At 39.8% G+C, this 70228-nt stretch overlaps 5 protein-coding genes, 1 long non-coding RNA gene and 1 pseudogene across 21 annotated transcripts; 2 read left to right on the top strand and 5 right to left on the bottom strand.

Moving 5' to 3' along the window:
- Positions 1-18104: 18104 nt before the first annotated feature.
- Positions 18105-20017, bottom strand: LOC121970585 (annotated as a pseudogene).
- A 1-nt stretch (position 20018) lies between these two features.
- On the bottom strand, positions 20019-22177 carry LOC121970587 (WRKY transcription factor 6-like). The gene is made up of 6 exons (XM_042521390.1): positions 21873-22177; positions 21708-21794; positions 21483-21629; positions 21086-21349; positions 20875-20994; positions 20019-20779 (listed from the first exon to the last, which is right to left on the bottom strand). Exons 1-6 carry the CDS (start codon positions 22113-22115, stop codon positions 20132-20134), a joined length of 1509 nt encoding a protein of 502 aa, XP_042377324.1. The 5' UTR covers positions 22116-22177; the 3' UTR covers positions 20019-20131.
- A 499-nt stretch (positions 22178-22676) lies between these two features.
- Positions 22677-28030, bottom strand: LOC121970586 (aspartic proteinase oryzasin-1-like). 2 transcript variants are annotated; one of them, XM_042521388.1, is made up of 14 exons: positions 27871-28030; positions 27393-27758; positions 27225-27285; positions 26618-26712; positions 26403-26515; positions 25943-26111; positions 25803-25842; positions 25663-25727; positions 24119-24232; positions 23965-24029; positions 23722-23878; positions 23525-23644; positions 23112-23194; positions 22677-23035 (listed from the first exon to the last, which is right to left on the bottom strand). In XM_042521388.1, exons 2-14 carry the CDS (start codon positions 27753-27755, stop codon positions 22951-22953), a joined length of 1530 nt encoding a protein of 509 aa, XP_042377322.1. In that variant the 5' UTR covers positions 27756-27758; positions 27871-28030; the 3' UTR covers positions 22677-22950. The 2 variants fall into 2 exon arrangements, with proteins under 2 accessions (XP_042377322.1, XP_042377323.1); XM_042521389.1 differs by lacking the exons at positions 22677-23035; positions 23112-23194 and adding an exon at positions 23265-23286 and having other exon boundaries at positions 23412-23644.
- A 1632-nt stretch (positions 28031-29662) lies between these two features.
- On the top strand, positions 29663-35956 carry LOC121970584. Of its 5 annotated transcripts, none has more exons than XR_006108969.1 (6): positions 29663-29948; positions 31067-31110; positions 31997-32101; positions 32184-34104; positions 35571-35839; positions 35916-35956. It is a non-coding gene; the product is annotated as an uncharacterized LOC121970584 (long non-coding RNA). The 5 variants fall into 5 exon arrangements; XR_006108971.1 differs by lacking the exon at positions 35916-35956 and adding an exon at positions 34915-34996 and having other exon boundaries at positions 35571-35623; XR_006108973.1 differs by lacking the exon at positions 35916-35956 and adding an exon at positions 34915-34996 and having other exon boundaries at positions 32184-34056; positions 35571-35617.
- Positions 35957-36571: 615 nt separating this feature from the next.
- On the top strand, positions 36572-47088 carry LOC121970582. Of its 9 annotated transcripts, none has more exons than XM_042521382.1 (10): positions 36572-36857; positions 37976-38019; positions 38906-39010; positions 39093-39216; positions 40314-41876; positions 42451-42719; positions 42796-43055; positions 45668-45826; positions 46032-46505; positions 46585-47088. In XM_042521382.1, exons 7-10 carry the CDS (start codon positions 43053-43055, stop codon positions 46942-46944), a joined length of 996 nt encoding a protein of 331 aa, XP_042377316.1. In that variant the 5' UTR covers positions 36572-36857; positions 37976-38019; positions 38906-39010; positions 39093-39216; positions 40314-41876; positions 42451-42719; positions 42796-43052; the 3' UTR covers positions 46945-47088. The 9 variants fall into 9 exon arrangements, 8 of the variants coding, with proteins under 8 accessions (XP_042377316.1, XP_042377315.1, XP_042377318.1 ...); XM_042521381.1 differs by having other exon boundaries at positions 40311-41876; XM_042521384.1 differs by having other exon boundaries at positions 39093-40965; positions 41795-41876.
- A 2559-nt stretch (positions 47089-49647) lies between these two features.
- On the bottom strand, positions 49648-51445 carry LOC121970581 (major pollen allergen Ole e 10-like). Of its 3 annotated transcripts, none has more exons than XM_042521378.1 (5): positions 51304-51445; positions 50807-51232; positions 50700-50730; positions 50415-50620; positions 49648-50336 (listed from the first exon to the last, which is right to left on the bottom strand). In XM_042521378.1, exons 1-4 carry the CDS (start codon positions 51359-51361, stop codon positions 50443-50445), a joined length of 693 nt encoding a protein of 230 aa, XP_042377312.1. In that variant the 5' UTR covers positions 51362-51445; the 3' UTR covers positions 49648-50336; positions 50415-50442. The 3 variants fall into 3 exon arrangements, with proteins under 3 accessions (XP_042377312.1, XP_042377310.1, XP_042377311.1); XM_042521376.1 differs by having other exon boundaries at positions 49648-50317; XM_042521377.1 differs by having other exon boundaries at positions 49648-50620.
- Positions 51446-51564: 119 nt separating this feature from the next.
- On the bottom strand, positions 51565-58516 carry LOC121970580 (probable C-terminal domain small phosphatase). Its single transcript, XM_042521374.1, has 9 exons — positions 58409-58516; positions 57368-57577; positions 55285-55484; positions 55025-55161; positions 53850-53946; positions 53241-53747; positions 52785-53122; positions 52547-52691; positions 51565-51703 (listed from the first exon to the last, which is right to left on the bottom strand). The coding sequence occupies exons 3-9, from the start codon at positions 55439-55441 to the stop codon at positions 51669-51671; spliced, it is 1416 nt and encodes a 471-aa protein (XP_042377308.1). The 5' UTR covers positions 55442-55484; positions 57368-57577; positions 58409-58516; the 3' UTR covers positions 51565-51668.
- Between the last annotated feature and the right edge of the window lie 11712 nt (positions 58517-70228).

Genomic DNA, 70228 nt, shown 5'->3' with positions numbered 1-70228 from the left:
TGGTTCGCGCTCCACGACCTATCTAACTGCCGACCGTCCTCATCCTTCAAATAATACGCGCCCGAGCGGAGCTTTTCGATGATTTTGAAGGGACCTGCCCACGGAGCTTCAAGCTTGCCGACGTCGCCGACCGGCTTGACTTTCTTCCAGACAAGGTCGCCGACCTGGAATGATCGCGGAATGACGCGCCGGTTGTAGTTTTGCTTCATCCGTTGACGGTACGCCATCAGCCGAACGGATGCCTTGGCACGCTCTTCGTCAACCAAATCCAGCTCCAGGTTTCTCCGTTCGGCGTTGTCACCATCGTAGCTCTGAATCCGGGCGGACTCAACGCCGACTTCAACCGAAATGACGGCTTCGCCGCCATATACCAAATGGAACGGTGTGACTCCGGTCCCTTCTTTTGGCGTCATTCGAATGGCCCACAAGACGCTCGGCACTTCATCCGGCCAATTTCCTCCCAAATGGTCGAGCCGAGCGCGCAGAATACGGAGAATTTCCCGGTTGGCCACTTCAGCTTGACCGTTGCTCTGAGGATAGACCACGGATGTGAAATGCTGCTCAATGCCGTAGCTCTTGCACCAATCCTCTAACATCTTCCCTGTGAACTGCCGCCCGTTGTCGGACACTAGTCGGCGAGGGATGCCGAACCGACAAATGATGTGTTGCCAGATGAATTTTTTAACCATTTGTTCAGTGATCTTTGCCAGCGGCTCGGCCTCCACCCATTTGGAGAAATAGTCGACCGCAACTAGTAAAAATTTCCTCTGTCCGGACGCCGGAAATGGATCGACAATATCCATTCCCCATTGGTCGAACTGAAGCGCTGACGCCTTCATTTCTTGATCGGTCGGTGGGAGAAGTTGTGATACTGCATGGCATGAATGTCCGAGTGGCGTCTGTTTGTAAAGTTGGCCAAAAGTATCCGCCAAGAGGATCTTCTTTACCACGCCCGGATGACCCCGCATGATCCTTGATGTACTTCACGGAGGATGTAAGCTGAGTCCTCAGAGCTTACATTTTCAGAATGGGCGCGAGAAAGCTTGTAAAGTCGATCTCCAATGAGTGTCTTCTGAGGATCCGGGCTGCATATTCATCGGAGGGTGTGGTGCCCGAGCGGAGGAATTCTATAATAGGTGTCCTCCATCGCTTGGAAACGTGAGGCCTTGCATCCGATCGACGTGTGCCACCAGCAGTACTTTTTCAATTGGTTTATTGAACTTGCGAGTTTGGCTAACTCGTCTGCCGCCTAGTTCTCCGTTCGGGATCTTCTGTATAAGAACCTCTCGGAAAGTAGCTTTGAGTTTTCAAAGGCCTCAACGTAGAGTTTAAGCCGAACATCGTTGATTTCAAAGGTGCCGAAAAGTTGTTGAGCGCCAACTGTGAGTCCGAATAGAGAGTCACCGACCGGCACCCACATGCCGCAATCCGGTTATGAGGGCCTCATACTCGCTTCGTTGTTGGTAGCTTTGTAATCCAGGACGGATAGGTGCATCTTCTCTTCTTGAGGTGAGAGCAGCAATATTCCATCCGAGCCGAGTAGAGGACCCATCCACATATATTCTCCACATAGCTTCCGGCTCGGCCTTTGCACTTGTCACAAAATCAGCCGGATTGGGCTTTGATCGCCGAGCGGGGTTGATATTGGATGTCAAATTCACTAATGCCGTCCACTTGATGAGCCGTCCGGACGCTTTTGGATGATACTCTTCCTAGTGGACTGTTCGTCCGGACAATGATGTTGTGTGCCAAGAAATATGGTTGAAGGCGCCGAGCGGCTAGAACCAAAGCAAAGGCCAACTTCTCGAGCCCGGTGTAACAAGATTCAGCATCTTTTAAAATGTGGCTCAGAAAATACACCTGCTGCTCCTCGCTGCTGGACCTTACAAGTGCCGAGCCTACAGCATGCTCGGTTGAAGACAGATAAATATAAAGTGACTCGCCCCCTGTCGGCTTGGCTAGTACAGGCAGGGAATTAAGATATGTCTTCAATTCTTCGAATGCTCGGTCGCATTCTTCAACCCACTGGAATTTAGTAGCCTTACGCAGAATCTTGAAGAATGGAAGCTGGTTGGGGTTTGAAGATGAAGGGAAGACATCAAACTCTCAAGAAGCTGCCAACTTCCTCTTGCGAGCTTTCACCTTCTGAGAAGCAGGCTTCAGATCTCGGTCACTATGTTATTATCCCAAGAAACACCCTCCTTTGCTTTTCTGATTCTTTCATTATTCTTTTAGCATTTCTTCCATGTCCTCAAGAGATCGGCCGCTTTCGGACGGTTTGATAAGAATGTCGCACATAGACTTCCAGTTCGCCTGATCCGCTCCTTGAACACCTTGTTCATCAAGCGTTGATAGGTGGCCCCATTTTCAATCCGAACGGCATCACATTATAGCAATATGTGCCGTCGGCCGTTACGAAGCTTACTTTTTCTTGATCTTCCCGGCAAGCGGCACTTGATGATATCCTTGATAAGCGTCAAGCGCTTAGAGTCCACCAGCTGATCTATCCGGCAGAGGATAGAAGTCCTTGGGGCATGCTTTGTTCAAATCCCGAAAGTCAATGCAGACTCTCCACTTGCCGCCCAGCTTGGAGACCAATACCACGTTGGCCACCTCGCGTATGTGGCCGGCCTCCAGAAGTTTGTCTACTTCCGCCCGGATTATAGCATTCTGCTCGGCACTGAAATCCCTTTTTCTCTGCTTCACTGGCCGAGCATCCGGTCGGACATGCAATTCATGCTGCGCTAGGCTTGGCGAAACCCCGGGCAACTCATGTGTCGACCAGACGAAGATATCATGATTTCGTTGGAGACATTGGATCAGTTCCTTCTTCTGTTCCTCCTCCAGATCAGAGGCGATAAAAGTTGTAGCCTCCGATCGGGTCGGGTGAATCTATACTTCCTCTTTTTCTTCATAAATTAAAGAGGGCGGCTTTTCAGTGATGGCATTTACCTCGATTCGGGGTGCCTTCCGAGCAGAGTTAGATTCTGCTCGGACCATCTCGATATAGCATCGCCGAGCTGCTAACTGATCACTCCGTACTTCTCCCACTTTGTCTTCGACGGGGAACTTCATCTTCTGATGGAAGGTGGAGATGACCGCCCGGAACTCACTGAGCGCCGGTCGTCCCAAAATGACGTTGTATGATGAGGGAGAGTCCACCACCACGAAATTTGCTGTTCGCGTCCTCCTGAGCGGCTCTTCCCCCAATGAGATAGCCAGCCGTATTTGTCCGACGGGCTGCACTTCGTTACCCGTGAACCCGTAGAGCGGCGTTATCATGGGCAGCAACTCGGCTCGATCAATTTGCAGCTGATCGAACGCCTTCTTGAATATAATGTTGACCGAGCTCCCTGTGTCAACAAATACGCGATGAATAGTGTAATTTGCTATTACCGCTTTGATGAGCAGAGCGTCATCGTGGGCACGTACTTCTAAGTCTCCGGCCCGAAAGTGATTTCCGGTCCACTTGCCCGCTCTTGGCTACAACCAACTGCGTGGATCTGAGCTGCCGGACACCCTTGCTCGGTTGGAGTCTCCTCCGTCGGCCCGCCCGCAATAATGTTAATCTCGCCCGGAAGTATTGCTTGCTTTCCTCTTCCCGAGCGACGGCCGTGACTGCTCGGACGCCTGCGATTCTCCTCGGAGATCGGTGTCGATCGGGTGTCTGTTGATGTCGCCTTCCGGTCGGCTTCATGGGTCCTTTGTCTCCGGTCGGGGAGGAGACCGTCGTTCAACATTCCTGGGAACGGGATTGCCACGAAGGGAAGACTTGACAATCCTTCGTGTTGTGCGTATTCGTTGTGGAAGGAGCAGAACATAGGGTCCACCTCTTCTTTGGCTTGGCCCGAGCGTGCGACCTGGCGTGGGGGATCGGATTGCTTTAGCTTTCGGTCCTCTAGGTGGCTGCTGAGCGGCGTGCTGTTTTCGCTCGGCATGAATAGGTGCCCGCTCGGTGGGAGTTTCCTTTTTCCAGGCGGCTTGTGCTTCTTCCACGTTTATGTATTCGTTGGTCCGATGTAGCATATGATCATAATCTCGGGGCGGCTTTCGGATGAGCGACCGGAAGAAGTCCCCATCCACAAGGCCCTGAGTGAAGACATTCATCATCGTCTCCGATGTGGCCGTTGGGATATCCATCGCCACTTGGTTGAATCGCTGGATGTAGGTTCGAAGCGATTCTCTCGACTCTTGCTTGATGGCAAACAAGCTGACACTTGTCTTCTGATAACGCCGACTGCTAGCGAAGTGGTGGAGGAAGGCCGTTCGGAAGTCCTTGAAGCTAGTGATGGATCCGTCCGGCAACCTCCGAAACCACCGTTGAGCCGATCCCGAGAGAGTTGTAAGGAAGACGCGACACTTTACTCCATCTGTATATTGATGGAGCGTAGCCGTGTTATCAAACTTACCCAGATGATCATCCGGGTCCGTTGTTCCGTTGTACTCGCCGATCGTCGGAGGCACGTAGTGCTTGGGTAGAGGGTCTCGTAGAATAACCTCCGAGAATTGACGATTGATCCGCTCGGGAGATGAGTCCGCTCGGGGAGCTTTCCCCTTCCTGTCATCCCGCCTTGGCATTTCGTCTGAAGAAGAGCCTCTATCTCTTCGAGCTGGTGCGGCTTCAGGGGTGCGAAATAAGGCCCGATGGAATGCGACGGTGGCTTGAGGTGCTTCCGCTCGGCCACCAGACGCAGATGTTGCTTGTTGCTCCGGCCGCTCGGCTGATGTTTTTTGTCTTTGCTCCATAAGCTTGGCGGCCCTCATCTCGACCAGAGCATCGAGTTCTTCTGTTGAAAGCGCCACCGTGTGTTGTCGTCCAGCCTCGTCCATTGTTCTGGTTCGAATGCAGGAGCGTTCCCACAGACGGCGCCAATTTGATCCTGTTCGAACCAAGGGTCAACGAACGCTGGGGATGCGGCGCTCCTTGCTGGGTCCTCGAGTGCTCCGGTGAACCTGCGGCAAAACCGAGCCGGGAGGGGTGTCCCGGCGACGGCCCTCCGACGCTCAAGTCAGGCGAGGAATAACAAGAAGGTGGTCTCCAGATCAAGATTTCTCATAAGACTCGTGTACCTCCGGTGAAGAAATGGAGACCTTATATAGACCTCCCGAAGAAGCCTGAGCGCGCCAATCGAAGCAACCACCTACCTTTGACCTTGCCCAGGTATGGGTCTGTTAGAAGGGCCATGCCTAGATATGGATCTGTCAGGAAGATGTTCATGAGGCCATACTGCTACTGTATCAACCTTGCCATGATGTGACGGCAAGATCCTCCCTTGTGCGATCTTGTGTACGGCCTAATCATCAGACATGCTTCTGCTGATGTCCCATATCCCGAGCCGAGTGCATAGGCCGCTCGGCCACATTTGTACCCTCGCCCTTATCTTGGCCGAACGGACGGCCCGCTCGGCCCTTTGGTTCCAGCCGTGCAGCTCCCGCTCGGCCCTTCGATTCTCCTGCCTTGGCGTCGGAAACCCAAGCCCCTGGATGGGTTATCTCTAGCTCCGCTCGGACCTACTCAGCTGCTCGGCGTAGCCATTAACCGCTTAGTCAGCCCTTCATCGGTCATCAAGCTGAGACCCTTCAGGAAATGGGTCCCCCATTCTTACCGCCGGATCAGGAGGAACCGGAGACTTTAAACTATCATAAAAGCATAGTCGATCGGGAAATCTCATGAAGTAACTCGGATGGGTCTTCATGGGAGGAACCGGAGACTTTAAACTATCATAAAAGTATAGTCGATCGGGAAATCTCATGAAGTAACTTTGACGGGTCTTCATGGGAGGAACCGGAGACTTTAAACTATTATGAGTAAAATCATGCGAGATTGATACAACACAATAATTTGTGGACCCGAATCACTCGGGATCACATGCCCGACCGAAATTCAAAGGCATCTGGATTTCTTTGTCACTCAGAATTACACTCCTGACCAGGATTCAAAATTCAGTGGGAATTCTTTCAAAATTATACTCCCGGTCAGAATTCATAGTCTTATGAGATTCTTATGATTTCCTTATATATTACTGCTCAGGATCACGTACCCGATCAGAAGTTACAATCATATGGAGTTCTTTATATATAATCATTCAAAATTATACTCCCGGTCAGAATTCATAGTCTTATGAGATTCGCATGATTTACTTATATATTACTGCTCAGGATCACGTACCCGATCAGAAGTTACAATCATATGAAGTTCTTTATCTAAAATCGCTCGAGGTTATACTCCCCACCGGAGTGCATAAATCCTAGGGAATTTTTCACATAAAGTTGCTCGGGATTATACGCTCTTCTGGAATACGGATGGAATCTTATATATATATATATATATATATATATATATATATATATATATATAGTCATGCCTGATTGAAGTTCAAGGAGTTTATGGAAAGTCTTATTGTTCAAAATCATATGATCAATTAAGATACCACAAATGGAGGAGTTTATCAAAACAGTACCTAACTTCGAGAAATAAGAAAGAATTCTTGAACAAGATAGTACTTATTCTCACGAACATCTCAAAGGAAGCAGTAGCAAGATAACAAAGGTCAGGAAAGTAGGTAAGTACAAATTTTTACAAAAATGCAAGTATTTAATTACAAGTATTTTATGAATACATAATCATGCTTACTCAAAATTGCTTGTCAAGTTTTCGGGCAATTCCTGATTAAGTGTGCGACGGTTTATGAATAGAGAGGAGGGTTCTCAAGATAGATAACCACATTCCCTTAATTGTTGAATAACCCCTGTCACGGAATGATTTAAAGTCCCTATTATACAGCGGACATATTCATCATTAAACTTCGAAGACCTCAGATAGGCTAAACGCTTGTCCTCCCATCGGTCTTCCTCATACTCCTTATAACTATGAAATTCGGCTTGTAGTTTAGTATTTTCATCTTTGAAAATGTCTCTTTCCAATTTAAGTTGTTCTAGTTCTTTTTGGAGTGAGGATATCTCTGCATCCTGAGCCTTTCTTTGTTCTTGCTCTTGTAGAAGAGCAAATTCTTTTGATAATAAATCTTGAACCTGCTCAGAAAGAAAAATATTGTGAAGCCTCTATACTTTATCTAAGATAATGTTTTTATGAAAAACATCTGAAATAGCTTTGTCCTTCAAAGTAGTTTCAACCTGGAGGCTGGAGTTTAACCGATCCACTTGTAACTCCAAGGTTTTCCTCTCAAGCTCTTTGTTTTCTAATAATTGTTGTCGATGCTACCATTCTTTCTTCAGAGCTTCCAATTGTTGATTCTGTGAGGCTATTTTTTCTCATAATTGAGGGAGATCATTGTGGGAAGGAGGAAGAAGAGCTTTCAAAGATTCTATTTGGGCCCTTAATTTACTATTATCCCTTTCCATAGCAATGAGCAGTTGGTCTAAATGAAGACTTGAGGTAAGGAACTAAACAAAATAATAATGCGGTTAGGGGAAGTGATAATAAGTTAATAATATTTAATTAAAAACACTTACAACAATAGCTTGACGACTGTGACTCCTCGTCGTGCGACAAATCGAATCATGTAAGGGTTGGTGATGCCTCGTCGTGCGCCTCCAACATTTTCTTACGGTCAAAAAGAAAATCGTAATCAAGGAAGTTCTGGAAAAAGTACGCAGTTTACCAAGTGTAATAAAGAAAGATGGAAGAAGAATAAGAAAAAATAAAAACTCATGTCTAGTCAGTCGGTTGACACCTCCTTCGACTAGACTTGGAGGGAAGGCTAGTGATATGAGTTAGGTCTAGTGGGTCCTCGGTAAAAAGGAGATAGTAGAGTTAAGATAGGCGAATATTGGTCGAGATAATACCATTAAGAAAGATAGGCCAATATTGGTCGAGATAATACATTAAGAAAGATAGGCCAATATTTGTCAGGATAATACCTTAAGAAAGATAGGCCAATATTGGTCGAGATAATACGTCGAGATAATACCTTAAGAAAGATAGACCAATATTGGTCGAGATAATACCTTAAGAAAGATAGGCCAATATTGGTCGGGATAATACCATTAAGAAAGATAGGCCAATATTGGTCGGGATAATACCTTACGAAAGATAGGTCAATATTGGTCGGGATAATACATTAAGAAAGATAGGCCAATATTGGTCGGGATAATATCTTAAGAAAGATAGGCCAATATCAGTCGGGATAATACATTAAGAAAGATAGGCCAATATTGGCCGAGATAATACCTTAAGAAAGATAGGTCAATATTGGCCGAGATAATACCATTAAGAAAGATAGGCTAATATTGGCCGGGATAATACCTTAAGAAAGATAGGCCAATATTGGTCGGGATAATACATTAATAAAGATAAGTCAATATTGGTCGAGATAATACCTTAAGAAAGATAGGCCAATATTGGTCGAGATAATACCATTAAGAAAGATAGGCCAATATTGGTCGGGATAATACCTTAAGAAAGATAGGTCAATATTGGTCGGGATAATACATTAAGAAAGATAGGCCAATATTGGTCGAGATAATACCTTAAGAAAGATAGGCCAATATCGGTCGGGATAATACATCAAGAAAGATAGGCCGATATTGGTCGAGATAATACCTTAAGAAAGATAGGCCAATATCGGTCGGGATAATACATTAAGAAAGATAGGTCAATATTGGTCGAGATAATACCTTAAGAAATATAGGCCAATATCGGTCGAGATAATACCTTAAGAAAGATAGACCAATATTGGTCGAGATAATACCTTAAGAAAGATAGGCCAATATCGGTCGGGATAATACATTAAGAAAGATAGGCCAATATTGGTCGAGATAATACCTTAAGAAAGATAGGCCAATATTGTTTGAGTAAGCACATCTGGACATAGACTAGTATTAGTTGAGTGTATATGATCGCCCGAGTATGAAAAGATGCAGGATTTTACATAATTTATAGTATATTACTGGGCGATTAGGATCTATATTGAACAATAGCAATAACCTGCCCAGGCATAACTTAGGTTCAATCATGTTCAATACAAATCATAACATAATATCGGGTTGTCTGTAACATAATAAGAACAAAGTAGGCAAGTATGGACGATAAATATATCTCTATATAGCTTATAAAATAGGGCGAGAACAAATATCTTAAGAATATTCATAAATAGCTTAATGAAGATATTTGTAGTATGTGATTGTATAACAGGTTTGCTAATTTGGCGGGAAGAATGTTTCTAAACTTTTCTACAGTCACTAGGGTACAAAGAAGGTACATCTGGGGTACAAAAAAGATTCCTTAAAGGTTATTTTGTGCAAGTACGTGGCTTACATCATCTCATAACAAACTCTAACAAACCGGGGTCTACTTCATGACTACGGAGGTTATATGAAGTGGTATAAAAAGGGGAATCCTCTCCGTTAGCTAGGTAAGTTCACATCATCACGCACATTTGTAACCATAATTTTCAACTACTGTTCATCTTCTTCTTCCACACCAAGAGAGATCACTAACTTGAGCGTCGGAGGGCCTAGCCAGGGATTCCCACCCCGGTCTTAGGTCACTGACAATAGTGTTGGCTGGTCTCTTGTGCGCAGGAGGTTTTGGAAGCTCCGAATCTGGTTTTCTCTTTGATTGGATCTCTCTCTCGTCATCGGGTCTTCGCACAAGGAGGGCATTAGGTGATCCTATTTTTCCCGATCTGCTTTGGGTTTCTCGGATCAGTGTTCTATAGGTATTATTCTTCACTAGCAGTAGGTTTTTCTCCCAGCTTTCCGTTTTGTCCAGCTTCTCAGACAGGATCAGTACCCTTAGAGAGAAGGGCACTTGCTCATCTGGCTCCCCTCGGGACTCCTCCCTAAGGATTATAGCTTTCCCCTTCTTTGAGTCCGTGGGCGGGGAGCTTTCCGCCATAAAGGCCTGCGGTTGCTCTTTCTTATTATAACAGTATGGACCCTTGTGATAGTAGTCTGGGCCAGGTTCCCGATAGAAAGCTGGGGGGAACTCCTCGGACTGTTTCCTCTAAGACCCTCGATCAGAAATATGAGTAGGGTCTTTGGAAACTGCAGGCATTTTATACGGTCGTGAAGCAGTGGTTTATTTTTCGGAAGTTGCTCACCTCTTGGCCTCCTTGAACAACTCATATGCTCCTGCCGTCATGATCACATTGATCCGTCCGATGTCCTCCATCTTCACGTTCCAGAACAAGTGAAGAAAGTTCCCATAGACGACACCAAATTGATCCTGTCCGGAATCTGAGTCGGATGAAGGCCAGATGAGCTGTTTCTAGTGTTGACGGAGGGGTGACTGGGACACCATTCTCATATGTTGGTGCAATATCCCTTAGGTCAAGGTTGACTGGTTTGACCAAGTTTGAGTCTTGGTCATAGTTTTGATGTTTGACAATACATGTAGACACATGGACAATGCAAGTGCAGTTGTTCATATGGGGAGATTTTGATCAGGGACTGATCAGTGTGAATGAAGAAGAGTCAAGTAGGTATACCTGACTGGATGGAAATCCTGGTGAGTGAAGCTAGGTGAAAGTCCTAGTGAGTGAAGCTAGGCAGATGGAAATCCTGGTGAGTGAAGCTAGGCAGTATGAAAATCCTGGTGAGTGAAGCCAGGTGAAAGACCTAGTGAGTGAAGCTAGGCAGATTGAAAACCCTAGTGAGTGAAGCTAGGTGAAAGTCCAAGTAGGTCAAGAGAGTGACCGGATACTTAGCATGAAAGAAAAGTCCAAGTGGGTCAAAGGGATTGACCGGACACTTGGTGAGGGAGTCCTAGCAGGTCAAGGGAGTGACTAGATGCTACGCATGACGTACCAACAGGTTAAGTTTGACCGGATGTTGGTTTGGGAGGTTTGGGACTTGGTTTTGGGCAAAAACCAAGCTCTGGATCGATCGATCGATCGATCTCGATCGATCGGTGGATCGATCCGGACCTTTCCCAGCGAAGAGCCTGGATCGATCGCTGGATCGATCCAGGTCCAATCGATCCATGGATCGATCGGGACGCCGCCGCTTCGCGCGATAGCGCTAGATCGATCCGTGGATCGATCCGGGCATTTTTCCAGAGCAGGAGCCGGATCGATCCGTGAATCGATCCAAAGCCTCCCGATCGATTGGGAGTTTTCGAATCGATCGGGATTCAACCGTTAGCGTTGAGCTGCAGGCGTGCGATGGCTGCGGCATCACTTCACAGATTCATTTCAGATCTTCACCAGCTCCTCCACAACTCTTCTCAAGCTAGAGATCGCCAGTTCTTGAAGGTTCTTGGAGGCTCTTCCAAGTCAAGAGGCGGATCAAAGCAAGAAGAAGAAACTAGGGTTAGGGTTTGTGCACTCATTGTAAGCTTGTAAGCTTGTATTTCTTTACTACCCTTTCTTCTTCTTGTATTGAGTCTTGTAGGGCTTCTCCGCCCTTGGTAGTTACCATAAAGGAGAGTTTCATTAGTGGAGGGTGCGTGCGTTGTGTGGATCCTTGGATTAGTCACCTCCCTTGGAGGTGGATACCAAGTAAAATCCAAGTGTTAGCGTGTTTGTATTTGTTTCTTTGTATTTCCGCTGCGCATCCTTGTAGAAACAAGCAACGCCGAGCAACGGGCACGCGAAGAGCTATTCACCCCCCCCCCCCCCTCTAGCTACTTTTCGGTCCCAACAAGTGGTATCAGAGCGAGGCCACTCTTCACCGGAATCATCGCCGGAAGGGTCAAGCATAACAAGAAGAGCTAGAGGGTGAAGAAGTTGAAGCAAAATTGTCAAAGTCAAAGAAATTCAAAAGCTCAACTTCTACAATGGAATTTCGAGATGGGCTCGGATTCGACACGAGGGTGGCTCCACCATACACTTCCACAAGCTTCCATTCTTGGAAATCAAGAATCGAAAATTTTCTTATGATGGAGATAGAGCAATGGTTTGCTCTTATGGAAGGCTTCAAGACTCCAACAAATTCAAAGGGCAAAGTTCTCAAGAGGAGCAAGTGGAGCCAAGAGCAAGTCCAAAGGTGCGAGGCCAATGACAATGTGACCAAGCTTTTGGTCAATTTATTGCCAAGCACCATCCTTTGCAAAATTGGAGAATTTGAAGATGCAAAGGAATTATGGAGTAAATTGGCCAAGTTTCATGAAGAGATCCCCTCCACTGTACAAGAGCAAGAAGAATCCAGAGAGGGTGACTCTTTGGAGCAAGACCAAGAGGAGGACTCCGAGGTTGAGAGATGCTCAACCTCCGAAGAAGAAGTCCAAGAAGAAGCTTCATTTTCAAGGGAGTGCAATGAAGAGAACAAGGAGGGAGCATACTCCTTGTTCAATGTACAAGATGATGAAGCTTCCACCTCTAGGATTGAGGGGGAGTGTAGATCAATGAACCCGGAGCAAGAAGAGGCCTCCACATCCGGGTCAAGTGAAGAAGAAGAAGATGGTGCCACCTCCAAAATTCAAGAAATATCAAATGGAGGAGCAAGTGCCATCCCTACACAAGAAGGTAAAAATGTTTCAATTAAAAATAAAAATCATATAATATGTTTTGAGTGTAGGGAAAGTGGGCACTACAAGAGCAAGTGTCCCAACTTGGCCAAGAAGAAGGGTCAAGTTACACAAAAGGGCAAGGAGAAGCCCAAGGAGACCACCCCCGGGACAAAGAAGAGCAAGGAGCACATTGTGTGCTTCTTGTGTCAACAAAAAGGGCATTACCGAAGTCAATGCCCCAAGGGGAAGAAGATGGTCAAGGCTCAAGGAGGCACTAGTCAAGGGGGAGCCTCCAAGGTAAAGAAGAAGGTAACATTTATTGAGCCTACCCCTTTACATTATGGTAAAAAGCATGATAGTTCAAATTTTTATCATTTTAATGCAATTTACCATAAGAATAGAAAGCATGAGGGCTTTAAGAAAAAGCATGTGGCCCTACATGCCAAAACTATCCAACCTAAGGTTAGGAAGGTAGATAGACACTTGGGCGGGAACACTAAGGATAATAGATACATGCCCAAGAACAAAAATGCTCATGGACCAAAACCTAAGGATTTAATGATAGAAAATCAAGTCTTGAGGTCAAGACTTGATAAAATGGAAAAGACCCTAAAGAGGATGGAAAATATCCTACAAGGGCAAAATGAGAAATACCTAGGGCTAGGAAAATCAAAGCCATCCAATGGCCATAGAGGGTTGGGATACAAACCAAAGGCTAAGAAGGATGTGCCCTCGTACCATAGAGTTCCATATAGTTATGGAACAAACCCTAGGTCCAGTGGTCAAGCCAAGAATTCTAGGGAAGTTATCCCTAAGAGTATTTTTGCGAAAAATGTGACTAAGACTTCTAAGAAGTCTAAGAAAGTCACTAATAAGGTCACAAGGGAGGCTATCCCTAGAGTTGACCTAGAAAATGTGACCAAGGCTTCTAAGAAGCCCAACAAGGTCATTAGGAAGGTATCTAGGGAAGTTATCCCTAGTGAGTACCTAGAGCATCCAAGGAGCACCAATAGGTGTTGGGTTCCTAGGAGCATCTTCTCTACCCCATAGATGGGTTAGAGAGTGTCAACTCTAAGAAGAAGGGTAGTTAACCTAACTTTGAAGAAATTGACACTCAAGGAGCATTTTCAAGGTTTTTGTTAACCTTTGAAAATGAAATGGAATTATCATTTACTCTTTGGAAGAGTAAAATGTGCCTAATGGTGGAAAAATTGATTTTATCTTAAATGGCATAAATTGAGAGAACCTAGTGAAATACCAAGTTGGGATTTTGGTATTCTCTTAGAAATTTAAGGCAATCTGGGCCTTGATTTACGTTTTTACTCTTGAGGAAAAATGGAATATGCCAACATTTGAGGATATGCTTAATTTTTAAGTGGCATAAACAAATCAAGAGATTAAAGAAATGTCAAGTTGGGTTTTGGCATTTTCTTAAGGAAATTGGGCGATCTAGGGTTTATGCTTTTTGATTTAGCTAAATGGTTAAGGATACTTAGATAGGTAATCTAGGTATATTTTATTTATGCTAAATCTTGCCATGATTGTTTGCCCATCATATGCCATGACATCATGTCTATTTTTGCATTCATGTTTTTATTATGAAAAATCCAAAAACTTGATACTTTTGATGTATGCCATAACATAATCATGCATTAAGTTTAATTCCTTGTAATTAAGGACAAATGACATTTAACAACACTTATTAACAAGTGACATCCTAGGTGGATGTCTAATATCTCTAAAATGCCTAGATAGATATGCATGATCCCTAGAATAGGGCAAAACCAAAATCTCATATCTCACAAGGACGATAAGGTGACTTGTATGTGTTTTAGTGCACATTAAATACAAGTGAGATGTTAGGATGATGAACAAAACTCAAGATGTTGATTTAGTGCATTCGTTTGAGTTTTTAAGTTCATCAAAACACATAGTTATGTGTTTTTCCATCATTGGGAAAGCTAATGTACAAGTCATGTGCATTAAGCCCAAGGAACATGGTGGGATATTGGTTTAAAAATATTTTCAAAATGATTTTGGAAAACCTTGGTGAAGGCTATCTTTTGATAGTAATCACCATTGAATAGTTAGACACAATCTTGAAGAAAATACTAAAGTTTTTGCAAGTTTTCAAGTTTGTGTCAATGTTTGAAAATATGAAGTATTTTCATAGAAAACTATTTTTCCTTGATAGTATATGCCCTAAATAATGCCTACACGAAATTTCATGATTTTTGGATTTTTGTAGAATTTTCTAGGGGTTTCTGAAGTTGGCTGATTTTGAAATTCAGCTACTATCAGAGCTCCGATCGATCCATGGATCGATTGGAGTGCCTGAATCGATACGTGGATCGATTCAGAAGGCAAGTCTCCCGCGAGCAGAAGCTCGCTGGATCGATCAGCCGATCGATCCAGGAAGTCTGAATCGATCAGTGGATCGATTCAGAAAGGTTCAATCGATTGGAACCCAACTCCAATCGATCCAAGTTGCCGATTTTGGCTGGGAAAGCCTGATTTCAGCATCTTTAAACCTAATTTAGTCTAGATAACCTTTCCAAACCCCTAAAAATACATGTGTATACATAAAAAGGGTGTTTTCATGTGAAAACAAGGATGAATTGGTTAAGGAAGGCTAAGTTGAAGTTTAGGTTGAGGTTTGTTTCAGATTTTGAATATTTGAACCTTAAAACTTCTACAATAGGGTTTCCTAAAGTTTTAGGGAATCCAGGTCATTATTGGTGCAATGACAGAAGTTACCACCATGTTTTTAGGGGGAGGGACTCTTTAAAGGCATGAAAATTATTTTTCATAAACCTTGGAAGGTGGTTAACCCTCCGTTAAGTGGATAATGCTCAATGATGGACATTTGTCTACATTGAGGAAGAATGTAGGGTTAAGGATAAATGAAGGGTATGAGACCTTCATTTGGGTCATTAGACCATGTTAATGCTCCAGAGCGAGCATTATTTGAAAATGAAGGGAATGAGTCTTTCATTATCGTGTTGGTCACAACGAGTGAAGTTGTGAACAACGATGAGCAACTCTTCAGGGGGAGAGTTTTCAACAATGGGGCATTTGTTGAAGAGTGCCCAAAATTGAGGCACGGGTTGATGTGTGCTCAAAGATGGGTTGATGTGTGTCAATAGGGAGAGAATGTGTGGTTTAAGTTAGACCTTCATTACCTATGGGGGAGGTCATAGGGGGAGAATGAAGGGAACCAACATTCATACCTTGGCATGAATGGAGTTAAGACTATGGGATTAGCTTAACTCAGAATGGTCCAAACTTAAAGGTATTGTCAAACATCAAAAAGGGGGAGATTGTTGGTGCAATATCCCTTAGGTCAAGGTTGACTGGTTTGACCAAGTTTGAGTCTTGGTCATAGTTTTGATGTTTGACAATACATGTAGACACATGGACAATGCAGGTGCAGTTGTTCATATGGGGAGATTCTGATCAGGGACTGATCAGTGTGAATGAAGAAGAGTCAAGTAGGTATACCTGACTGGATGGAAATCCTGGTGAGTGAAGCCAGGTGAAAGTCCTACTGAGTGAAGCTAGGCAGATAGAAATCCTGGTGAGTGAAGCTAGGCAGTATGAAAATCCTGGTGAGTGAAGCCAGGTGAAAGACCTAGTGAGTGAAGCTAGGCAGATTGAAAACCCTAGTGAGTGAAGCTAGGTGAAAGTCCAAGTAGGTCAAGAGAGTGACCGGATACTTGGCATGAAAGAAAAGTCCAAGTGGGTCAAAGGGATTGACCGGACACTTGGTGAGGGAGTCCTAGCAGGTCAAGGGAGTGACTAGATGCTAGGCATGACGTACCAACAGGTTAAATTTGACCGGATGTTGGTTTGGGAGGTTTGGGACTTGGTTTTGGGCAAAAACCAAGCTTTGGATCGATCAGTGGATCGATCCAGACCTTTCCCAGCGAACAGAAAGCCTCTGGATCGATCAGTGGATCGATCCAGAGGTCCCAATCGATCGGGACGCTGCTGCTTCGCGCGATAAGCGCTGGATCGATCCGTGGATCGATCCAGGCATTTTCTCCAGAGCACAGAGGCGCTCTGGATCGATCCGTGAATCGATCCAAAGCCTCCCCGATCGATTGGGAGTTTTCGAATCGATCGGGATCCGACCGTTGCGTCGAATTTCAGCTGCAGGCGTGCGATGGCTGCGGCATCACTTCACAGATTCATTTCAGATCTTCACCAGCTCCTCCACAACTCTTCTCAAGCTCGAGATCGCCAGTTCTTGAAGGTTCTTGGAGGCTCTTCCAAGTCAAGAGGCGGATCAAAGCAAGAAGAAGAAACTAGGGTTAGGGTTTGTGCACTCATTGTAAGCTTGTAAGCTTGTATTTCTTTACTACCCTTTCTTCTTCTTGTATTGAGTCTTGTAGGGCTTCTCTGCCCTTGGTAGTTACCATAAAGGAGAGTTTCATTAGTGGAGGGTGCGTGCGTTGTGTGGATCCTTGGATTAGTCACCTCCCTTGGAGGTGGATACCAAGTAAAATCCAAGTGTTAGCGTGTTTGTATTTGTTTCTTTGTATTTCCGCTGCGCATCCGTGTAGAAACAAGCAACGCCGAGCAACGGGCACGCGAAGAGCTATTCACCCCCCCTCTAGCTACTTTTCGGTCCCAACATCATATGCACCTACAAGAATGGACCCCCAGGTGGTGTTGACGGACGACGATAACTGAGTTGGCAGTACCTGAGCTCTGTACACACTCAGACAAGCACACAGATGTTAGAGGCCAGAAACTAGGGAAAAGTCTCCGGAGCAGGCCCTCCGACGCTCAAGTCAGGTACTTTTTCCCCAGAAAACAGTGTACGAAGGAGAAAGAAAAGTAGAAGGCAAGTGCGAATGTACGAGAGAGCGTACTTGCGCAAGAGAAAGGACCTCCCTTTTTATATGACAGTGCGTACCTTTTGGAGCTTGACTGATGTCAGAGAATGTCGGGTGTCAGGACTTGTCGGGTGATGGAGGACTCGTGACATCCACCTATAGACTGAAGGAAGGTTCTATTCGCAGGTGGCCGCAGACCGTTGGAATATTCCCTGATATTTCGTAATTATTCCCTGACATGCAGTTACGATTTTCTAACCTTGTTGTCGTGTAGCGCCTTCTGCCCCGACCTTATGGCCCGACCGGGAATGGATGGGGCAACTCAGGCTGTTATGTTGGGTATAACACCTGCCCCAAACCTTGGGGGGTCGGGAGTTGTGGTGAGATTGTTCAGGAGCCGACCGGGGGTTGACTGATCAGGATTTAACTCACTGAGAGAATCAGGCCTGGATATAACCGAGCCGTGAGAATCCAACCAGTCGGGTCCAGGTCAGATATTACTCCAACTACCCCCCATGTTTTAGACCAGGGTGTATGATCTAGAGTCCTGATCTGCGAGGACCCGACTGGGAACCATGTTGTTGATGTAATCCCATGGTCCTACATCTCCTTTCCCTAACCGCCGACTACCCCGTCCCTTGGTTTTCTGACTGCCATGCCTTCTTGACTTCTGACTGTCATGTCCTCTTGACTTTTGACTGTCTGACTTTATCAGACCCCACTATTATGCACCGTATCACTATCAGATGAAGAAGATAATTGAAAAAAATGAGATCCTTACAAGATGGGTGCTGAGAAGCTTTGTTTAGAGGTTAGAGCTGGTCATGGAGGTGGTGTTACTTTGGCAAAACTCACCAATAATCTTTACATTAACAAGTGCCATTTACAAATACATGGAACCTCACCCTGTCTTGCATTAACCTTGCTAATGACCTTGCTCACAGTATGACAATTGGAACACACTCTTAGATTTTTCACTATCCGAATTGATGTTCCTGGTTCAGTGCTAATGAATCCAAATGCAATGGCAATTTCTCACTGTGCCATCCAGTTGCAGTCTCATTCTCTTTCCCCTCCAAATCCAGCAACAAATTATCTATACATGGAACATATCCTTCCTCCTTCAACCTTGTCAAAATTCTCTCCAACTCCGCATAAATCTCTTTTGTCTGAGGATGTGATCGGTCTCCAACAGTGAACTCATGAATGCTTCCCTTCACGCTGATTGAACTGCACCCGGGAAGCTTGGGAACTCCCTTTTCTTTCATCAGCTTCCTCATTGCCATGGATTCATTCCACCTACCTTCCGCTGCAAAAATGCCAGCCAACTGCATATATCGACCACTCTGTTCAGGTTCCAGTTCAATTAATATCTTCCCCACACGCTTCCCGAGTTCAACGTTTTTGTAAATCCGACAGCCATTGGCCAGTGCTCCCCAGACCACAACATTTGGTCTGAAAGGCATTTTATAGATCAAGTCCTCTGCTTCCTTGAACATTCCTGCTCTGCTGAGGAGATCAACCATGCATCCGTAGTGCTCCATCGATGGGCTCATATTGTAACCTCTTGTGATCTTTTTGAAGATGGCTATTCCCTCTTCCACCAATCCTTCGTGACTGCATGCTGTCAACACACTGGTGAAGGTAATGTGATTCGGTTTAATTCCGGCAGCTTCCATTTCAACAAAGAGATCAAGAGCCTTCCTTCCAAATCCATGAACAGCAAACCCTGCGATCATTGCAGTCCACACAGCAACATTTCTCTCAGTAATTTTGGTAAACACACTAATTGCTTCTTCGAGTTCGCCACATTTTGCATACATGTGCACCAGAACACATCCCAGAGCAGCATCCAATCGCAAGCGCTTTGTTCTCACGTAATTGTGAATCCATCTCCCTTGATCCAACGCACCAAGGTGGGCAGACGCAGTAAGCACGCAAGTGAGCACCTTGACGTCCGGTTTGATTTCCGACAGTTGCATTGCCCGGAAGAGCTCCAAGGCTTCCTTATAGAGGCATCTCTCGACGTACGTGGCGATCATCGTCGTCCAGGATACGACATTCCTGTTCGGCATTAAGTCGAACAGTTGCCGAGCACTGTTCAGCCTGCCACTCCTCGCGTATCCATCGATCATGGAGTTCCAGGTGACGGCGTCTCGGAACACGGCTCTATCGAAAACCCTGCGAGCGAAGTCGACGCGCCCCGACCTCGCATAGGTGTGGAGGAGCGCATTCTCCGTGTGCACCTCCGCGGCGAATCCGTGCTTGACGACATGGCAATGGACTTGCCGGGTGTCCGCAGACGGCGAAGCCACGCAGGCCTTGAGCAAGAACGGGAAGGTGTATGAATTGAGCATCCGCGGTTCGAACGGCATTTGGCAGTACAAAAGGAGGGCTTTTTCGGGGTTGCGGCTGTGGGAGAGAGCTCGGATCATGGCATTCCAGGCGAATGCGTCGCGGTGGGGAATGCGTTCGAAGACGAGAGGCGAGTGGGCGAGGCTGCCGGCGTTTGAGGTAAGGCCGAGGCCGTCGAGCGGGCGGGCGGTGGGGTCGGCGTCGTGGACAAGGCCGATCTTGATCATGTCGCCGCGTATTGGCTTGAGGCCTTCCGGTGAAGCGACGGCGACAATGGAAGGGGGAAGCAGCAGACCCGCCATGGGCTGCTGTTCTAGTGGCAGGAGCGGTTTAATGTGGATAAGGTTTATGGGTTCACATAACGAACTATCCACAATGAGTCGATAAATTAAGAATATAATGGACTTGACTTGAGGAAGAAAAATGATCCAACTAACTATATCCTGTCTTTGTTCCTAGATAGTTAGATTAAAGAACAAGAATCAGCGATAATTATTGAACGAATCAATGAAATCGCTAATCTTCAATAGTTGTTATTTGATTCACTCCCTGTCGCCTGTTGTTGAGCGTCGCCGACGTGATCGCCTTTACGGTGCATGTAGGAGGAGATGGCGGCGGCGATCGCGGCGGCGAAGTTGGGATCGTTGGTGATCGCCGCAGCGGTCGCGGTGCTTACTGTCTCAGCTAGAGACCTCGGCTTCAGACTCTCCGCGCCGGCACTGCCGCCTGTTGACATCTGCGACCCGGCAAAATGGGACGAGTAGTGGTGGCCGCCGATAACCTGCGGCGAGGAAACAGAGGCGGCGGCGCCGCCGCAGTTGGGAAACTGAAGTTGAAACGGGGGCATCGCCAGCGGCTTCTGCTGGCGAAGCGAGCTGGGAGTGCCGGTGAGGTCGAGCGTGAGGGTCGGGAAAGGGGAGGAGGCAGAAATCATCGCGACGCTCGAAGTCGATGACGAGGAGTTAGGCAGGATTGCTTGAGCGAGCAGACTGCCGTTTCCAGACTTGATCAATGCTTGTTCGGCAGCAGATGACGTGGAGCCGGACAACAACATGGAAACGGCCGCCGAGGTGGTCCTCGCCATGGCGGTGGCGGCCGGAGGGAGCGGGTGGTTGTGAGCTCCCTCGTAGGTCGTTATCAACACCGTCCTGTCCTCCGCGCACCGTTGAACCTGTACACACACCACAGACAAGTCGAAATTTCAAAGAACAAGCTCCAATCGAACGAAAAATGGGCGCGGAAAATCACAATTCATCCCAAGGTTACCTGTTTTCGAACAGGGCATGGGCATGCGCTCGCCATGGTGCAGCGATAATAAGCACGAGGACAGGGATTTCCTTTTGCTATCTTTTGGCCGTACTTTCTCCAGTGGCAGCCGTCGTTTATCTAATTGAATCAAATATCTAATTGAATCAAATGCTTACGATCTAGTTGATCGATTTTACCGATTTGGAGGTATAAGGATTAGTGCAAGTACCATGGTTGCTTCGGATCGAGCTCGAACAGAGACCCGAGCCTTCTTGATGATTGCTTCGTGGTCCGGTTGTTGTTGCTTCACCATTTCTTTGGCACTCGGCACCTCCTCGGCGTCGAGATTAGCGAGATTAGCGTCGTGTAACTCTTCCTTAGGCAGCGTCCGAGAATTCGATCGGAGCTCGATGAATTGCTGCGGCACAGCGGTGGCACCGCCGGCTCGCTCTTGCTCCTCCTCTCTTCGCACATCTACTATTTCATTGTCGACCTGGTCAAAGAGGAGGTACTCAAATTGAACAACGAAACGATCGAATTCCAGCAATTTGCGATTTTGATTGGCGATTGCAGATGATATTATAAAATTAAAAATAAAATAAAATAAAATAAAAATAAAATCCCACCTGATGAGATTTCGCGTCGCGATCCTGCAACAGCTTGACGAAGTAATCGTGCATGGATTCGTACTTGTGGGTTTTGTCGGTGAGCAAGTCCCTCAGCCGCTGGTTCTCCTCTATCGAACGCGCAAGCTTTGCTCGAACCAATTCCAACTGGCCCCATAAGAAGGAAAAAAAATATCACAAATATCACTCACACATGAATTAGTGAAAACATCGATCCCAATTAACCTCGTTCTTAACATTCTCGTTCTCAATGTGCGCCGCCGCTCGACCCAGTACCAGATGATTCGGAGCAAATAATTCTCGGAAACCAATCTATTTCAGATGAAAAGATCAACAAACAATAAGTTGATCCGATAAAAGAAAGGGTATCCGATAAATTAACGAACTCACATTGATGGCGAGATCTTCTTTCTTCAGATTTAGATCGGGCATATCATGATCTGTCATGACCGATCTGGATGGGTGACTACTCTTTTCCTCTCTGGCGAAGAAATCCACCGCCGCGCGCTGCACCGCTGCAGCGGGGAAAAGTTCGACGTCATCAGAGGAGAAATCAGGATTGGCAACGTCGCCGAAAGAAGCCAGGGAGTCCGTCGACGACGATCGCTTTCCGGACGATTCGCTGATCTCCATCGAGGAGAAGACTAGGGAGAAGGAGAAGTCTTCGATATGGAATTTGGGGGAGGATTCGGGTTTTATTAATGTCGAAGAGAAGGACTCGGGAGATGTAGTGAAGTCGTAGCGGGCGGGACCCGTGGCGAGGTGGGATACGAAGGTCAGGAGAAGCGTGGAGCCATAGCGCGAGTCAAAGGAGTCGTGGGACGACGAGAAAGCGAGGAGGGAATGGCGATCAGATTCTGACCGCTTCAAGGAGCGGTAAGTCCACCGGGCCCCTTACGCCGCGCCGGTTCAATCGCGGCTCCGGGAAGAACCGGTCAACGTTGACTTGATGGACCGGCCCAACTTATTTCTGCATCGGTTCTGGGAAAAAGATCTTCGCTTGGAAGAGAGACCATAATGCAACTAATTTTCCATATTGGAAGCACACCAATCGTCAGTTAATCTTTTATTGGAAGCACACCAATCGTCAACGAAATTAATTCACCGCATGTTTGGGCTGCTAGAAACCATAATGCAACTAATTTTCCATATTATATCGTTACGTGCATATTATATCCAATCCTATTACTGGGCTAGTTCTAATATAGATATATTTTTATGCAAACAAAAGTCAAGTTACAAGACTGCAGAAACAGGGTAACAAGCACAGCATTGGCCATTGTTTATAGCAGGCCATCACATTGTCAACAGGAAGGAGCAGGACTATGCTGCTGAACTAGGAAACGTGTACGAACAACAAACGACAAGTAAATGTCTAAAGAGTAAGAGTTTGTTCGCAGATAAGGAACTATTAACCCCTTTTTATATACATGCGTGGATTTGTCTTTGCCTTGTACAGCCAGAACTATTAAGCTGCTTCCGCGAATCCAACTCTCAAGTTGCCATAGTCGAAGACAGTGTGATAAACTCCCATGAAGACATCTCCTAGGATCCTGAAATTTGAAACGTTAGAAAACCATGAAGAAGGATGTGTGATCTTAGCAAATATGTTATGCAGCATCAACGAACCAAAGTGGGCCGCGTGGCACGTCCAGGGCTGTGAACCCACTGATGCACTGTGCTGCAGCACCCTCACCAACCTGGAGAACGTACTGCACTCCCAGCAAACAAGTCGAGCAAAAGTGAGATAGAAGGAGCAAATTAGATGAAAGTCTTAATGGAATCTGGAACTCATCGTCAGCAACTGCTCCCAATAATTACGATGGCAAGCACCATAAAGGTCGTCAAATTTTTATGCATAAATGGACAAATCTAGATAAATATTTATTATTCGAAATGTACGAGTATAATTCCATATCAAATTACTACCTGTGGGATGGAGAGCCCAAAATCACTATCTGATAGTAATACGGATGTGCGAGTGATTGCAAATCATTATATTGATTTCTGGTATGATTAGGAAAGGCCAGAACCAAGTTTACCTGATCAGCTGTGAGATCAAATGTCTTATTTCCAATTGTGAAAGACACACCAGGCAGGGATGAGATCGTCCCACAATCTACAGAAGATTCTCCCATAGGGCTAGGCAGTCGTTCGCATAGCTGAAATGAAAATCAATCCATCAATTGAATAACACAAATAGTTCTATGCATACGTTCAGGATCCACCATGGCGATACCTGATTGATGTAGTTCAGAACACGTTCTTCAGTAGCATTCTGTCTCAGCTGGTTTTGCATCCATACAACCGCCATCTCGCAAGCAGTGCACATGGCATCACTTTGCAGACCAGCTGATACATCAGCATTGTCATTCACCACGCTCTCAATTCCAGCACTGCAAGCAAAATGCAAAAGCTCAGGAATCACTGTAAAAAGCAAATAAGATGCACTCAGAACATAAAACAATTATTTAATGCTAACCCAACACCGCGAGTTCCGTCGAATGTGCACAGACCAATACGAGAGCAAATTTGAGCCGGTTCAGTCTGCAAAATGATCAGGCCAAACAGATGGTTTAATTCATCAGATTAGTCAGCAAGGAACACATTGAGCTTTTGAAACCTATGCTGCAAACCTGTGCAATCAGCATATCCAAAATCTGTTGGCCGTATTCAGCTACAACTGCTTTGCACTCTTGACTAATAACACCAGAAGCTCCAATTTTATGGTTAATTTCTGCGATGACAGTCTGCATAATTTTTCCGGATATATTATAATTGATTGTTGTTCTAGAAAAAAAGAAGAGCATTTTAATCCTAAATTAGTAAACAGCACACAGTTCCTATGGATAGAGCCATATGCAAACAATCTAATAGTAACATGAAACATAAGCATTAAAATGCATAAGAATAGCATTTCCTCTTGACCATTACATAGGAAACTTAGACAAATATGGGCAACTAGCTAGTAGCTTCCAGCATTCATCATCCATAACTCCAATGCGACAAATATGTTAATTCGCCATTAATTTCATATAACCGCAACATGGGCCGAACTGTAGAGCACATAGAAGGATAAAAAAAAAAAATCATATTTCGATTTTCACAAATTATGGCTGTTAACATTGCATGAGCTGCATGAGACGAGCAGATTACCCAGAGCGACTTAGATACCATGGGCCGAACTGTAGAGCACATAGAAGGATAAAAAAAAATCATATTTCGATTTTCACAAATTATGGCTGTTAACATTGCATGAGCTGCATGAGACGGGAAGATTACCCAGACTGACTTAGATACCATGCAACAGAAGACCTATACTGGTTATTTGAATATGACTTTTGAGATGCAACTTATCTGATTATACATTATAGCTTATTGCCTACAAGGTCTAGGCTTGTTTAAATTTATGCAATGAGACATTAAAGGGTCCTAAACAAACCACCTCAAATTATAAATTGCCTTTCTAGTGAGCTTTCTTCATGAAAGATATATCTTACTAATTTTTGAACTCAACTAAATATTGCCATCATTATCTTCAATTACATTGCTGACTTAGTGGAGTAAAGGCTTGGAGGTTGTTGTTGCATCTTCAATTACATTGATAGCAAGACGCAACAGCCTAAAAAGGTTTTCATAAAAAATAGTATAGTAACATGAAAGTGAGGAAAAGGAAATGAAATGCAGAAAATTCATAAGATTGAAGGTTTAAAATTTTGATCAATCACAAATTAAATAGGCAACATTTAGGAAATTTCAAACTATGGAACTGGGTCATCAGTCTATCACTAATATGCCTTCTTTGTGAAAAAATATAAACTATGCAAAAAATCCATGACAAACATAGACATAAATAGCTCACTAACAGTGAATTCCTACCAAGGCATAGCCCTAAACAGCTAATAGACTTCAAATGCTGAATGACAGGATAAGGATAAATATTGCACTCTTCAATCCAACAAACAAATTACTAAACAACAATATCCTCCCAATTAAAGAGATGAGATCTAAGCCAAAAAACAATACCATGGAATGAGGAACATCACAACTTAAGATCAAATTATTTATAAACATATCATTAAAAAGAATCATGTAGTAGATGCAGTCATGGAGAATACTTTTCAGAAACAAATAGTTGAAAGATGGGATTTTTAGTCAACTAAGAACAGGTTATACATACTGTTGGGCCTGTAATTAGAGATGTTCCTGAATCTGCAATGGCAGCACACCCACCAGCACAGAACCCTAAAATATACACAATCCACGAATAAGGAAACAGAATAAGATCTTGGATATGAAAAGAATTGGACCAAGTCATACCAGTTGATTCTCCATCAACAAGAACATCACCCATCTCAAACTGTCAGGAGGAAAATATTTGGAAAAAATTCGGACATCAGGTGTATGCAAAATCAGGCACGAGGTAGATTAGAAAAGGCAAAAAGGGCTGACTACTATACCTGCCAATAACCCTTCTTTGTCACAGGAACATAGGTGTGGTCGCCATTATAGTGGTTTGGATCCACCCCTCCAAATACAAGTTCTCCGCCCTCTCCATCATTAGCATTTCGGTTGAACCAGAAAGAGAAAACAGGCTCCTTAACAAGACCTTGCTCAACCATGTTATACCTGTAGAAAGAGTTATAGAGGCAACATTAAATAATGAACCTTGCTTTCACTTCATAAGCAATTTTTGTCAAAGTAAAAGAAATATGGATCCTCTTTAGATTCAATCTTATCAAAATAATCCTTCATATGCACCATTATTGCATTAACAAAATAAGATAAACAATGCCAGGCTCACAATAGCAATGTTTATAACGGCAAAAAAAGAACATCTGCAGAAAAGATACAAAGAGAAAAACAGTTGTATAAAATATGAAGTAAATAAACAAATATTATATCTGGAAAAATAAATACCACACAGGGACAGCATTCCCAACTGATATTTCCTTAAACCCAAGTCCAAGAATGCCATCAAATTTTGCCACCACGAATGTAACACTAGGTTCCCTAGTAGCTTCAATAAAATCCTGAAATATTTGTATACTTTAAATTAATGGAAGAACACCAATCTGTTACAATTTTCAATTAAAACAGATGTTACAAATTGAATAGGTGTTTGAAATCAAGACCTGAGATTTCACAACCAGATCACCAACTGTTACATGGTCTTCACTAAAAAACCCAGAAATTGACCCAGATCCATAATGAATAGCTGCAGATTTCCCTGCTTGGTGAAAAAAAAGTTAGCATTTTTTTTTTCTAATGTGAAACAAACAATACAATTGACTTTTGTGAATCATGAAATATCATTGACTATATTTAATATATGTGTTATAGTGAAGCCACAGTTCTCTAACGAGAGATTCCAATATAATTAAGATAAACTTGAAAAGTTGTCAAAAATGATTAGTTAATAAATGTTGAATGCCAACCAGCTCAGCTCTGGCATTAGGGTTGTATATCTCTTTTTGCAAACGGTTCACCCATGTATTTTAGGTTTATAATTTTAACGACTTCAGCAACCTACTGGCCAATTTAGACAACTAGAACCATGGCGAACCTTTGTTCAGTTGGACAAGACGTGTGGAAGAATTCTTTTTTCTAATTAACATCGCACTTATATCTACTGATCAACCGATGTAAAAGCAACATAGGAGGAAGAATTTAGAAAGAAAGCATAAATTATCTAAAACAAGTAAAAATTTTCAAATCAAGCGACATGAGTCAGAAAATGACCATTCTTTTGATAGGTGCTGGACCGGGATGACTTGTACTTCGAGTGGAAAAGGCAAGCAATCTGCACAAACAAATTAAGGGAAAAATAATACAGTAAAACCATGTCAAAACCAATAACCGTCTGAAACTGTCTACTAATTCTAATAAGAACTACAAAATTTGACTCACCGAGAAGTAGCACTTGGAAGAGGGAACCCACAGATTCGAGCTTCCGGTATCAAAGATCACGGTGAACTTCTGAGCGGGGGAGCCGATACCGATCTCCCCAAAGTACTGCGCGTTCATGTAGTTCTTGAGGGAAATGATGTCAGAATCAGCATCTCCCCCGTTCCCGAGCCCCAAACCGTGCTTCTGGCCCCTCGATCGTCGCACTTCCCCGACTAGCCGCGCCGCCAGCCTGTCGTTCTGATCCAAGGGGTTCTTCTTCAACCCGATCCTGACCAAACCATCGGAAGACGCTGGAAGAGCCGACAGAAGAAGAAGGTTCTGGAGCAGAAGAAGAATTGCTGCAAGTCTACGCCCCATGCCCATCGCCTAACGATCGAACCGAAAATTACAATCGATGAAATCCAAAATTTCTCTACTTACAGGTGGTTCCAGTCGCAAATTTCAAGCAAGAAAGATCATGCGAAAAGATTAAACTAACCGATTTGAGGAATCGAGATATTGGGGAAAAGTGGAAAGAGCGGAGTGGGAATGTGGGATGAAGGGCAGAAGCGAGCTTGCTCTAGCGTTGGTCGTCGGGCGTGCTATTATTATATAGACCAATATCGACTATCCGCCGCCGGATCTTTCCGTTGAAGCAATCAGAACCGTTAGATAAGATATCTTCGATGGATAATGCTCTACCTACCGCCCGATATTTCAATCGGATAAATATCAACCGTTGGACGGGGAGCAGCAAGACGTGCCACGAAGGCAACGGTGGATCTTGCGACCTGGAAAGGCACGCGGCACGCCTAACAGGTGCGATTGGGTAGCAGACTGGGCGGTAGCGGTTCCGCCAGGGAAATAGCATTGAAGTTGTGTGGGCCCCATAATTAATCAAATATCGCTGGGCAAGGCACCTTGTAACGTACGATCACAAGATAGGGATATAAAAAAAATTTAAATTACACGTGGCAAATGCGACTAGAACCGGCGCGCTGATTGGTTGTCGTATCTCGTTGATGGTTGCTGGCTTTCACGCAATCCTGGGACGCATGGTAGAATCGGTCAACTTATCGCTCTTCCGATTTAGGAAGCGAGTGTAGCGTGTAGGAAATCTGCATCCAATTGATAAATTTTAATTAAATGTTAATTCAATTCCTTGTGAGTTTTACATGTGAATTATTTATTTTCCTAGCCATCTAATAAATGCATAGGCTTTGATAGCTGATCCTATTTAATGAAATAAAGACTACGATGGTAAATCTTTGTCACTATGGACAATGACAATTTTAATAATCAAACTACTTTTTAATAAACGTGATGTGTAATAGTAAAACTAACTAGTGGAAGTTTAAGGCAATGGAGGTAGCAAAGAGACTAAGGGTATATTTGGTTCAAGTTATCATATATAATCTTGGTTATGTGATTACTTGGTAATCACATAATCAAAGTTATAGGAAATAAAATATAATATTATTATTATTATTATTATGTTTTTTTACTTTTCTTTTTCTTGTATATTTTTTTACTTTTTATGTGTTTTTTTATTTTTTTAATGTTTTTATATTTTTTTATATTATTTATATATATATATATATTTATTTTTTACATTTTTTAATTTTTATTTTTATTTATTTATTTATTTATTTTATTTTATTTTATTTTTAAAATTTTTAAATTTTTATAATTTTTATTTATTTTTTAAATTTTTTAATATTTTTTTTACATTTTTTCTTTTTTTTCATGTTTTTTCTTATTGGAGGATATTTTTGGTAAAAAAAAATTCGTTAATCCCGGAATCAAGAAAAACCTTAGTTTTCTAAGGTTTTCCGATTCCAGACTGCATGACCCTTTTGCTAACGTGTTGGGCATGGAACATTACTCGGGAATCATCGAATACCTAAACCAAATAAGGTTTTTATTGATAACTTTAGATGGATAACCAAGGTTATCAAGAATAACCCTGAACCAAATGCACCCTAAAGAACTTTGAGTTTTGAGAGATGAGTTTGACAGTGATTACTATTGTAATTGTTAATAAATTCATTAGTTAAAAAATTATCTCAAATATACATTATCGAAATGTTTTAACCTCTACCTCCATGTGATACACATTTGAAATTTATTATTCAAAATAAAATATATACAAACTATACATTTAATAAATAATATTTGGAGAAATGATATATCTCAAATCTGCATTATCCTATTTTTGTTTGCAAGAGAAAAATATATATTAAATTAATTATTTATTTAACACGGAGGGTTTTGGCTGTGGAAGTGCGTGGAGAGGAGATGATATAAGAGACTCACGTCCACGGCCGCGCCCCTCGAACTTTCGCTTTCCCTCTTCTCCAGGAAGAGCGCACCGACAAAGGGGACAAAGGATGACTGCTGCCGGAGACGGAACCGGGGGTAGGGTGAACGGGCGGGCGGCGACGATCTCGTCGGGGTCGAGGAAATTAGTGCAGAGTCTTAAGGAAATCGTCAACTGCTCCGAACCGGAGATCTATGCCATGTTGCGCGAGTGCAATATGGACCCTAATGAGGCCGTCCAATGCCTCCTATCCCAAGGTGCCCTTGCTTGCTGTCACTTTATTCTTCTAATTGCAAATGGATTCTCACTAATTCTGTGATTTTATTGGGGATTCTGCGTGGTTGTTTTTGGGATGAAAGGGTCGCGGATATGGTCCTCAACTTTTGTAGTTTTTTCATCTTTGATCTAAAAAATCAAGTCTTGCGGCTAATTATGATTAAAATGCGTAACATGGGTTGTTTTTCTGCTTTTTGTTATATTTGCTATACTAGTACTTGTTAGTCAAGGCAAGAGTTTAAGAAAAGGAAAGACGTTACTTGGAACTAGGAATAGTCAGGCTGAAATTTCTGTTCGGTTGCGATGCTTCCCTTAACTGTTGCGCTATCTACATACGTTTGACCTACCGCTTTCAAAAAGAAAAAAAAAAGTTGACTATTTTTCTATCTTAGGAATATATTATCTCCTTGCTTAGAATATTGAAAAGAGTAACTTGCACATGGAAGCTATGTACTGGAAGGAAATTTGCAAAACTCCACTTGAGATCTAATTTTCTTTGATTCCTTACAGACCTTTGTGGTCCTTGTTTTTCTGGTAATGAAGCTGTTACAACTGTCTTAACTTGGTCCTCAACTAGTTCCTCAACAGGTGCTTCCATCTGCGTTCCAGCTATTCTTTTGAACTCATTGGATTATATTTTATCACCTTGTATTATTTTAGTTGGCTTTCAGTTATTTCACAGCTATATGGTGACAATACTTTGCATCATGTTAAGGTTCCTTGCTAAACAGTATCTTCCATAAGAGAAACTAAACTGTATCAGTGATAAGAATTATACTAAACAATATCTTCCATAAGAGTTATACATAGTATTGAAGTACTGGTTTTCAGGGAAAAGTATTATTTGAAAAAGATATGCCAGAGAGTTACCATATTGAGTAAGCACAACAGGTTACCTTTCACTTCTTGACTAAAATCTCATGCATTTTTTTCTTCTATTTGTCCCACCCAGTGAGATAAGACTTGGTTTTTGGTTGGTTGGTATTGCTAATGACAATGGCTAGTTCAGCAATACATGTCTGATGAAATGTTTATGCATATGTGCTCAATTATTGTTGATTTTAGCTTTTGCTTAAATATCCTTTGATATGTGTTGCAGATACTTTTCAGGAGGTCAAAAGCAAGCGTGACAAGAAAAAGGAGGTTGACTTATATTTTGTTTGAAAATTAATTATCACACGTCATGTTGTATTAGTCTGTACCTGCTATTGATCATTCTATTTCAAGCATCATTAAATAATTAATGTTTCTTATAGGTTTTCAAACTGATTTTAGATATATTGCCGTCATTATTTTATTCCAGTACTTTTCTCTGTGTTTTAGATATCTTGGATGGACATGATATTTTTGTAATTTTTAAAATATCTTAGAGATTTTATTAAATAATGATATATTGGTTACATATTATCAGCAGGATAAAAAGTGAGTGGCTGAAATGGTGAATGCCTTCTGAAATCCTGAATGTTCATTGCGTACCATTTAGGCTAATATTGCATGGTGAGGAAATGATATGTGCAAAAGGTTAATGTAATAGAAATGAGGATGCTAAGATGATGCATTATTAGACGGAAATCAAATTAACAATACTACTATGTAGCAGCAATTAGACGTAACTCTAATAGCTGATAAAGAAAAAGAGAAATTATATTATTAAGATGGTATGAAAAATGAATATTATTTATGATATGGCTTTCTATATAGTTCAATGGAGAGATCAAATTCATGTAGCCAACTCAAGTAGTTGGGGCAAAAATAGCTTGATGATAATGATGATGGTGATCACACTTTGTCCATGTTTCACTGGCTAATTGTCCCATTGACTTTTGACTATACTTATGCATTGTGCTTGGCTCCTTTGCAAAGTATTCACAATTACTTTTAGAATTACTTATTTATAGGCTATCAGTTTACTATGGTAACTTTATGATTTGTGCTTCTTCCTAACTTATTTCTAAACTATCATTTGATCTCCGAAGCTAAAACTTCATTGTTAATTTGTTCTTTTTTGTTATTCTATTTCACTCTTTAGGTCAGAGAGTTTCCAAATCTAGATCTCAAACAGTCAACACCAATTCAGGTCGTGGATCTAAGGGTAGTAGTGATCATAGGGGCCATCATCAGTCCAGTTTGACTGGTATGATTTAACAGTTTTACCCTTTTTTTATGATGTTATTTTTTCTTGCCTTTATCCTTTTCTCTTTCACATGTTTCTATAGAATATGAAGTTGATAAAAGTAAACATATGCACAAGAAACAAAATGATATTACTGTTGCTCCTGTCTCATCAGTTGTGGAATCGGCAACAATAATAAATCCTACAAAAAGACCAACTGTCGAGAGGTGATTTCTTCCTTAATATTCAGGAATAAATTTAGCACGTTTCATAACAAGGCAAAAATTTCCACTCATTTAACCAAGATCAGGGTCTGAATCTCTTTTTTTATTATTATTCAAAAAATATTCTAGTTTTCCTTTTTTGATGACATTGGAGTAAATTGATCCTATTATTTCTAGAGTATGTTGTTATTTTTTCCTTTTAAAAAAAAATTAGAAGACACTTGCTTAGCTTGGTTGCTGTTAAAGATGATTCTCTTCCCTGATTTGTTTTTCTCACATCTTTTAATCCATCATTTTTTTTTCTGGTTACACACAGCATTTTGGAAGAACTGTAATGACATTGGTGTCAAATTCTTGTTCTGTTGTTTTATTATATTTTCTCTGCTGACACACAAGTGAGCATAATTTTACTAAGCTAACCTGCCACAATTCTGTTAAATTAGTGTCATATATTTGTTACCATACAGATTAGTTAACTAATATTTTGGTCTAAAATTATATCAATATTATCATATTATATGATATACACAATAAATTCAGATATGGTGTGGAATTTTTGGTGGTTTTATATAAAAACTTCAAACCCACCCAGTGGAACCCGATTTCTAAATACATGAACCTGAAAAAACATGATTTTTCAAAGCGGTTTAGTTTAGCTGATTTGTATTATCTAATAGGTTCCTAATTTAGACCAACTTTGCAAATAAATTGTGAGGCATGCTCATCTTTCTTGAGCTGGAAATTTTAAACCAATCATAACTTTTGAAATACGTTGGATTACTTCTTGATGATGGCTTCAGTTCCACCTGGAGGCAAATATGTCTCAGCTTCTCAGGACTTACTGGACTGCTAGCTTTTCATCTATATGTGGATTTTGGACAGTTTGAGTGGGTAATTTATTGCATCCAATCTATTTATCAGAGTCCCACAATAGCTATTAGGTATAGTCTGTTAATGATAGCCAAGTGATTTTACTGTAGAAGTGTACACTGGAGAATCTGATTTCCTGGATCTCATTCTTGCCCTAATGTTACTGAAGCAAAGATTTGGCTTTTTGGGGCTTCAGTGATCTTACTGGCTGCTTTATTTTCTTGCAGCAGTTTTGCTCCCATTAAAGATACAATGCATAAAACAAAAATTGCTGATGCAATTTCTACACCTTTGCAATGTTCATCTAGTTTTCAAAACAGTTAGTTAGGGAATCCAGGACATGTTTCTATGGCTGATATTGTCCAGACGGGCAGACCTGAAGGGAAACAAAGTACTGTGCCTGCTGTTGCAAGTGTAAATTCCTACAGGTCACACAGTGCGGTAATAACAAACATGTCAAACCACGATGCAAAACAATCCTTTGCTACATCTCTAACATCAGAATCAGAAGAAAAGGTAGACACTCCTTTGAAGAATTTAATCATTTTTCAGATAAAAGCCATGGCATTGGAACTGCTGAACATCATCACATTTCCAATTATGGGTGGTTCCTAGTCCAAGAGCAACCTGCAGAAAGTGTGTTAACCACTATGGAGATAACTTCACCAGCTTATACTAACCCATCAGAACTGGCAGCACCTAATTTGATGGTTGTTTGTTTGGACTTGCAAATAGATCCTTGTTCAAAAGATATCCAAGACCATGATGGAAGAGCAAGTGTTAAACCTCAGGCAATAGAATCCAGACCCATATCTGCATCAGAAAGGCAGTTAGATGTTGAAACGTCTGAAGATGCTTCCTATTTCGATGACAGATTATTGAGTATGGATTCCTACCAATCTGTAGATTTTGAATTTAATTGCCATAAAGGTAAAAGTTAATCACTTAGGATCCTTCTCTTTCCTGTCATATATCTTTTCTGTTTTATGTTTGTTAAGAGAATGAGATTTATTATTGCTTTTACAGATAGAAATTTGGTTTATATAGAAATTGTAGCTGAAGGTGCAAACTAACTTAGTTTGGTTGGGACTTTCAAAATGGCTGTGTTTATAACTTGGGTTTGAATCCTACCTGCTTCATTCATTAGTAGGTTTTATCTACTTCTTTCCATTCAAATAAGTTTTGAAATCAGAAAACAGGATGTGCAGTTATCCATTGGCAATGCCAACTATTTGAGGCCAAATACATTGATGTCTATATTACTAGAAAGAAAACACATCATGGATGTAGTAAAAGGCAAATGTGCCAGTCTAAATCTAATAGAACAAAAATTTCATAGGGGTTGGAAATGTAGATGATCTATCATGAATTTCGAGAGGCTAACAATCCACCATTGCTTCTGCTTTGAAGGAATAGATATTGACCTAAATTTGAGCGGATAGTTAATTAAGTCATATAACAAGATTTAGAGAACTAGAACAATTCAAGATGGATCTAGGAGACTATTTTATTAATTCATTTGAACTGATGTACACGTGTTTGAGTTACAAGGACCAAAAAACAACTTGTGAACAATTATTGCAACTTCAATTAATGCTTACCCAGACAAAAATAGTTAAGATGGCATGCACTTCTAATGGGCTTATAGATCTATATTGCACAAGATGATTAGAGTAGTAGGGAAAGTGACAGTGAAAGATATTTAAATTACCTTTTGATTGAGTAATGTTATAATGTTAGGCGGAGTATAATGGCGGTGAAAGATGAAGAACTCAATTCATTGGGACCAAAAAATTGGTCTGCAGCTACAAACTTTACTGAGGTAGAAATTTTGAATTTTGTATCTGCTCAAGTCATTTTACACATGCTTCTATATAATCATTTCATATGGTCTTTAGATTCAAGATCCAATTAAAAATGTTTATCTCTTTACTATCTTTATTATGATATTTCCTGATTTTATTTATTTATTTATCTAGATACCGTGCATCAAAATTCTGAAGTTGTATTTATTTCTAATAGAAAACATATAGTTTACAGAATAATATTAATTTTATTGAAGATCTCTTAAGCAATTTTGTTTCTGATAGGCAGAACAGACTTGATGCATGATACATGCACTTGTATGTTTAACACGATCATTTAGGGTTTAGGGAAAACATATAGTTTACAGAATAATACCCATTTTATTGAAGATCTCTTAAGCAATTTTGTTTCTGATAGGCAGAACAGACTTGATGCATGATACATGCACTTGTATGTTTAACACTATCATCTAGTTTTCTTTCTGTTTTTATGTTGAGAATCTATACTGTTGCTATGAATTTCTTCAGCAGTTAGCACAAAATTGTTTACCTCTTTTACATATTGTTTTTCATGTCAAACTTCTTTTACAGCTGAGGATGGTTTGGAGATTTCTTCAACTGCCGCAACACTAAGGCAATTAAGTGCACAAGGGGGAGGGGAACACAAAAACTAAGGCTGGGCCTGCATTAATAATTCCTGACCATCTCAGGGTTACAAATGCAGATTGTTCCCAACTAAGTTTTGGTAGTTTTGGGGCTGGTGCATTTTCCAGATCCTTTTCGTCAAAGCCACCAGAAAGCAACTTGAAAGTGGCCCCAGCTGTAAATGATGATTATCAAATTGATGAGTCAGATTCGAGGTACTATTCATATTTTTGTCCCATTACTCTTCCTATTTTAATTTTAATTTTAATTTGTGACCATGTCTTTTGATAGAAATCATGAGTACCACAGCAATGAGCAGTTCAAGCTACTTTTTAAATTTTTATAATTTTTATTTATTTTTTAAATTTTTTAATATTTTTTTTACATTTTTTCTTTTTTTTCATGTTTTTTCTTATTGGAGGATATTTTTGGTAAAAAAAAATTCGTTAATCCCGGAATCAAGAAAAACCTTAGTTTTCTAAGGTTTTCCGATTCCAGACTGCATGACCCTTTTGCTAACGTGTTGGGCATGGAACATTACTCGGGAATCATCGAATACCTAAACCAAATAAGGTTTTTATTGATAACTTTAGATGGATAACCAAGGTTATCAAGAATAACCCTGAACCAAATGCACCCTAAAGAACTTTGAGTTTTGAGAGATGAGTTTGACAGTGATTACTATTGTAATTGTTAATAAATTCATTAGTTAAAAAATTATCTCAAATATACATTATCGAAATGTTTTAACCTCTACCTCCATGTGATACACATTTGAAATTTATTATTCAAAATAAAATATATACAAACTATACATTTAATAAATAATATTTGGAGAAATGATATATCTCAAATCTGCATTATCCTATTTTTGTTTGCAAGAGAAAAATATATATTAAATTAATTATTTATTTAACACGGAGGGTTTTGGCTGTGGAAGTGCGTGGAGAGGAGATGATATAAGAGACTCACGTCCACGGCCGCGCCCCTCGAACTTTCGCTTTCCCTCTTCTCCAGGAAGAGCGCACCGACAAAGGGGACAAAGGATGACTGCTGCCGGAGACGGAACCGGGGGTAGGGTGAACGGGCGGGCGGCGACGATCTCGTCGGGGTCGAGGAAATTAGTGCAGAGTCTTAAGGAAATCGTCAACTGCTCCGAACCGGAGATCTATGCCATGTTGCGCGAGTGCAATATGGACCCTAATGAGGCCGTCCAATGCCTCCTATCCCAAGGTGCCCTTGCTTGCTGTCACTTTATTCTTCTAATTGCAAATGGATTCTCACTAATTCTGTGATTTTATTGGGGATTCTGCGTGGTTGTTTTTGGGATGAAAGGGTCGCGGATATGGTCCTCAACTTTTGTAGTTTTTTCATCTTTGATCTAAAAAATCAAGTCTTGCGGCTAATTATGATTAAAATGCGTAACATGGGTTGTTTTTCTGCTTTTTGTTATATTTGCTATACTAGTACTTGTTAGTCAAGGCAAGAGTTTAAGAAAAGGAAAGACGTTACTTGGAACTAGGAATAGTCAGGCTGAAATTTCTGTTCGGTTGCGATGCTTCCCTTAACTGTTGCGCTATCTACATACGTTTGACCTACCGCTTTCAAAAAGAAAAAAAAAAGTTGACTATTTTTCTATCTTAGGAATATATTATCTCCTTGCTTAGAATATTGAAAAGAGTAACTTGCACATGGAAGCTATGTACTGGAAGGAAATTTGCAAAACTCCACTTGAGATCTAATTTTCTTTGATTCCTTACAGACCTTTGTGGTCCTTGTTTTTCTGGTAATGAAGCTGTTACAACTGTCTTAACTTGGTCCTCAACTAGTTCCTCAACAGGTGCTTCCATCTGCGTTCCAGCTATTCTTTTGAACTCATTGGATTATATTTTATCACCTTGTATTATTTTAGTTGGCTTTCAGTTATTTCACAGCTATATGGTGACAATACTTTGCATCATGTTAAGGTTCCTTGCTAAACAGTATCTTCCATAAGAGAAACTAAACTGTATCAGTGATAAGAATTATACTAAACAATATCTTCCATAAGAGTTATACATAGTATTGAAGTACTGGTTTTCAGGGAAAAGTATTATTTGAAAAAGATATGCCAGAGAGTTACCATATTGAGTAAGCACAACAGGTTACCTTTCACTTCTTGACTAAAATCTCATGCATTTTTTTCTTCTATTTGTCCCACCCAGTGAGATAAGACTTGGTTTTTGGTTGGTTGGTATTGCTAATGACAATGGCTAGTTCAGCAATACATGTCTGATGAAATGTTTATGCATATGTGCTCAATTATTGTTGATTTTAGCTTTTGCTTAAATATCCTTTGATATGTGTTGCAGATACTTTTCAGGAGGTCAAAAGCAAGCGTGACAAGAAAAAGGAGGTTGACTTATATTTTGTTTGAAAATTAATTATCACACGTCATGTTGTATTAGTCTGTACCTGCTATTGATCATTCTATTTCAAGCATCATTAAATAATTAATGTTTCTTATAGGTTTTCAAACTGATTTTAGATATATTGCCGTCATTATTTTATTCCAGTACTTTTCTCTGTGTTTTAGATATCTTGGATGGACATGATATTTTTGTAATTTTTAAAATATCTTAGAGATTTTATTAAATAATGATATATTGGTTACATATTATCAGCAGGATAAAAAGTGAGTGGCTGAAATGGTGAATGCCTTCTGAAATCCTGAATGTTCATTGCGTACCATTTAGGCTAATATTGCATGGTGAGGAAATGATATGTGCAAAAGGTTAATGTAATAGAAATGAGGATGCTAAGATGATGCATTATTAGACGGAAATCAAATTAACAATACTACTATGTAGCAGCAATTAGACGTAACTCTAATAGCTGATAAAGAAAAAGAGAAATTATATTATTAAGATGGTATGAAAAATGAATATTATTTATGATATGGCTTTCTATATAGTTCAATGGAGAGATCAAATTCATGTAGCCAACTCAAGTAGTTGGGGCAAAAATAGCTTGATGATAATGATGATGGTGATCACACTTTGTCCATGTTTCACTGGCTAATTGTCCCATTGACTTTTGACTATACTTATGCATTGTGCTTGGCTCCTTTGCAAAGTATTCACAATTACTTTTAGAATTACTTATTTATAGGCTATCAGTTTACTATGGTAACTTTATGATTTGTGCTTCTTCCTAACTTATTTCTAAACTATCATTTGATCTCCGAAGCTAAAACTTCATTGTTAATTTGTTCTTTTTTGTTATTCTATTTCACTCTTTAGGTCAGAGAGTTTCCAAATCTAGATCTCAAACAGTCAACACCAATTCAGGTCGTGGATCTAAGGGTAGTAGTGATCATAGGGGCCATCATCAGTCCAGTTTGACTGGTATGATTTAACAGTTTTACCCTTTTTTTATGATGTTATTTTTTCTTGCCTTTATCCTTTTCTCTTTCACATGTTTCTATAGAATATGAAGTTGATAAAAGTAAACATATGCACAAGAAACAAAATGATATTACTGTTGCTCCTGTCTCATCAGTTGTGGAATCGGCAACAATAATAAATCCTACAAAAAGACCAACTGTCGAGAGGTGATTTCTTCCTTAATATTCAGGAATAAATTTAGCACGTTTCATAACAAGGCAAAAATTTCCACTCATTTAACCAAGATCAGGGTCTGAATCTCTTTTTTTATTATTATTCAAAAAATATTCTAGTTTTCCTTTTTTGATGACATTGGAGTAAATTGATCCTATTATTTCTAGAGTATGTTGTTATTTTTTCCTTTTAAAAAAAAATTAGAAGACACTTGCTTAGCTTGGTTGCTGTTAAAGATGATTCTCTTCCCTGATTTGTTTTTCTCACATCTTTTAATCCATCATTTTTTTTTCTGGTTACACACAGCATTTTGGAAGAACTGTAATGACATTGGTGTCAAATTCTTGTTCTGTTGTTTTATTATATTTTCTCTGCTGACACACAAGTGAGCATAATTTTACTAAGCTAACCTGCCACAATTCTGTTAAATTAGTGTCATATATTTGTTACCATACAGATTAGTTAACTAATATTTTGGTCTAAAATTATATCAATATTATCATATTATATGATATACACAATAAATTCAGATATGGTGTGGAATTTTTGGTGGTTTTATATAAAAACTTCAAACCCACCCAGTGGAACCCGATTTCTAAATACATGAACCTGAAAAAACATGATTTTTCAAAGCGGTTTAGTTTAGCTGATTTGTATTATCTAATAGGTTCCTAATTTAGACCAACTTTGCAAATAAATTGTGAGGCATGCTCATCTTTCTTGAGCTGGAAATTTTAAACCAATCATAACTTTTGAAATACGTTGGATTACTTCTTGATGATGGCTTCAGTTCCACCTGGAGGCAAATATGTCTCAGCTTCTCAGGACTTACTGGACTGCTAGCTTTTCATCTATATGTGGATTTTGGACAGTTTGAGTGGGTAATTTATTGCATCCAATCTATTTATCAGAGTCCCACAATAGCTATTAGGTATAGTCTGTTAATGATAGCCAAGTGATTTTACTGTAGAAGTGTACACTGGAGAATCTGATTTCCTGGATCTCATTCTTGCCCTAATGTTACTGAAGCAAAGATTTGGCTTTTTGGGGCTTCAGTGATCTTACTGGCTGCTTTATTTTCTTGCAGCAGTTTTGCTCCCATTAAAGATACAATGCATAAAACAAAAATTGCTGATGCAATTTCTACACCTTTGCAATGTTCATCTAGTTTTCAAAACAGTTAGTTAGGGAATCCAGGACATGTTTCTATGGCTGATATTGTCCAGACGGGCAGACCTGAAGGGAAACAAAGTACTGTGCCTGCTGTTGCAAGTGTAAATTCCTACAGGTCACACAGTGCGGTAATAACAAACATGTCAAACCACGATGCAAAACAATCCTTTGCTACATCTCTAACATCAGAATCAGAAGAAAAGGTAGACACTCCTTTGAAGAATTTAATCATTTTTCAGATAAAAGCCATGGCATTGGAACTGCTGAACATCATCACATTTCCAATTATGGGTGGTTCCTAGTCCAAGAGCAACCTGCAGAAAGTGTGTTAACCACTATGGAGATAACTTCACCAGCTTATACTAACCCATCAGAACTGGCAGCACCTAATTTGATGGTTGTTTGTTTGGACTTGCAAATAGATCCTTGTTCAAAAGATATCCAAGACCATGATGGAAGAGCAAGTGTTAAACCTCAGGCAATAGAATCCAGACCCATATCTGCATCAGAAAGGCAGTTAGATGTTGAAACGTCTGAAGATGCTTCCTATTTCGATGACAGATTATTGAGTATGGATTCCTACCAATCTGTAGATTTTGAATTTAATTGCCATAAAGGTAAAAGTTAATCACTTAGGATCCTTCTCTTTCCTGTCATATATCTTTTCTGTTTTATGTTTGTTAAGAGAATGAGATTTATTATTGCTTTTACAGATAGAAATTTGGTTTATATAGAAATTGTAGCTGAAGGTGCAAACTAACTTAGTTTGGTTGGGACTTTCAAAATGGCTGTGTTTATAACTTGGGTTTGAATCCTACCTGCTTCATTCATTAGTAGGTTTTATCTACTTCTTTCCATTCAAATAAGTTTTGAAATCAGAAAACAGGATGTGCAGTTATCCATTGGCAATGCCAACTATTTGAGGCCAAATACATTGATGTCTATATTACTAGAAAGAAAACACATCATGGATGTAGTAAAAGGCAAATGTGCCAGTCTAAATCTAATAGAACAAAAATTTCATAGGGGTTGGAAATGTAGATGATCTATCATGAATTTCGAGAGGCTAACAATCCACCATTGCTTCTGCTTTGAAGGAATAGATATTGACCTAAATTTGAGCGGATAGTTAATTAAGTCATATAACAAGATTTAGAGAACTAGAACAATTCAAGATGGATCTAGGAGACTATTTTATTAATTCATTTGAACTGATGTACAACTTGTGAACAATTATTGCAACTTCAATTAATGCTTACCCAGACAAAAATAGTTAAGATGGCATGCACTTCTAATGGGCTTATAGATCTATATTGCACAAGATGATTAGAGTAGTAGGGAAAGTGACAGTGAAAGATATTTAAATTACCTTTTGATTGAGTAATGTTATAATGTTAGGCGGAGTATAATGGCGGTGAAAGATGAAGAACTCAATTCATTGGGACCAAAAAATTGGTCTGCAGCTACAAACTTTACTGAGGTAGAAATTTTGAATTTTGTATCTGCTCAAGTCATTTTACACATGCTTCTATATAATCATTTCATATGGTCTTTAGATTCAAGATCCAATTAAAAATGTTTATCTCTTTACTATCTTTATTATGATATTTCCTGATTTTATTTATTTATTTATCTAGATACCGTGCATCAAAATTCTGAAGTTGTATTTATTTCTAATAGAAAACATATAGTTTACAGAATAATATTAATTTTATTGAAGATCTCTTAAGCAATTTTGTTTCTGATAGGCAGAACAGACTTGATGCATGATACATGCACTTGTATGTTTAACACGATCATTTAGGGTTTAGGGAAAACATATAGTTTACAGAATAATACCCATTTTATTGAAGATCTCTTAAGCAATTTTGTTTCTGATAGGCAGAACAGACTTGATGCATGATACATGCACTTGTATGTTTAACACTATCATCTAGTTTTCTTTCTGTTTTTATGTTGAGAATCTATACTGTTGCTATGAATTTCTTCAGCAGTTAGCACAAAATTGTTTACCTCTTTTACATATTGTTTTTCATGTCAAACTTCTTTTACAGCTGAGGATGGTTTGGAGATTTCTTCAACTGCCGCAACACTAAGGCAATTAAGTGTACAAGGGGGAGGGGAACACAAAAACTAAGGCTGGGCCTGCATTAATAATTCCTGACCATCTCAGGGTTACAAATGCAGATTGTTCCCAACTAAGTTTTGGTAGTTTTGGGGCTGGTGCATTTTCCAGATCCTTTTCGTCAAAGCCACCAGAAAGCAACTTGAAAGTGGCCCCAGCTGTAAATGATGATTATCAAATTGATGAGTCAGATTCGAGGTACTATTCATATTTTTGTCCCATTACTCTTCCTATTTTAATTTTAATTTTAATTTGTGACCATGTCTTTTGATAGAAATCATGAGTACCACAGCAATGAGCAGTTCAAGCTACTCTCACTGAGAATGTAGCTTCCATAACTTGCACTGCTTCAGAAAATGTTGACGTGCCTTCAATTTTACAACCTGAAGGTTCATTGGATGCTACAAATGAGTATGACTTTCCGTCAGTTTCCAGTTATGGGTTGCCAAGCTCCACACAGCCAAATGCTACAGCTCACACCTATCTGCATGGGAATTCACAAATACAAAATCTTTCACCTTTTCAAGTCTAATGGTGGGCAAATACTCCTTGTTTTGCTTTACACTTAAGTTACTTTTATTGTGAAGATGATTTACTATGCTCATATTTTCTAAATGTTTAGTTGAAATAGATGGTATACATCTCCTTAGACAATTAATTGAAAAATATCGGGAGCAAAAACAAAATCTACACATGATATTCATTGACTTAGAAAAAGCTTATGATAGAGTCCCAAGAAAAATTATATGGAGAATTTTAGAAAAGAGAGGTGTTAGCGTAACATATATTGAACTAATTAAGGATATGTATGAGGATGTAACGACCAGACTAAAGACTTCAGGCGGAGTAACTGAAGCATTTCCAATAAAGATAGGGTTACATCAAGGATCAGCCCTAAGCCCCTATCTTTTTACACTAATTATGGACGAACTCACTGCGCACATTCAAGACACAGTACCGTGGTGCATGTTGTTTGCAGATGATATTATTTTGGTAGATGAGACACGTGAAGGAGTAAATGCTAAGCTAGAATCTTGGAGGGAAACACTAGAAGGGAAAGGTTTTAAGCTTAGTAGATTAAAGACAGAATATATGGAATTTAAATTTAGCAATATTAGAAGTAATGAAACAATTGTTAAGATAGGAGAGGACGAGTTGCCCGGAACCGAGAGATTTAAATATTTAGGATCATTTTTACAAAATAATGGAGGGATTGAGAGAGACGTCTTACATAGAATACAAGCAGGATGGGTGAAATGGAGGGGAGCGTCGGGTGTTTTATGTGATCGTAAAGTACCTCTTAAACTTAAAGGTAAGTTCTATAAAACCGCGGTTAGACCTGCTATGTTATATGAAGCTGAATGTTGGACTATGACTCGAGCACATGAGCATAAGATGAGAGTTGCAGAGATGAGGATGTTAAGGTGGATGTGTGGACATACGAAGATGGGCAAAATAAGGAATGAGAGCATTAGAGAGAAAGTTGGAGTTGCATCTATTGAGGACAAACTTCGAGAGACACGTTTAAGATGGTACGGACATGTAGACGACCAATAAATGCTCCAGTTAGGTGATGTGAAACTAGGATAAACATGCATATCAAACGAGGAAGAGGAAGACCAAAAAAGACTTGGTTAATAACAATAAAACAAGATAAAATTTATTTAAATATAGATGATGATATAATAGAAGATAGAGCTCAATGGCGTAAAAGGATTCATACAGCCGACCCCACCTAGTGGGAAAAGGCTTGGTTGTTGTTGTTGTTGTTGTTATTGTTTTTTAGTTGAAATAGATGGGTTGAATTTTCTGTCTGTAAACCTCTCCAAAAAAAACATTGTTTTGAAGAATCTTTTGCAAGGACAATATATATTGAACAAATATTTGAAATGGTCATTTCTTAAGAGCAAGGTTTTAAATCTCAGTTTGGATACCTGTCTTGGTCCAAGTCTGAAACAGTACCACGTGAACATTAACTCATATCAAACAAGTCAGCACCAATCTCATCATGTAGATATATATTTGTGTGAATTTATAGTTTATATGTTCCTATAGACATAATATCTTGATTCTTAAGTCAGTCATGCTCTCAACTCTTAAAAATACTTATTTGTTTATATAATCTTGTATTAAGATTATAGTGTTGGGCTTTGACAATTTCTTATTCTTGTTTATGCTTATCACATATATGTACACAACGCTTGATGTTATAATTATATTACTGGTATTCAAATTTTGTATTATATTGTATCATCCATTGTAGCCGACCCCACCTAGTGGATAATACTTTGTTGTTGTTGTTGTAGTATTGTATCATCCATTATATGCTATTTGTCGCTCGTATTGAACTCTGTATCACCTATATCTAGTGCACAAGCGTGCATTCTAGGCTTGTTGGCATAATTATATTACTGGTTCTTTTGTATTGACTAGTACAACATGAAATGTAAATCTATGCTTGTTCTCAGATGTTTTATTTTCATCGAAGAAATGCTAAAATGGGGAGAAGTGTGCAATTTTTTACCAGCTATTTGGCTTGAGTATATGCAACTTACTGATTGTCTAGGGTTCTTGAAAAAGAAAATTAGAAATATTTTTTTTTCTAGTTTTGTGAATAATTTTGAAGTTTCTGGGAGGGGCTACTACTGGAATTAGGGTAAGAGGAGATGTTTGCCAAGAGAACTAGCTCCAAACCACCTTTATATCTTGTTCAGCATGGAGGAGGAATGTTTTTGCCTGGTGTAAGCTATTTTTAGATGACATGCCTTGAAATTAGAGATGGACTTGGATAACCTTATATTAGAGTTGAATGATATGAATTTCATAATCTATATGATTTAGGAGCTGTACTGCCACTTTTGTGCAATTGCTTAACTTGTCAAGCTAGAGATGTTTCAAGTGGTAAAATATTATTCTATATGGGAGTCTTGTTTGATGACAAGGCGAGGTTATTCAAGCTATATTATACACTGACTCTGATTTCTAGGGCTCTTCAAATTGGCTTGTATGTCAACTACTTCAAGTTTTTCAGATCAGATACTTTTCCATTGACATTATTCAAAGCACCGTTGGTCAATGCATTGTCATTTGAATAATCTTAGTTTACCTGCTAGAAATATTTGTAGTCTAATGAAGTGTTTTTGCAGCAAGCCAATTCTCTACAAAACAACATGTTAGCAACAAGCTTTCCACATCTTCAAGACGTTGATCACCCGTTGTCTCCCCTGCTTGCAAACCAGCATGTATCGACGAGGTATGGCACTACAGTGTCATCTATCGGTGGATCATCCTCTTCCATGCCCGAGGTAGTATATTTCACTTGGAATTTCTATTATCTTTTTGTTGCTTCACTGTGAATCCACGAAACACACACATATATACATGTATGTGTATATGTACGTAATTATATGTATGGAGGCAGAACTTTGTTAATTTGTTTCAAATATGATATCTAAGTTTTGATGTTGTAATTCCGTGATGGGTAACACAAGCGGCCTGTGCTTTGTTCAGGTCTTGAAACCCACAATGTTTCTGAATCCTCAATCGGCTCCTGTATCCTTGCCTACAACCACCCTGCTTACAAGCTCTGCATTCCCTCAGGCCCTTCCTGTTCCGCATTACTCTCAGCCAGCTATTCCATTAGGGCATTTTGCTAATCTGTTAAGCTATCCCATTCAACCACAGAGCTACCCATACTTGCCTCTGATACAACAAACATTGTATGTGGTCAGCCCATTCCATCCATCTGCTGTCTTACATAATGCCGGCATGAAGTATTCGCAACTTCAATACGAAAGCAACTTACCCACACCAAGTTTGCCCCAGGCTTCTGCCATATCTCATTATGGAGGGTTCGGAAGCTCATCTAGCATTCCTGGAGGCTTGAACCTCACCCACACAACTGCTTCTAACACGATGATTGGGATTAATGAAGCTCTGAGCCAGCAGTACAGAGAAGCGAGTCATTTCTTATCCCTTCAGCAGGTAACAATAATGCCTTTGCTATCCTCTTATAATTATAAAATTTTGAACCTATAGCCTCTGAACTCGTAATTCTTGTCAGCAAAATGAGGATCCCTCCATGTGGATCTATGGAGCTGGTTCAAGAACGACGCCACCCCTTCCCCCAAGCACTCTCCGTGATTATCAAGGTCAGAATCAGCAAAGTAGCTTTCGTCAGGTTCTATCAGCCATCACAGCTCCGCAGTTTCGGGTACTCAAACATGTACCTCTCCCAAGGAGGCTTGCAAAGAGAACATTTACAGAATCCTACCGAACTGAATCTCAATGGTTCTCAGACCACCACACAATCGCAACCAGCAAGCCAAATCTGGCAACAAGGCTACTAAGCCGTCTCCTAAGTTTTCAAAGTTTTTTAGAGGGCTCAAGTAGGTTGATCCCAGACATATGCCTAAGAGGCTGAGGGCTGTGCGTCTTTAGAGTTGGAGCGCGTGTTCTAATGGTTAGTGATGTGTTAGATGGCTTTTCTGTGCAACATTGAACTCTTATTTAACAAAAGTTGTTCTCTCTGGTTATGAAATATTACAAAATATTTCACGAAGTGAAATGATTTTAATAGGAGGTGATCTAAATGGGTATGTCGGAGTGAAAAATGAAGAATATGAGAGAGTACATGGGAGTTATGGGTTTGGAACGAACAATGAGGAAAGGAAAATTATATTAGATTTTGCGATAGCATATGACCTTATATTAGTTAATATATTTTTTTAAGAAAAGAGAAGAACATTTAGTCACATTCAAAAGTGGGAATAATAAATCGCAAATTGACTTTCTTATGGTTAGGAAGAAGGATAGAAAGATTTATAAAGATTGCAAAGTCATCCCTGGAGAAAGCTTAACTACCCAACATAGGGTAGTAGTGTTGGATATACGCCTCAAACATAGTATCCATAGAAAGAGAATATATACAATTCCTATAATTAAGTGGTGGAAGTTAAAGGATGGGAAACAAAATATATTTAAGGAGAAGGTAGAAGTACAAGTATTAGGTAAAATATACGATTCACTCTAATACAACATGGGATAAGATAACATCAAAGTTGAAAATAGTAGCTAAGAATGCACTCGGTGAGTCAAAGGGACATGCACCACTAAGTAAAGAATCTTGGTGGTGGAATGAAAAAGTACAAGAGAAAGTAAAGGAAAAATGAATAGCTTATAAGGAATTATATATTTGTAAGAACGAGGAAAACTTAAAAAAATATACAATAGCCAAGAAAGAAGCTAAGAAAGTAGTGAGTGAAGCAAAAAATGAAACTTTTGAATGGTTATATCAAAAATTGGATACAAAAGAAGAGGAAAGAAATATTTATAGAATAACTAAAGTGAGAGAAAGGAAAACAAGAGATCTTAGCCAAATAAAATGTATTAAAGATGAATGTAATAGCGTATTAGTAAATGATGGAGAAATAAAAGAGCGGTGGAAGAGGTATTTTCATCAATATTTTAATGAAGGTTTAGGTGATCAACTTAACTTAGGTAATTTAATTAGGTCAAATGAGCATAGAAATTTTAATTTTTATCGTAGAATTCAAACATCAGAAATAAAACAAACTTTAAATGAGATGCACAATGGAAAAGCCGTTGGACCAGATGATATTCCGATAGAGGTATGGAAGTGCTTAGGGAAACAAAGTATTGAATGACTTACAAAATTATTTAACATGATATTGAAAACAAAAAGAATGTCTGATCAATGGAGAATAAGTACTCTACTTCCCTTATATAAGAACAAGGGAGACATACAAAATTGTACAAACTATAGGGGTATTAAACTAATGAGTCATACTATGAAACTTTGGAAAAAAGTAATAGAAAAAAAGAATAAGGAAGGAGACCACAGTGACAGAAAATCAATTTGGGTTCATGCCTGGAAGGTCGGCAATAGAAGCTATACATCTCCTTAGACAATTAATTGAAAAATATCGGGAGCAAAAACAAGATCTACACATGATATTCATTGACTTAGAAAAAGCTTATGATAGAGTCCCAAGAGAAATTATATGAAGAATTTTAGAAAAGAGAGGTGTTAGCGTAACATATATTGAACTAATTAAGGATATGTATGAGGATGTAACGACCAGACTAAAGACTTCAGGCGGAGTAACTGGAGCATTTCCAATAAAGATAGGGTTACATCAAGGATCAAACCTAAGTCCCTATCTTTTTACACTAATTATGGGCGAACTCACTGCGCACATTCAAGACACAGTACCGTGGTGCATGTTGTTTGCAGATGATATTATTTTGGTAGATGAGACACGTGAAGGAGTAAATGCTAAGTTAGAATCTTGGAGGAAAACACTAGAAGGGAAAGGTTTTAAGCTTAGTAGATTAAAGACAGAATATATGGAATTTAAATTTAGCAATATTAGAAGTAATGAAACAATTGTTAAGATAGGAGAGGACGAGTTGCCCGGAACCGAGAGATTTAAATTATTAGGATCATTTTTACAAAATGATGGAGGGATTGAGAGAGACGTCTTACATAGAATATAAGCAGGATGGGTGAAATGGAGGAGAGTGTCGGGTGTTTTATGTGATCGTAAAGTACCTTTTAAACTTAAAGGTAAGTTCTATAAAATCGCTGTTAGACCTGCTATGTTATATGGAGCTGAATGTTGGGCTATGACTCGAGCACATGAGCATAAGATGAGAGTTGCAGTGATGAGGATATTAAGGTGGATGTGTGGACATACGAAGATGGACAAAATAAGGAATGAGAGCATTAGAGAGAAAGTCGGAGTTGTATCTATTGAGGACAAACTTCGAGAGACATGTTTAAAATGGTACGGACATATACTTAGACGACCAATAAATGCTCCAGTTAGGCGATGTGAAACTATGATAAACATGTATATTAAACGAGAAAGAGAAAGACCAAAAAAAGACTTGATTAGCAACAATAAAACAAGATAAAATTTATTTAAATATAAATGATGATATAATAGGAGATAGAGTTTAATGGCGTAAAAGAATTTATACAACCGACCCTATCTAGTGGGAAAAGGTTTAATTGTTGTTGTTGTTGTTCTCTCTTGTTACTTTCTGAATAAGTTTGATGAAAGTTTTTTTTTCCTATGTTCATTCAATATTTAAAAATAAATTAAATGAACAAAAGTTGCATAACCCTGCAAAGTTTACAGAATGGCAGATGCTTCAGTAATTTACATCAGTTTACAATCTCAACTTAACATTGTTCTCAGTCGGTGACGAAGTTTGTGGCGTAAAAACTGAACATGGAGAACATTTCTTGATCTCCTTCACCTTCAGCCCAGCTAAGGCATCCATCAGCACTAAGATGCTCTGCGCGTGGACCAGGTTCAGGTTGCCAAGGTAGTCGAAAGAATAACATTAGAGGGGCGAAAGATTATCTTTCACTAAGATTAGGTTAGCTTTTTCTTCGAATTCTTAGAGCGCTCGTGCAGTGACTCGTAGACATCAACTTTGTAACTCAAATTCACCTCATTGTAAATCAGTTAGTCTTGATCATTCCTAATGTTTGTCTTGAAGCTACTGCACTGTAACTCGAGTGTTTTTTTTTGCTCAATCAATTCCTTTTGCCACATCTGCCACACACTGCAGACTAGAAAAGTTGACTGTCTCCTTTTTTTTTCCCCCCTAGTCAGTAGATTGTCTCTCACAAAAGCTCTTTTAGAGCTGCAACCTCATGTGATGCATTTTAACTTTACCTTTCATATCTTTTGCAATCTAGATTATATTCTTTCCTTCCTGAAAACTTTATCAGTCGGTAACTTTGTACAGCTTCCTGGTTACTGAAGAAGATTCACAATACTGCTCATTCAAAGAAGGGGGAAAACTGACAAAAGGATGGTGTATTTATTTTAACATAATAAAAAAGTAAATTATAACCTACGAAACTTCCTCTGCATGGTCGACTCTATTGAATTCCTTGCTCAGCAAAAGAGTTGAGTGACAGTGTGATAAAGATCAGGGAGATGTGAAGTAATGATCTGCCGTTTGAGATCGAGATGGAGCTACTTGTAGTTGGAGGAACAGATGATCCATAAACGTTTGATCCATAAGGATATCTTGTGTTGAGAACAGAAGAGCTTGTGCTGTAAATGCAAACAGCGCCAAAGTCAACTCCTTTTTCTTAAACTGTCATTGCATACGAAGCGGCGGACTTGAACTTACCTCGTTGATTGATAATGGCATGTCGAAGTACCTGTCAGATTGAGAAAGATAATTAAAGAATCGGCGAGATGAAGAACTTGTTTGTTGCGAGTTTTTGGGCAACTTACTGGGATCGACGCTGGTGATGATGGCAGTTCCTGCGAAATCGCAGCTCGTCGGGATGGGTTTCCTCTGGTAGTAATCGTTGAATGCATAGGAAGCGTGGTCGCGCATGGTATCAGGGTCGAAGCATCCGCCACCTTTTTGAATGGAAGAGCAATCGGCACCTCCATATCCGCAGGCGTAATCCAGGGCGACCTGCAACGCGGCCTGGGATGCAGTTTGGCTTGCCACGCACCAGCTTTGCCCCGAAGACGAGGAGGAAGCTGGAGTCGCCGGAGTTGAGTACGGAGTCATCGTCGGAAAGGGATTGTAGACAGGGGTGGTGGTCGTGGTGGCGGTGGGGTTGACCACTGGAACTGTGGCGATTGGCGTGATGACGTCCATTTCAGGCATGGCGTTTGCGGACTGCAGCGACGCGTGTTCTTCGAGTGCTGCCATGGATTGCAGAGCTTGCTGCTGGTTAAGAAGTGACAAAATGAGGAGGTCGAACTAAAAGACTAACCGGAGCAGCAGAGGAATCCCAGCAGGAAGATCAAACACTGGATGCGCCTCGCGCCCATCACCCTGTTAATTATCTTGGCTCAGGCAATCAGCACTTAAGCTACCGGAAAAGGAATCAGAGGTTCCTTGGCGAGGCTGAGGAGAATAAGAGGAAACTTGAGAGGTGGAGAAGAAGGGAAGGAAATGTTGGAGAATTCACTGTGTTGCAGTCTTGTGTTGGAACAGCAGTGATGGCTGTGATGATGAGGAAAGCGGGGGGAGGTGATGGTGGTGGTGGAACCTCTACTTTATGGTGGTCCTTTTGCTGTTGCATGAGACTAAATCATGTTGTGAAAGCTGGTGTTTGGATGCTCCCTTTCTGGATTCTCACTGACTCTCAGTTGGTCTCTGTTTGAGACTATCTGTGGTAGTGCTTCCAAAGAGTGTTTTTAAAATCACAAGCTATAATAGACAATAAAATAAAAAGATAAAACCATCAACTCACGGGCCCCTCTAAGACGGCCTGCCGTTGTCTAAAAAGTGTTTTTAAAATCGCAAGTTATAATAGACAATAAAAAGATAAAACCGTCAACTCACGGCCCCTCTAAGGCAGCTTGCCGTTGTCTGGAAGGGAAGCAAGTCAAAGAGGACTTTGCCCAACAATAGTTGTATATATAAAGAGAGGTTGAGGCAACCAACAAAGTATTTCACATTCATTAGGAATCAATCTTAGGTCTTTGACAACGACACTCTTATCTGAACCAACTGTGTCATCATCCCGTAGGACAAAGCACAGGTTACAATAGCACTGATAGGAAGTAGTTTCAGAAAACAACTATTTATCCTAAATCTAATTGCGTGTCTGATAAATAGACTTGGACATGGACTTTTTAGAGGTAGAGAATGGGGAATCTAGTTAGCAATCATTAGATATTGGTTATTGGCATTCATGATACATTAAACAAGTTCGGCAATGCAAGTAATGATTATGGCAGGAACAAGTGAATGGTATAAACAAACACTTTTTATTTCCTTTCACAAAATTCTAAGTCTACAACGGCGTCTGAATGGAATATACAGCTCAAGGGAATGAATTAGATACAATTTTGTTTGTAGTTGAGCCTGAGAATAGGATCAAATCTAAAAAAGTAAAGAAAACGATCTGGATAAATTGGCATTCTATAGAAAGAGAGCTAGTAAGATGATATGATGAATTCAAGGAGATAATGGCGTCCCCAAGAAAAAAGCAGGCTGCAGTTTATTACCAAACTTCTTTGCGATGATTGGACGAACATCATCAGCATCAACCAGGGACTCGAGAAAAGGAAGCAATTGAACCAAAGCGAGGTCAGATGGATCGTCAAACCAACTTTTAATCGGAATGCCATTATTAACTTGCAAATGGAAAACCTGAAATTTTAAAGCAAAACAACTGTCAGACTCAAAAAAAGGTTGTTTGAAGGCTATATTTTGGGTCCTTGTGATACAGAGAAGGAAATCTACCTGTGGAGTATTGTCTATGATGACAACTTTGGCTAGGTCAACCCCCAAGATAGTTAGGTCTTTTGTATAGCAACCATCTGAAAATATACAAGATTCACGATAGATGCGCCTAGAAATTATTCTTTGCTCTGGATCCAGTATGTCAAGTAATTGTGCAGCATAGATGCTTAGGCTAGCTGTAAAAATAACAATTTCAAACATTTGTGCCACTCTCTCGAGGAACATCTGCAGGAAAGGCCGTCTCTTTACATATACAGTTTGCTTCTTCATGTTAAAGAAAACTGAAAAAGTGAAATCTACATCATCGCAGTGCTCTAGTGAAGAATGTACCAGAGTTTCTGCAAATAAAAGATCAGTCTTAGACATTATGAAGAGAAAACCAGGCACATGATTTGATAATATTCTCAGAGGATAGTAACAATATCTGAGAAAGGATGGAAAAAATTTAGTACCTACCATCTAAATCAAGCACAAGAGTTATGGGTTTCCTTTCCTGTGTTTCATTCTCGGGGAGTAAAGGACAACCAGATGGAATTGCTTGAATATGATGCGAGAATCTGAAATCTAACTGCGGATTGAAGCATTCGGTTTCTCGCAAATCACCAGATTGACAATTCATGTCGAATTCTTGATGAGTTGCTATGTAACAGCACGCATCATCTGAGTTCAACATGATTTCTTCGATTGATTCATTACTGTGAATGCCACTGGTTTCCATTATCTTCTCAGGGAATGGCAGCAGCACATACTTCGCCACATCAATAAGTATGTCAGAGTTAGTGAGTTCACAATGATGGAAAGAAACATCAGGAAATCCCATACAACTATCAAATGGTAAAGAAGGAACACTATCTGAGAAGCAGATATCCAACAAACTGCAAGCTTCATAATCAGTCATGCCAGTGATTCCATTATCCCCTTCATCAGCAACCAAATTAGGCAATTCAGAAGTTCCATCTTTAACTGCAATTGATAAAAAAAATTTAGTCCGCTAACTCAAAGAAATTGAATATCCATAAAACTAGAGTCATTTGGAGTAGCCAAAAACGAAGAAGAGTCTATAACCTCCATCACCATGATTAGGTAGCTGAGAATCACCATCCTCAAAATTGGGTGAAAAAATTGTTTCCTCTTCAGACGTCAAGAATGTTGTTAGTGAACCCTGCATGTGTATGTAAATAATAACAAGACAAAATAACAATAAGCTAATTCAAAGTAGCATATAAACAAGCAACAATAGCATTATAGCAGTATCTTAACCAGCATATGAACTGAAAAACATCTAGATGGCTTAATTCTAAGAAGTCACGTGCTTTATGAATAATTGTAGAAGTTGACAGGAAATCATAATCTCTTCAAGGATGTAGGATCAAGTCATTTTCATCTATTTGGCTCTTCATAAAAGCAAATGGAAAAATGTGCCCTCTGCACCTACTTTGGTAGACTTTAACTCTCTTTTATTTATTTATTTTCTTTTTTTTTCTAAATTCTCATAGTTATTGAACTTTTATCTGAATAAAATAAGTACCAGAAAATTAGAACTTATTGGCTGTAGATTGTTTTGTTTTCATTGGATGACAGATTATGAGAAGCCTGCCTGTTCCCTTGTGATCTACAATTTCCTTTTCATTCTTTTATTCAGATTTGCATACAAATTTTAGAGAAGCCAAAGATGGTAACGGAGGTGCATATTTTCATTGAATAACAGTTTAATTTGTGTTTTTCAGTCACTAACCCTTCATAAACCAAAGAGCAAACCAGATTTTCATATAAGTTAACTGGAACCGACTAACTAGATAGTCATTTGGGAAACCTTGAATATATTTCTGGTCAAACTTATTACAACAAGAGTTTCTGTGCATATCTGATTGCTGTAGACAATTCCAACATATTTTCTCTGTCGGCAACTAATTTATGCTCTAAGAATATCATGGAAACTAGACTACCCATTTCCCTCAATCAACACATGCACCCTTCTCAAGAGTATAAACTAAGAACCAAACACCCTTATGGTTGTGTATGATTTCTTTTTTTAATAAAAAAAAAATTAAAGAGAAGTTGCCAGCAATATATATGCTGGTGAAAAAGGTTATGCAGGTGGCAATTCACATGATAAAGTTGACGGTTAGCTAAAAAATCAGATAGAGCAAAGCATTGCTTGAGCTAGAGAAAAAAAAAAGTGTAGCTGATTATCGTAAGGGTTCAATACATATTATAGTTTTGGAAAAGAAAATAGATACCAATGTTTCAATGGACAAAACATCAGGTGATAATGAGGACCAGTTCAGAAATAGAGTGGATGCTCCATCTGATTCTGTTGTCCTTGACAGAGAACCTGACTCAGCAGCACTGGTAATAATTTCTTTTGAATACTGTCCTGTAGCATTAAAGAAATCAAATTAAAGTGTGAGCAGGGAGACTCAAAAGGGAGAAGAAGAAAAGTAGGGAGACACAAAAGGAAGAAGAAAAGACTTCCCAAGCCAATTGTAACAGAACTCACCATCATTAATTTGGTGACATTGATCAGAAATTTCCACCTCTGTATTGATCTGAGAAGAGAATTTTTCTGATCTCCTGGTTAATCTTTGACGAGCATGCACACTGTGCAATCTTAGGCATCCCTCATTTGATTTTCTCTTCATGCTCAATCCTGGCATTTGAGCTACAGCGTCTACCAGAGTTCAACTTGATGAACATAAACTACAAGCAGAAAGGCATGATTTATTAGGGAAAATGATAAACAATATCCATGAGCACGTCAATATGTGAATAAGACTAACCGACAATTAAATCAGGATAGAACATTGATAAGTTACATTTGCAATGGAAGATGTACCCAACTGGTCTTATATATATTTCATGGTTTTTATACGCAAGATAATACAAGATAAGAAACAAAAAATAAAGCTACACAATCAGGAAATTTTATACACGATCTAAAAAAAAGCAAGCACTTTCATCTTTGAATTTTCAATCAGAGTCAATAAAGCAACTATATGTGGACAATGCAGCATGATTTCAGTTGAAGATATGCTAATTTTGCTAGATCCAAGTGAACCATCCCAAACCAAGATAATGTCCAAGAAGAGTTCTGTGATATACTGTGTCAGTTAGGCATCATCAAGGATGGAACAGATAAATATCCAGAGAAGACTCTAAGAATCTGATATTTGGTAAATGTGCATCTCATAAATAGTTGTTTAGTGGTCTCTGAGATGCAAGAGCTCAGGACATAACAGATGAAACAGGGATACCAATTTGGGAGAGGAAGGAACATGAGTGCAAGTACTTTCATAGCATTATCTAAAGGAGGCCATTGGAGTCCAGATATAATGGAGTGTGATGGCACATCACTTGTATTTACGAAGCACACATTTTTGTGTACATTTTTGTGTCCTAAGCATCACAGAAACTGTGGTGAATTCCAGCCAAGGTTTCTTTTGTCATGGTCAGTGGCATACATACCGAACAAACCTTCTGTAGCCTGTTTTCTAACTTGTATATTACTAGTTTCCTATCAGGATTTTCTTATAGACTTCTGATGGAGTTTTCTAGGCTTTAGGATTTGTGCCCACACCACAGATTCCTGATGAGCCTTTTCCATACCAGTGCTTTGGAGAGGCACAGAATGGTTTTCTATTTTTTTCAGCCTACTCTGATGGGCACAGTTTTTCCAGATCAGTTTTCTCTATAATATCATTGGCATTCATATGCAATGTCCACATTCTCACTTCTTTGTGCTTCAGAAAAAGCTAAACAACAGGTGCCATCCCAAACTGTGTGCAGAGCATCTTTGCTGCAGCCACACATGAAGAGACCTCAACACATCCATTTTTACATTGCAACACTGCCAAGAGTGGGCAGGCACAATTGTTAGCCTGCTTTCACTTGCACAGAAATTTCCAATCTCGGCTGATGTCTGGAGTGACAGGTTAGAATCATTTTCTGAAAAAATCTGATGGATTTCTAGTACTTTTATACCCCGGCTTGCAGGATATTCGTTATCTGGAAAGCAAGAAATGAGATCCTTTTTCAAGCAAAACTTCCTCAGCCAACTGATTTCCTACATCTCTGGCATCAGACCTACTGCTGGATGTCTAGAGTTAAACCTCCTCATTGAATTGACTACCTGCGATTGCTAGAGTCCATCTTTGCCATATTCTGCAGAAAACATTGAATAGAGATCTCTGTTCTGGGTTGATACTGCAGCAAATTAAAAAGAGACCTCCTGACTATTTGCATTTTTTTTTTTTGCAATTTCTTTCCTGTGACAAATTGATCCTTCTTAATATAGTTGAACTAACCATTTATTCATCCTTTTTCTTCATTTTCAAAAATACGAACACATTTTATCAATTAATAACATGAGGAAATTAAAAATTCTAACATTTAACTTTGTTGCAACAAAGAAATAAAAAAGTTAAATATAGTTTGTAAATTTATATAACACTTAAAAGTCTTATCCTCGTACATGAACTTGCATGGAAAATAGTAGAGATGACCTCAGCCAACCACTAAAATCAGAAAAATTATACATAATGAAGATCTAGGACTATTTTTCCAATAAATCAAGATTAGCTTACCGTGATTTAACCCCAGAACAATGGCATGGCAGCTAAAATGCCAAAGGAAGGAGCTCCAGTTATTCTAATTGTACATACAACAAAAATCAATGCCAGTCGGAAGTTATCCTTCTTTAGACAAGAAGAAAGATGTGATGATCGCCTTGTGTCATGCTGCTCTCCTCTCAATAAACCTTTCCCTTTGGTCTGGATATTTACCTGGAATCATGGCTACAATGTGTTAGTTAAGAAGACTAATCAATATAAAACCAATGACATCTGCATGTAGCTAAAACAAAAAAGGAAAGCTATGTGTTTTTCAAACAAAAAAAGATCTTGTGTATATCTTGAAACACAAAAGAGCATCTCAAAAGCACACAAACAATGCTGATATTGTTGTCCCAATCAGTGTAGTAACTCAAGGGAGCACGCTCACTATTCGGAATTATATGGTTTAGTTCTTAGCTTCCACAACAAGATATTAAATACAACTTCCAAAAAGTTAAATCAGATAACAAGGATTCACTACCGCAGTACAAAGTTCTGAATTACTTTTTAACGAAATTAATCACTGACTACGGAAACCAAAATATAACAAATTGCCATACAAAATAAAGGAAAAACAATCTAAAAGTTAGGTTAAACCCTAAAAAATAGAGTTAATATCAAGAAACAGAACCAAAGCCCAATTTGGACACCAAAACCGGTCGACAGAGTGGGGGAAAGAACATCCCCAGGAGACTGATATAAGAAAGATATAAAATTTAGCCACAGCAAATCAAGCTAATTTCTCTACAACAAGACTGAAGACATCAAGAGAGTTTGACGCGGTCGCACTTGCAATAACACAGTGCCCAGGATAGCATTACACAAGTCGGAGTCAAATTCCGCCAGATATGTTACAGAAGAACAAATCGCCAGAGAAATCCATACAGAAACTTAAACTTCCGAAAAAGTGGATCTCGGAGCAGCAAAAACAAGCATACCGCGGATGAATTAGAGCCACCGGAAGAGGGGAACGAGAAAGAAAGATTAGAAGAGGCAGGGAGAAATAACACTCACCAAAGTTCCCAGCTCGTCGCCCGCCCTCACTCTCTCTACCGCTCGAGGAGGCCGGAATCGGAGAGAGAGAGAGAGGAGAAATTGAGAGGCGAGTGAAAAGAAGAAGCGGGGCTGGAGACGATCGTCTCTCCTCCGCTAAATGGAACGTCGGCGATACGATCCGGGGATCAGCAATGGACGGACAGGATGCGGCATGGCCCGTTCAACCCAGCCACTACGTCGGCGACGCGTGGACTGCTGCGGTCCGACTCAGCAGCGTGTCGCTCGGCACGTGCGAGCGTGCGAGCTGGAAATCCAACTAACCAGGCCACGCCGCCGCGCGCACGCGATCCGGAGTGGGTGTTCCGTGGCGCAGTGCCTGATGACGCGACGACAAGTGTCCATTTCTGGGGATCGCGCTCCCGGTAGACACGCGTCGAATGTCGAAGCCAATTCGAAGATGCAGAGGGACCATGCGGTGCTACTCGCTGCCCATCTGTAAATGAATCACGAGTGAATTTGTTGTTTGACGCGGTAAAAATTTATTTATGATAATTCAATATATTAATTAAATAAATAAATTTTAATAATTTATTAAATTAAATAGATAATTTTGAATATATTGTATTAATTATTAATATTCATGAATATAAATTAGGAGTTGTTCATCAATAATATTTAGTGAACGATATTTATTAATAAAGTTTTTATTAACATAATAAATAAATAAAATCAAAATGAATAAGTAAAACTATATTATTATCCCAAATGAATAAACTAAATTGATTTAGCAAATAAACATTGGAGATTAATTTGAAATATATAATTTCATCCCAAAAGTTCTATTTGACCGAAGGAAAGTTTAGCATTCGTAGTACTCAACTAAAATATATTAAAATTAATCATCTTCCCAGTTTTATAAAAGAGCATTAGATAGAACTAAATTGGTAGCTAGACATCCCAATATTTTCTTTTTACGAGTTATTATTATTATTATTATTATTATTATTATTAATTTAAATATACGAACCTTCAGTTTAACTAGTCCGGAGATAAATGATCTGATCCCACAAATCAACAACCACCCGATAAATTCAAAAGCACGAGCCACTTCTCGTTCAGTGGCTAACATCCCACATTTTTCATTTTACTAGAAGAAAATGTCTTATAATTCTTTGTACCTGGGATTCAAATCGTGGGTATACAATGTATTGTAGTTGAGATTCAAATTATGAGTTTGTGTCCTAGATGAGATATGAATCGTGAGTGCTTGGAAAACTACTTGTGCACCTTACCGTTGTGCCATGGTATGGGGTAATTTTTTTTTTATCACTTTTTATTTTGATAATCTAAGTATCCAACTCTTACGATCCGACTAATCTTAGAGGTGATTGTCTTAGTCCCATAAAAATTTCCCACTAACTAGTAGGATAATTTTGGAAGCATAGATGAGTCCTAATGGATGACCCAACATCACAAGTATTTCGAACTTCCTAGGTGTAATATGCCCTTTGTAAGATTCGAACTCTAGTTGTTTAGGGAGCATGTCATGCTAATTACCTTCACATCATATCCCAAGGGCTTTAGACACTATTAACCTTGACTTTTTTTTTTTTTGGATAATTCAAGAGTTTGGGTCTTCAATCCAACTAGTTCTGAGGTAAACGGTCCGACTCCACAGAATGACCACTAGGTAAGTCTAGAAGCGTGAGCGGCTTCTCGCCCAGTAGCCAACATCCTAGAATTTTCTTTCCACTAAAGAAAAATGTCGTGCAGTGCGTCATAACTAAGATTCGAACTATGGGTGATTGGGAAACTGCTTGAACTTTTTGTCATTGCGCCATGGCCAGGGTGTAGGAATTATAATAGAATTGTACAAAATAAATTAACCATACCTCATTGCGGCGAAGAAAGATAAGAGGTATTCTTGTTGTCAATAAGAAGATTACCAGCAGGGACCTTCTCGCAAGATCCACAAACTAAATCCCTGTTGCTTGGATGTTTCTCCTTCCATAGTGAAAATGAATCTCACGTATCGAATATCTCTCACGTTTTAAACCTCTCTTCTCACCCTTGGATGCTCCTTTTATAATGGGAATTATCTTAGGGGGTAAAAGAGAGATATTTGTCCCAAGGTAATGTGACGTGAGCATGCCCATGTTCCCATTTTCTACATCTCCCACTCGTCCAAGGTAAGTCATTAAGACTAGGTCAGAATCAAGTAACTAAGACTAGTTAGTCATAAAGACTAAATAATTAAGTTGTATAGAATATATGAATCAAGTCACAAAGACTAAGCAGAACATCCAATCTATACTTAAGGGAAAATGGTTTATATGACAACAATCATATTCAGCGATTGTCACTAAGAAGATTATTATACCTTACATAGCCGCTCTCCGAACAATCAAAGCTAACAAAGCTGTTACACTTTACTTAGCTGCTCTTTCAAATGATTCAAGGACACTCTCATAATGACACATAGCCTCTCTCTTGGTGGTACATATTCGTTATCCATGAAACATCCAATCGTCTGATAGAATGCAACCATTATCTTAGAGATATTTATGTTTTCCTATTTATATAGATTAAATAATCTTCATTTATATCAATATGAACAAACTACAACAAAAATAGCCTATGACAACGGATATTATCTGATCCTGTCTGAGAAACTTAACAAAATGGAAAGCTGGGGAGAGAACTTACTCCTGATGAAGAAGAATACCTGAGGACTTCCGATCTGAGAAATCAAAAGCGGACCCGAAAGAATAAAGTCACAGAAAACCTCATTGTGTAAAGATCCAAGGACAGAAGAAAGGATCCTATGAAAAATACCAAGATCGAGAGCTCCGACAACTTCCTGCGCACAAGAGACCAGCCAACACTATCGTCAGTGACCTAAGACCGGGGTAGGAATCCCTGGATAGGCCCCCGATGCTCAAGTCAGTGATCTCTCTTAGTGTGGAAGGAAGAAGATGAACAATACCCAAAACTAGGGCTTGCAATAGATGACTATGTGTGTTGTGAGCGAGAGCATACCTGGCCAACGGAGAGGATTTCCCTTTTTATACCATTTCATATAACCTCCGTGGTAATGAAGTGGATCCTGGTTTGTTAGAGTTTGTTATGAGATGACGTGATTCATGTACTTGCGGAAAATAGCTTTTAAGAAATCTTTTTTGTACTCCAGATGTACCATCTTTGTCGTCTAGTACCTGCCGAAGAGTCTAGAAACATTCTTCCTGTCAAATTAGTCAACCTGTTATACAATTACATTTTACATATATTTTCATTAAGCTATTCATGAATATTCCCCGAAATATTTGTTCTCGCCTTGTCTTATAAGTTATATCGAAGTATATTCATCACTCATGTCTGCTCATCCTGTTTTTACTATGTTATAGACAGCCCGATATGATATTGTGCTTTGTATCGGCCGAAGTTGAACCTAAATTATGTCTGGTCGGTTTATTACTATTGTTCAACATAAGTCATAATCGTCCAATAATATACTATAACTCCTATGAGACCTTGTATTTTTACATACCCGGGTGATAATATACATCCGACTAATACTATTCCATATCAAGATGTGCTGATTCAGACAATCTTGGTTTATCTATCTTAAACGTGTAAACCCGGCCGATATTCGGCCAAACTATTGTCCGGTCGATATTGGGCTATCTTTCTCAAGGTACCATACCGGACGATATTTTCCTTAAGCATATTATATCGACCGATTCTCATACTTGCTCAATTCCATTATCCCCTTCCTACCAGGGACCCACTAAACCTAACCCATATCACTATCCATTGTCGTAGGGTTAAAAAATCATTGTAACTGATAGTGTTGTAAAAGGCATTGCCCTACGACAACGGTTTTGAATCCGTTGTCTTTGTAGACATTCGACAACGGTTTTTATCCGTTATTGTTTATATGCTCAAAAAAAATTTAACCTATATGACAACGTTTTAAAACCGTTGTAGTAGATAATTTTAATATGTTTTACAACGGATAAAACCGTTATCTTTTATCACTTTTCACAAAAGAAAATTAGTTGTGGTTACGTACTTTTTACAATGTTTCTAACCGTTGTCTTTAATGTTCATGTTGTAACATGATCATAACAAACAATCAGTCTTTATTTAATATAAACAAACCACCAATACAAAACTAAATTTTTACTACATTCAATCCATGAAAATGTTATCTTCAAATTTCGAAAATTAACTACACACATCAAAATGAGAAAATAATTGTTGTACATGTAATCGAAATCCAAAATATGTTGATCACTGTCACTGTCACTATCTAATTCAAAATATGTTGTAAATGTTATCTTCATTGCCACTGTCTGATTCAGAGTAGGATCTTCTTTTGTGCTTTGTTGAAGCCTTTAATTTTGTCTCCCTTGCTTCTGCATCAGCTTTCGCCTTAGCAACAGCTTTAAGCTTCTGCTTCCATTTCAAGGGGGCCTCTTTCTGATCCAGAATTCTCTTCTTCTTCTCTTTAATGAATTGCAAGAACTTCTTGTAGTTCATTTGATACTTACAAGAACAACTTGAAACCTGCATATCCGTGAAATGATGCAAGAAAGTGCATCTCACAAAGAGAAAAAAATCAATGTTAACTCTTCTAGTATATCATGAGTCAAAACACTAGGGATTCAGTGCATCATAAAACATAATATTAGTATTTCTAAAATGTAACTACCATATAGTGCTCAATTTTCCTACCATCTATGTTATATGTCATGTATAAGTGAGAAAATATTTCTAGACAATCATGTTGCTAATATTGAAATTTCAGGCAGATACTACATCATTTTTTTATCTATAACCACGATAATGACTTTTTGACAACTGCCCTAAGATTATAGTTGGCAAAATAATAGATCCTTGAAGTAAATGCCCAGCATTGGAAACAGTAAATTCTGTAAATTTTTCATCTATAAACTAACTTTTGAAAAAATAGTAAAGAATCAGACAGATATGTATGTGTTTGAAAGGTATTGAATACTAAAAGATTCATTAGAAAGGAAATTACATACTAAGGAAAAAACATAAGATCAAATTTTTACCTCATGCAGATGTGAGAAGGCACACTTGAACGAATAGCCAATTCACTTCTTAGAACAAATCAATAGGAATCTATGTCACACAAATGCAAAACATGCTTAGAACCTGTAGACTTTTAACACTATCAAGTGCAAACTAAATGGCTGAAGAAAAGCCATGTAAATGTAACAAAATCTAGCAAATTTGCAAGTGTATTTAAAAGAAATGTATTTAAAAGAAAGAACTGTCATGTATCTGCAAATGAAAATTTGAAAGAACTTTCAGAGTTAAATATAGAGCAGAATAAAACTAAGGCGCCTAGCTATTATAATAGTAGGTCTTCCCAACATGAGAATATCCAGAGCCTCTTGAACAGTCTTTTCAGCCTCAAAATCAAGTCCACTTGAACAACCTCAGAATCCTGACACCTGACTATGGAAATCCCTAGTAAACTGAAAATGATCTTGTACCTCCCTAAACTGGTCATCAGATAACTTGAAACGACCTTCTAAAAATTGTTGTTAGGTATTTTGCTTCTCATGAAGGGAGTCTAAGGAGGTACGGAAGTCAGAAAAATCAAATCTAGAAGGTCCCGTACCATAGGCAAAAGAGTTCCTAGGAGGTTTCCGATATCCGGAAGGTTGCTGGAATCCTGATGACGAGGCCTCTTGGTGGTACTCAATATCTTCTATAAGGGAGGGAACAGTCTCGAGGTGTAAGTCAGTAATCACCCAGTTCGCGGAGTTGTGAACTAAAGTGCGCTCGGGGCAAGGAAGGGGTAATGGAAAACCATTGAATCAGTCCCCGACAACAGCGCCAAAAACTTGTTATGTTTCCGCAAGTGCACGGATTCGTTATCAGTAATAAAGATTATCGATCCCACGAGGACTGGTTATAAGCACTAGCAATGATTCACTTAGGATTAGCTAAACTACCGATAGTTATAAGTTATCTAAAGAAAAGAGATTGGGAAGCAGAAATTAGAACTAGTGAAGAGAGAGTAATTAACTTGGTTTATGAAGAATTCTACGAGTTTGGTTTCATTGTAGTGGTATTGATGTATCACGTTCTATCCTTTACTCATTGTCCATCAACATGCATTCGCAGGAAGCTAAAGCAACCATCCTTAAGCATTAAATAGAGAAGATCCCTGTGAAATCTTATTATGGTTAACCCCTGTCACTAGGGTACCTCGGTAGATCACAAGAACACAACTCTAATTGGTGTCATTAAGGATAGAAATAAGGGTCTGGTTTGGTCTCTTACTTCCTTATGGAGAAGTTGCCTCTCCTTTCAAGGAAATACCCTAGATGCCCGTGAACGGGTTGCCCCTGTCACTAGGGCCCCTTGGGTGTATGATCTAAGATACTCTCTCTATGATATTAGCAATTCCTACACAATCAATTAATATGATATGGAAATCTAGCAACAAGTCTCAGCATAGTAATTGAAACAAAGTAAGCGAAATCATTCAATGAATAGAGGCATAAATATGAGTCTTACATCAAAATCAATCCATAACTATTCCTTAATCCTAGAACAAGGAATCTACTCCATAATATAATTAAGTATACAATCCTCAAACAAGAAGAGAGAAAGAGAAAGGATGTTTATCCAACGACGACGAGTGATCTTCAGATCCAATCCTTTGTTTCTGGAGTTGATGTGGTGATGAAGGATCGCTAGACGGAGGTCCTGGATGACGTGGAACGACACCAAGGCAATTCTCCCTTTAACGGCTCGCTTCCCCCCGAGGAGAAGGGTTAGAATCCTTTTTATAGGCTAGGGCATGGTGCTGCGGCACGACCGTGCAGATATGGCACGGCTATGCCTTCTTTTGTCTCTGGCTGCGCTGCACGGTCGTGCCAATTGGCACGACCATGTGGATCTGGGGCACTGCTCCTGGGACACGACCGTGCAGGATCGTACGACCGTGTATGGCTTGGCTGCTAGTCGTGGGGGGCACGGTTGTGCAGGTTTGCATGGTCGTGCAGGTTTGCACGGCCATGCACGGATCCACCTCTGTTTGGTCGCACGACCATGCAAGAGTTGCACAGTCATGCACTATTCTTCTTCTGTTTGGCCACACGGTCGTACGAGGTTGCACGATCGTGTTCTCTGTCTCATTTCGATGTGTCGACAATCACTGTTTTTGCTCCGAAAGTTGTCCCTGTCAACACAAAACCAAACAAAGAGCAGATCTCTGAACAAAAGAGTATTTATAATGAGTATATGGTAAGAGAGATGATCATGCAAAGAATATATACACATAAAGTAAGTGAATGTACGTTAAAACATGCATAAATGATCATAATATTTATGCACATCATGCTACCCCAACAACATGCTCATTAGTGGACAAATAAATCTATAAAGTTTCACCTACTAATGGTTTAGCTAATATAGGCAGGGCAGATAGATAATTCTTCAGTTCCTCAAATGCTTTATCACAATCTGCATCCTATTGAAATTTGATCGCTCGACAAAGGATCTTGAAGAGAGGTAAGCTTCGGTTAGCTGATCAGGAGATGAAGTGGGACAAGGTTGTGATATGACCGGTCAGTATTTGTGCCCCCTTTAGGTTGTGTGGAGGAGCCATGTCTTGGAGCGCTCATACCTTACTCGGGTTGGCTTCTATTCCTCGTTCAGTCACAATGTATCCCAAGAACTATCTGCTTCTAGCTCCAAATAGTCATTTACAGGGATTGAGCTTTAATCCATATTACCTCAAAGTTTGGCAGGTCTCCTCCACATCATCACATAGATCGCTCGCCTGGAGGGATTTGATAAAGATGTAGTCCACATAAACTTCCATATTTTGCCCAATTTGCTTCTGAAAGACCTTGTTCATAGGTTGTTGATAAATAGCTCCTGTATTCTGTAGTCCGAATGACATAACATTATAAATATAAATGTCCTCGGTAGTTATGAAGCTAACATTTTCCTGATCATCTTTGGTGAATGGGACTTAGTGATATCCCTAGTAAGCGTCCAATATACAGATGAATTCATATTCAAAGGGGAATACACCACTTAGTCAATATGAGACAGTGGATAGTAATCTTTCAGACAGACTTTATTAAGATATCTGAAGTCAATGCAAACCCGCCACTTATTTCTTGGTTTAGACACTAAGACAACATTGACAAGCCAGCTTGGGAACTAAACTTCCCGGATGTAGTCCGCCTCTAGTAATTTGTCCACCTCTTCTTTGATGATTTTATCCTAATTTGCTTCGAAATCCTACTTCCTCTGCTTGATCAGACAAGCATCTAGATGAACATGGAGTACATGCTCCATGATCTCAGGTGATACACATGTTATTTCTTTGGGTGTCTAGGTGAAAACATCACTATTGTGCGTCAAACATTTGACCAGCTCAGCTTTAAGTTCAAGAACCAGGTCGGCTACTATATGAGTAGTAGCTTTCGGTCGGCAGGGTTGGATCTATACTTCTTCCTTTTCTTCATATACCTAGGTGAGAGGTGTTTCCCAAATAGTGTTGACCTCTATTCTTTGAATTTTTCGGACTGCAGTGGCCTCTGTCTTAACTATGTCTACATAGCACTTGCATGCTACCAGTTGATCGTCTTTGACCTCACCCACCTGGTCATCCACAAGGAATTTTATTTTTTAATAAAAGGTCGAAACGACAACTCGGAATTCATTTAGGGTCGGTGGGCCCAAGATGACGTTGTAGGCCAATGACGCATCCACAACTATAAAAATTGATCGATGCATCCTCATTAGTGGCTCCTCCTTAAGGATATGACCAATTTTATTTGGCCGAGTGGCTAAACCTCATTACCTGTGAATCCATATAAAAGAGTTACCATGGGTTCAAGCTTGCTCGAGTCTATCTGCAACTACTCAAACGCCTGCTTGAAAATGATGTTAACTGAGCTCCCTGTATCAACAAAAGTACAATAAATATTATAATTGGCTATAATAACCTTAATTATTAAAGCATCGTCATGGGGTATTTTCACTCCCTCCATATCTCTGGGTTCAAAACTAATCTCGGGCAAGGCCACATGCTCTGTGTTGCATCGGATCACATGAATCTCCAAATGTCGAGCATATGACTTTCTCGCTCGGTTGGAGTCTCCATCAGTCGGACCCCCGACTATCATGTTGATGTTTCCTCAGATGGTATTATTATGGTTCTCTTCTTGCTGGGTTGTTAGCTCTGATTGAACCTGGGCTGATACTTACACCCGATTTGCTGGTGGAGGTGTTCTTTGGTGTCACTCAACCTCTCGCTGATTTCTTCTAGGCGAACCATTTGGTTGTTGATAATGGCAGTGTTGAGCGATAAAGAGTGCTAGTGAAATTTCTAATTGGGGTTCTGGTAATTTATTAGAGAGTAGCACTCGTGGGTGTCATGAGTGGTTGACTGGTGATATGTACACTAGTGCGGTACTTCTCGAGGGACCTCCACATGTTGCACAGCCTGAGGCCATGATTCTTGATGATGAAATTGGGGATCCGCCCATAGTCCTTTAGGTGGAGGAGTAGATGGCGTCGGGCATTCGGCAGTTGGAGATGAGGTAAGTGTGGCGACCTCCTTTTTTTTAGGTGACTCGTGCTTCTTCCACATTGATGAATTCAGTCACCCGATCGAGTAGCAGATCAAAATTTTTTGGAGGTCTTCTTGCCAAATCACGAAAGAAGTCATTATCGGCAAGCCCCTAAGAAAATGCGCTCATCAAAATTTCCGTAGTGGTTGTGGGGACTTCCATAGTCACTTGATTGAATCTTTTAATACAAGCTCTAAGGGTCTCCTTGGGCCCCTGCTTGAGCGAAAAGAGGCTCCAGGGGGTCTTATGGTAATGTCGATTGGTAGAAAAGTAATGAAGAAAGACTTTGTGAAAATCCTTGAAACAACGAATTGAGTTGTCCGGCAGTCGCTTGAACCATTGTTGTGCCGAACCACCACATATAGTAAGGAACATTTGATACTTTATATTGTCTGCAAATTGTTGAAGGAGGGCGGCATTTTAGAATTTAAGGAGATGATCTTCTGGATTGTTGATCCCGAATATTCTCCTATGTTTAGGGTCTAATAATGCTTTGGTAATTGATCCTCTAACACCCACTCAGAAAACAGGATACTAATTCACTCGGGAGAGCTATCAGTCACTGGAGCTTTTCCATTGCGCCCTTCTCGGACAGGTACTTCTCCAAAGGATTCTTGGTGTAGTTCCTCTTGATCCACATGGTCGGGCGATATACGAAAAAGTGTTTAAGGACGCCAGATTGGTGAAGAAGGTACACAGAGTAGATAACTCCTCTCTCCCTTTAGTGGGCTGCTGTTAACGTTATAGGGTTTGGTGGTGGCCTGCAGTGTACCACCAATAGCTACTTGTTGTTGTTGCTGCAGTGTCTTTTGTAGTCGAACATTAACAATCATCTCTAGCTCCTCTTGAGTTAAAATAACAGTGGTGAGTATTCTAGCCTCCTCCATTTCTAAGCCTCAGATTCAGACGAAGATTCCCACAAACGACGCCACATTTGATCCTATTTGAAAGTTGGAGAGATGACGCGCTGGTGATGATGGTCGAATGGTTGATTGGAGCAAGACTTTTCCCTTCTCAGAGAGGCTTCCTCACTATCTTGCGCACTCCAACAATCCAACAGAGTGTTAGTGACCAAAACCAGGGAAAGGGTTCCTGGCAAGGCCCTCTGATGCTCAAGTTAGTATGGTCTCGGAGGAATGAAGAACAGTAGAGAAAAGTGTTCGCGCGATAATAAGGCGTAAATGATGTAAATTGTGTACCTCGCCAACAGAGAGGACTCCTCTTTATATATTACCTATCATAACCTCCGTGATCATGAGGTGGCATCGTGTGTCGGAGTTTGTTAGTTTGTTGTGTAATGAGTATCTAGAGAATCTTTTATCTACCCACAGATATACCTCTTTTGTCATTTATGACGTAGGCATTTGATGAAGCCGTTAAAGGGATAAGCTGTCATAAATGGTCGACTAATGGAAAACTAGATAACCTCCGAAGGAGGTCCCAAAGGAATATTCCCCAATAATTCTGACAAATTGTTAAAATATTATCTGTTGTTTATTTGTTGAATATATCTCGGCTGGCTAACAAGGCCGATCACCCTTATACCTATCCTTGCATTAAGATACTTTGTTATGTATTGAATGCTGTCAAAAACTTGATTGGAGATTCATATGATACATTGAGCATGCTAAAAATCTTTTTAAGCAATCCTCTGATAAACTGTATGCACTAAAGATTCATTTGGAAGTAAATATGCAACTTAGTTTTTTAATTCAGGTCGGCTTTGTGGGCGGCCGTGCATGAAGAGTTTTATGAAGTTAACTGCCTCGAACCCAGTCGGCTTTTCATCTAGCCAGGTATACACGGAAAGACTTATAAGGCTACAAGCCTTGAGCTTGGCCAACTTGTCATTTGGCCGAGTGTACACAGAGAGATTTATAAAGCTTAGTGCTTTAGGCCTGGCTGGTCTGTTATTTGGCCGAACACACATAGAAATTTATGAGGCTAAGAGTTCTAGGCCTAGTTTGTCTTTCATCCGGCTAGATAGACATCGAGATTTATGAGACTAAGTGCTTTAGGTCTGATCGATATTTTATCTGGTTGGACGCACCTAAAAATTTATGAAACTAAATATTTTTGATCTGGTCAGTCTTTATCTGACTGAGTGCACATGCCACTAGCTAATCCAAGAACTTTATACAGGATGAACATCAAAACTAAATAGGAAGTATTCTCTTATTCAAAACTTTAACTTTGACTG

Source organism: Zingiber officinale, chromosome 4A (genome assembly GCF_018446385.1).
Source record: "Zingiber officinale cultivar Zhangliang chromosome 4A, Zo_v1.1, whole genome shotgun sequence".
In the NCBI taxonomy this organism is placed as follows: Eukaryota; Viridiplantae; Streptophyta; class Magnoliopsida; order Zingiberales; family Zingiberaceae; genus Zingiber; species Zingiber officinale.
The sequence above is the reverse complement of the archived record's forward strand: the minus strand, read 5'-3'. Positions and strand labels throughout refer to the sequence as shown.

Bases quoted from the DNA above. Each gene is read 5' to 3' on its own strand.
- LOC121970580 (XM_042521374.1), bottom strand. From the start codon at position 55,441: ATGCCAGGATTGAGCATGAAGAGAAAATCAAATGAGGGATGCCTAAGA. The intron at 55,162-55,284 runs GTGAGTTCTGTT...TTAATGCTACAG, and splicing joins ATGTCACCAAATTAATGATG to GACAGTATTCAAAAGAAATT. The intron at 52,692-52,784 runs GTAGATTTCCTT...TTAAAATTTCAG, and splicing joins TCATAGACAATACTCCACAG to GTTTTCCATTTGCAAGTTAA.
- LOC121970581 (XM_042521377.1), bottom strand. From the start codon at position 51,361: ATGGGCGCGAGGCGCATCCAGTGTTTGATCTTCCTGCTGGGATTCCTC. The intron at 51,233-51,303 runs GTTAGTCTTTTA...AATCCATGGCAG, and splicing joins GGGATTCCTCTGCTGCTCCG to CACTCGAAGAACACGCGTCG. The intron at 50,621-50,699 runs GTAAGTTCAAGT...TTGCATTTACAG, and splicing joins TGCCATTATCAATCAACGAG to CACAAGCTCTTCTGTTCTCA.
- LOC121970582 (XM_042521386.1), top strand. The intron at 45,827-46,031 runs GTAGTATATTTC...TGCTTTGTTCAG, and splicing joins CATCCTCTTCCATGCCCGAG to GTCTTGAAACCCACAATGTT. The intron at 46,506-46,584 runs GTAACAATAATG...AATTCTTGTCAG, and splicing joins ATTTCTTATCCCTTCAGCAG to CAAAATGAGGATCCCTCCAT.
- LOC121970586 (XM_042521388.1), bottom strand. From the start codon at position 27,755: ATGGGCATGGGGCGTAGACTTGCAGCAATTCTTCTTCTGCTCCAGAAC. The intron at 26,516-26,617 runs GTCTTGATTTCA...CAAATATTTCAG, and splicing joins ATCTGGTTGTGAAATCTCAG to GATTTTATTGAAGCTACTAG. The intron at 23,195-23,524 runs GTAAACTTGGTT...CTGGGAGTGCAG, and splicing joins TTGATCTCACAGCTGATCAG to TACGTTCTCCAGGTTGGTGA.
- LOC121970587 (XM_042521390.1), bottom strand. From the start codon at position 22,115: ATGGAGATCAGCGAATCGTCCGGAAAGCGATCGTCGTCGACGGACTCC. The intron at 20,995-21,085 runs GTACTTGCACTA...TGATTCAATTAG, and splicing joins CTCGATCCGAAGCAACCATG to ATAAACGACGGCTGCCACTG. The intron at 20,780-20,874 runs GTAACCTTGGGA...GTGTGTGTACAG, and splicing joins CATGCCCTGTTCGAAAACAG to GTTCAACGGTGCGCGGAGGA.